The sequence below is a fragment of the Schistosoma haematobium genome, chromosome 4, assembly GCF_000699445.3.
Source record: "Schistosoma haematobium chromosome 4, whole genome shotgun sequence".
Lineage (NCBI taxonomy): Eukaryota > Metazoa > Platyhelminthes > Trematoda > Strigeidida > Schistosomatidae > Schistosoma > Schistosoma haematobium.
Window position 1 is genome coordinate 12,585,537 of NC_067199.1, and position 60,948 is coordinate 12,646,484.

The following is a 60,948-nucleotide window of genomic DNA, read 5'->3' on the forward strand; positions in this document are numbered from 1 at the left end:
GTTACATACATAGATCTTTTCGTAAAATTATCAGTGTGTACTTCTTGTGGATTCCCAAATTAAGACGATATGCGTGAGTCCAACGTTTCTTTTACTGACACTAGCTTTGGGATAAAATCTTCGTTCATTTATACTGTAAATACTCATGAACCCATTACAGCAACGAAATATGGCATGTGCCTAGATGTTTAGTCGATTGCATGAATTGATGAAATTAATGTGACTCAATGATAATTACTTATCAAAAACAAAATCAGTAACATAATGCTTCTCTTAATGAAGAGAAATCAAAGGGTCGAACAACTGGTAAGCGAAATGTGATTTTTTCCCCTGTAAGATAATACACTTATATTAAAAATGTTGAAAATGAAATGAAAAATATTTAACAGTCACTTTGTAAACAAAAGTAGTGGTAGGACACAGAATTTATTGGCCATTCATAATCCAATAAAATTACGATCTAACTATTAGGCTTAATTCTTAACCCAGCATATCAAATTTAGAATATCGTAACAAAGTTTTAATGTATTTACCTTAATTTGAGAATTAACCATCACTTTAGCATCGTGATCTATTGTTACTTAGTAAAGAAATGTTAATCTTAACGACATTGCCAACTGAATGTAAAGTTTACACACTATATTGTGCTACCAATGAGTTACTTAATGTTTAAAGTAATTAGTCCATTTTTAAATTTCGATAGAGTAATGAGAAGACGGTGTTGATCTGAAAAATGGGATGTATTTGCGCTATATATTTCGAACAACCTGGTCACACATATACTTGTCAAGGCATTTTATATGAAAATTAATAATAGTCAATTAAATGAAGATTCAAGTAAACAAAGCAATAAAGGAGAGAGAAAATTGACATTGTATAGAAAGAATAAGAAATTGTCACATTATCGTAGATCATAAAATGACTTAAGGATTACCAGGGTAAATTCAAGGTTACGATAACTTGTTTTTGTACACATGGGGGGGAGGTTTAAATTTACGAATAGCCAAAGCTTCAATAAATCTAAAAACTCGTTCTTGACAATTCTTATGCAACGTTTTAAAAGCTGTATTGATGTTTCTTCTGTGACCCGTTTAATTTTTGTGTTTTGCTATTGATGAACATAGTTTTACACTTCCCATATTGATCGGAACATTTGACATTAATTGGTTTTGAAGTCATCTAGGCAAATATTCCATAATTCTTGATTATATTATTCGAAATATATAGCATGAATACATTACATTTTCCAGATCAACTTCATCTGCTCATTATTCTATTGTAACTTAATTGTATTTGAAATTTTCAAAGCTTTTATTTTATTTGTTTAAAGGTTAGCAAGAAACAGACTTATTATTTATTGCTGAAAAATTCCCATTATTATCAAGAATACAAGTATATGAACGGAGAATATTATTTTCAATGATTTTCTCATCAGATACTCTACAATTATCTCATATCCAAATTAATAATCCATAAAATTGGCCAATTTGAAGGCAGAGTAGATCCTTTGGAAATTGTAATATGTGAATTGAGAATTGTTGTTTGTCATATCAAATCAAATCAAGTCGTTCATCTTGGGGCTGATTAATATGAAGTGTTAACTTGAATCAGTTTATAAGTGAAATGATATTGTGAGGTAAATGATCAGAATAAATTTGGTCGATACGGGTTAAGAGAGATAATAATGCAATTACAAATCAGAAATTACGTAATATATAGAATAATATGAATTAGGTCAGATACAGTAGATAAGGTTGGATGCTGAATAAATTCATTAAAAGGTTAGCAAATATAATAATAATGATAATAATAATGACAATCGTAAGACGTGTGGATAAATTTGGGACATAAAAATCAACATTAATCAAATTACGTCACTATACTATGAAATTGATTATTAACTAGTTGGGCCCGATGTAATAGGTCGTTCGATGTGTACTTTATCTGAAAGAACTCAAGAATATTGTCCGGCGTGGCTAAAAAGAGGAGGAAACGACTCAATAATCGAACACTTTATGAACACAGATCACTCAGTCAAGACAGCCTCTGCGTTCAAAGTCATCTACAAGGTAAGTAGAAGTCTTCCAAAGACAATTAGACTCCATCTTCTTTGCATTCCCGAAGCATTAGCCAAACATCTAGAAAAACCAGAATTGTGTGTGCAAAAGAGACTGGCACAACCTCTTCTTCTACCATGGCCTTAATGTTTTATAATTTTTTCTTTTCTTTTTTTCTCTTTTCCCATACTCTTCTTCCCTTATAGCCATCTGCTTCACCTTCCATCTTCTAACCCCAACTGGTTTGTATTTATTTCCACGATTATTCCGACTACATTTCGTCAATATTTCACCATTTTATCTTATCATGCTGAGCCATCCTTTCCCAATGATAATTTTCTTACCTGTCTTTTGATGAATACTTAAGCTATTAACAATCAAACGATTATTAAACTTTCCTTGTTTTAAAATTTTTTCTTAATACCTTTGTTTATTTAACCTCAATGTCACCATGTCTAACATAAGTTTATTATCGGTATTATTATCATCCTGTAAAATAAGTATATTTACGATTGTACAGCTTTGAAAATGAATTCTCCTTAAAAGAGGAGAACTCTTCTCTGAACTCATCTTTCTCATTATTTATCAAACAATTTCATTTCACTTATAAACTGATTCAAGTTAACAACTTCATATTAGTCAGCCCCAACATTAACGATCTGAATTGATTTTATATAACAAACAACAATTCTTCATTCACATATTACAATTTCCAAATGATGTACTCTGTCTTAAATATGGCCAATTTTATAGATCATTAATTTAGATATAAGATAATTGTAGAGTAACTGATGAGAAATTCATTGAAAAAAATATTCTTCGTTCATATGAATTGTGTTTTATTATTTATTGATTAAATATGATCAATTTTAATTTAATTTAAATATATTAAATAAGAATCAATATTCTTTAAATAATATTTTATTTATTTATTTATAACAAATTATGAAAAAAACAATTTTTTTTAATAAATTAATATTTATAATAGAATTTAATAATAATTTGAAAAACAGTAACCTTATTGGTCAATATGAACGGCACACTATTTAAATTAGCCAATGATAATCAAGAATGAGAATATATATATATATAAGTTTTCAAAAAATGTTTTTCAATATATTTCAATGTTCTCTTTTAAGTTAAACATCAATTGTTTGTTTGTTTTTTTCATTTTGTATATTCATTCATGTGTGTAACTTATTACCTATGCAAAATGTTGTATATAAACAAAATGAAAATGAATGAATGAATGAATGAACAATAGAAACGCAAAGAGAGAGAGAAAAGAGAATAACCAAAGAGAAAAGAAATGTAAATAATAATTTTTGATTTCAAAAATATCATGTCATAAATTATATTCATTATGTATATCTACAAGTTGTGTATATTTTGTATTAGAATTTTCAATGGTAATTAATGATTATTGAGAATGAATAGTTTGTTACTAGTCAACCCATATATATGTTTAGTTGTTTTCTTCTTCTTTTTTATATATATATTGTTGCTCTGATGATGTAAATATTGAATTAACGCTAAAATGAATTTCATGCTTTACTTGAATTCATTTAGATAGACATTAAAATACAATAAACTTTAGTTGGTTAGTTTCAAAAGAAAAACAAACAAGCTGACATATTTAAAAATATGATTGAATGATGATATAATAATGATAATAATTATAATTGTGTTTATATAATAATATAATTTTGTTGCCGGTTAATGTGTTTCATTTGTAATAAGTTTGATTTCTATGATCCACTATTGAATTTACGATACAGTATTCCCTGTAATTAGGATGATATTTGATTTCTGAACACTTTTGTTTGTACCAACAATAAAAATGGTTTAAATGATGAGGTAGAAATCCATAGGAAAACAATTTATAAATTAAAATAAGAATGGATTGACTATTCTTTGAATAAAAAGAAACTATGATAATTTGTGTTCTCAGTTGTAAATTCATTCAATTACATACATGATATTCTTCTGTTTTCACACATGTCTGACATTCGACACGACAACACCAATTGAATTGACAATGACATTTTTCACGTACTTCACGTAGTTGTGGTTGTGAACCACGATTACAACAGAGTGTTGCACAACTTGATTGATCTGTATTGTTTGGTAAACATTCACGACCTCTTGTACCTGAAGTCTGAGTGTTTGGATCATATTCACAATAGTTTGATGATTCGTCTAAATATGTGATATGATCTGGTGTGATACGACGTAATTGTCTACTAGCTCGACGTAGTTTTGTTCCACGTCTGTTAAATTTAACCTAAAACATTTTTGATAAAATTATTTATTTTAAAATGAATTTATGCATATATATATTTGGGCTACGTGTTCCTGTCATCTAGATATTTCAACCAGTTACATGTTTTTTTGTTTTAACACATTGTGTCCGTTAATCGAATAAACTATTCAGGTGCTTTTATAAAAAGTTTACAACTGTGCATTGTACAAGTTACAAAAAAGTACAATGAGAGGCTTCGCGTTGGCTGGCAACATGAATTGAAAAGAATGCACATTATTCAAATGTCAATTCATGAACTGCTAACATCTAACTGACGATCACTGAATATTTATCGTCAGGTTCGGTCAAAAAATAAGAAATAGAAACTTGTTGAATTTGTTCTGAGAATTCTATATTGTACCAAAAATAGAGTATTGAAGAAAGCCATCATTAATAGTAATCATTATTATTTAGCTAATAGGAATCATTTCTGATGCGTTTTTTGTCGTTTATATTTCAATTTCAATGCAACTATCGTTCTACAACTTTTTTTTTTAACCGTAAACGTTTGAATTTGGCTCACTCATCAAGATAAAAAGAAATGGTCTGCAATTAAGGTTTGATTAGATATTATCAATCTTGATACTCTGGTATTGATCAAGATCTACTGAATATGGCGTGTAGTCGTTTATTCGTCAAAATGAACAACACACGTATCATGTTCTCCAGGAGTTTCTGTCGATTTTTGTGTATGATTCTGTTCAAGTAAAAAGTTTAAATTTAGAAATCCTTACTTATTTTCAAAGAAATTACTTCCAAACTTGTTTTTCGTTGATAAAATTCACAGATTTTTCAACACACTGAAAATTTATTTTATGTTGATCTCAAACTCATAATGCTAAGTAATTAGTCGCTGCCATAATTCCAATTATAATAACTGACATCAATAAACAATTTTTGATTGCAAGGTAATATGTTTACAAATCCATTCTCATTAATGATAGTAAAGAAATCTTGATAATTTTAAGTTTGATATATGAAATTACCATGGACTAGAGCTATTGGGAAATTTAAGTGATTGCCTTGTTAATTGGACTTCTTATAAGAATAAATGTCAGTTTATACTAGAGTAATAAAACTAATTAGCTTTATGGTTATTGTGAAAAAAGACGGATAACTTACATGTTTCTTATATACACATGAATTAAACAAATCATTCAGTGTTCTTGAGGGAGGGAGTAAAATTGTTGTTCGTCAAAGAATCAGATCTCATAATTTATAACAAACATCCTTCAGTCAACTAGTTTAAATGTATTTCTACTTTTATTATCATTCAGCATACAATATAACAAACCATGTGATCATAAATGATAGTCTGTTAATAATATTCTCTATTTTTATTTGTCTAAATTCTAGCTATTGCCTTACACATTCTTCTACAACATCAACACATACATAAACATAGTCAATTACAAACTATGAAATTATTTATGTCTGCATGTATATTGTTGTTATTACTTATCATTTACCATTTTACTCCTTTTGTCTAAGATTCAAAATGAATAGAATACATGACAAACAGAATGCGGTAGCAAGAGTAATAAGCATAGACATTGTTAAAAAGAAGAAACCCTAATCATGGTATTATTATTCCAATGATGATGATACTTTGGCTCTAATAATGTTATTGTTACTATTGATGAACATGATGATAATAGCGAAAACGGCGACTACAAGTACAAATAAGACAATGAATACTTTTCGGTTTGTTATTCTTTATGTATGTATTTTCACCATAATGTTGAACAGTTGCTTGATAAAAATATGTACATAAAAAACTAGTTGATTTTTTCTCCCTATCTTTATTAATCATGTCAAATCTTATTTGTACACCATATCTCTTTACCGCTTACTTCCCTCCATTTCATCTTTCTCCTCCACCTCATCATCATAATCTTTGTATTAGATAATGACAAGAACGACCATGTTAAATGTCTTCATTCGACATATTAGTTTAGTGATTGTTTTAAGAAGCAAGTAAAAAAATAGATAGTTTACTGCTGAACATGGTCTCAGTGATACGAATGCAGATTGAAACATATATATATATATATATATATATATATATATATATATATATATATATATATGATTTGTAGTTGTCTTGTTATTTTTGTCTTATTCTAACTTATACTACAAATCGTCTATTTGATTTTGTCGACGGTGTATGACAAAGTATAGAAAAAGCATCAAGGTATGTAACTTGAAAGAGAAAAAAAAATAACTATATTCTATACAGAATGGTTGATGAAGAGGAGGATAAATAAACAATCAAGCAAGCAAACTAAAACAGTAACACATGCAATTTGACGACGACGGAGAAGAAGAAATGTGTGCATAAATGAGAACTAGTGTGATATAATGTGAATAGAAGAGACTAGGACCAGAAAAAAATAAAAAGAAGTTTTTCAAGGATTTTTATTTAAATACACAGTAGTAAAAATGAAAAAACGAAAGAAAAAAGAAACATGTTGTTGATATTTACATTTACAAAGTAAAGAATGTAGGGAGAAAGTTCGTTCTTACTGTTCATTATGAAATGAAATGAACTGTACATTAAAATTCCTTATTAATAAATAATATACTGAATAATTGTAATTTCTATGATTAGTATGGTTTTAAACGTTATTGTTGTTTAACGTGTAAAAAGATCAGTACTATTACAAGTACAACTATTTTTGTACATCGATCCGAAAAATAATGTAACATCAGCATGTTTAATGTTTCCATATTGTGCACAGATATGAATGGATCAATATGACTGAAATTAAAGAATGTTTCTTTTGAAAGCGTAGGGGATGGTTTTTAAGAACCCATTACATTATTAATATATATGTGGTTTTCTCATTATTTTATTTAATAGTGAGACAATTCAAAGTTACTTTTTCTCCTTTCTCTGTTTTATTCTTTACAAATCATACTTTCTACATTCATTTATTCTTTTTCACCTTCTTAAGCTGTTTTCACAATGTTTAGTTGTAAAATAATCGAGGCAGAATACTTGTTTAGTTGTTATTACATTACATTTCTGTAAAGTCATATTTTCGAATCTTTGGGTCATAAATAAATCAATTAGTATTGTTTTCTACTATAATCTTCACAACCGCTATACTAGTAATCAAAATGTGCTCACTAGTGACTAGCTTCGTGAGGGAATTCTCGGAGTTCTAGTGAGAAGCCGTGACCAGTGGAGTTAATCCGTGTCGGGTAGAGACAGGTATCTACCTCAGTACAATGGAAGTTGGTCGCGCAATTTCGTGGATTGGTTGATGTTAGACACTATCACCATTGGATGCCGGCTCAGTGGTCCTGTAGGTTAGGTGTTCGCGCGCGAGAAAGAAGGCCCAGGGTTCGAATCCCACGAGAGGGATCGTGGATGCGCACTGCTGAGGAGTCCCATACTAGGACGAAACGGCCGTCCAATGCTTCTAGGTTTCCAAAGGTGATGGGCTAACATCAATCGGTTCATGATCTCAATCAAAAACTTAATAATCTCCACAACTCCTATGCTAGTATGAATATTTCAGTTGTTAAGTGGCCTATTATTCTCTGTCATTTTATTTTCATAGTTGATATTATGGTTATTTTTGATAGAGTCATTAAAGAGTTTATCATTAAATTATTTCTATTCTCATTTATTTCATTAATAATTACACTCTCCTACTCTATAACATATATTTGCATATTTGATATTAAATCAAGTTTGTATATCTTCATTATCTCACAATTATTTATCTGTTTTGCTGTGAACAAACATGATATTGACGTACTATTTTTTGTCTATTTAAGTAAAATAATCATAAATTGTTATCATTTAGAAAACAATTGAAATCACCACAAAACTGTTACCGAATTTCATCTTAGTTTAAAACATTCAACTAGTGTTAATGAATTCAGACAAAATAGAACATAATGCCTTCAGAATCGATGATATACACTTTATTACCACTTATGGAAGTTTTAATTATTTTATCAATCATATCATTATTCATCTTTAGTAAATAAAAGTCAATCAATCAATTATATTTAATGTAGAACCTAGTGCATGTGTACTTTGGTTTAACTTGTCATAACCAATTGTTAGAAATTTAGAAACTTCACACCAAAAAAGAAACCACCATAATTTTTATTAAGATCATTCTTTTATATTCATTTCGATTTTTTTAAATTGAGAATTTAATATGCAATGGATTCTTGGCTTAGTAGACAACATATAACAACATGTAACTTAGGTTAAGTAGAATATACCTATGTATCAGATTGGATATGTACTAGCTTGGAGCCTGGACAAACGGTTGTTTAATTCATTCTAATAGTTCATTAACTCTAAATAAATTATCTTCAAAATATTTGTAATTACATTAATACCAAATAGATTACTTTAATGAGCTTGAAAACAATACACAAAATCAGTTCTTTGTTGTTGTTGCGGTTGTTTTTATTTATTATTTTCTTTTATATTGCAATTTCTCTCTAGATTAATTAGTCATCATTTTTCAAGTAAATAATCTTATAACTAGTTCATTGGTCATCAAATATATCACAATCAGATTTAACTTTGATATGAATGTGTGAACAAAATATGTAATAATATGAGTTCTTTTACCTTATAATTGTGTTACACATAAATATTGATTGATATATGTATATAAAGCTGTAGTCTATTTTGAGGTCAATAAAATATAATATACCGCTAAATTCATACTCTTTTTTATTTTATTTTCACAATGAGGGTTTGTGAAGATTGTAGTACTTTGAACAGTTCAATTCATGAGTCGATTAAAACTAGATCATCATTGAAAACCTGGAAACAATGAACGGTCGTTTTATCCTAGTATAAGACTACTAAGCAGTGCGTATCCACAATATCGCTTACGGGACTCGAACCTGGGTGTGCACGAAGCCGAAGGTCCTAGGTAAGATAATGGATGCGTACTGCTGAGGAGTACCATATTAGGACGAAACGGCTGTCCAGTGATTCCAGTTTTTCAATGGTGATCTAGTTTTAATCAACTCATGAGTTCAACTATTTTGTTTTCAATGAGAACAGTACACTCATTACTAACAAACCTCAAGATTGTATAGATAAGACTGATGATTTAACTGACAATGATGATTCGGAGCCGTTGATTACAGAATAAGTAGTTATAGAAAGCAAAGTCACTGGTAAATTTGCACAGAAGTAACCAGAAGTAAAGTAATTAAAAATTATTTCATAGAAATATTTCGTTAAGTATATTGAATGGTGATTTAAGTTGATATTTGTGTACCGGTTTATATTCTATTTAGTGTAATAATTATATTCCTGATGTTCAAATATCTAAATTCAAGTCTAAACTTATAACTGGGAAACTAGATTTAACAAAATACACTATGACCAAGGAAAATGATAATTAGTTGAAATACACTAATAGTTGTACTATTCTCATTAATCAAATGATTTTCCCAACAATCATAAATATTTCATTTTTGTATTGGTTGTTTGAATATTCCCATTGATGTTTAGGACCACAATTGATCAGTCTCTTATTGGCAAATGTACATCCTGTGCGGATTGCCTAGATATCACTTTGAGTTACAAGTGTTATGAACAATAAATTAAACATCACTCTACTGTATACGCTAATGGCTATCTAGATCCAGTAGCTAAATGGATAACGCATTGGCGTTAGAAGTGGACAGTACTACGTTCAAATCCTGCAGCAAATATCAACTGCAGGATACAGATGCATCCATCTGACGAGTCATGCTTCCTAGATTCTACTACTAGCCATCATCATCTTCACTGATAAATATTTCAGCAAATTTTATTTTCACCAATACATAATGATTGTCAATATATTAATGAAAAACATTTTATCGTTTCGTTTATACCACTCATGGAAATCAACATTTGTATTTGTACTGTTGCTTATCACATATTCTACTAATTAAAAGTGTTTGTCTTTGCCTATCAACTACTCATTAATCTACAGATATGTATATATTGCATATTTAAACTAATTCATTATTCGTGCGCGAGACCGATGAGTCCTGGGTTCAAATCCAGCAGGGCATAATTGTGGATGCGCACTGTTGAGGAGTCCCATACTAGGACGAAACGGCCATCCAGTACTTTCAGGTTTTCCATGATGGTCTAGGTTCAATCAACTCATGATTTCAATCAGTGAAATTTCTAAAATCTTCACAAAACCCCTTCAGATAATTCACTTATTACAACATAAGATTAAAAAAATTATGAATTAATTAAAAACAAAAAAAAGAAATAAAACGTGAAAACAAAACGAAACTGAAATATCATTCGAGTTACAAAATGGAATATTCTAGAATACAACATATGTTATTTATTATTTATTGTATGAAGTAACCAAATCTAGTAAAACATGCTTCATAGTGAATAAAAATATTTAAAACAAAACAATACTAATATTTATCACCTAGTAGGATAAAAACATGGCGTCATGTAGACATTGTTCATTCACTAAGAATATAAAATATGACATTTTTGTATGTTTGCGGTTTTTTAGGGTAAAAGGAAAATGAAATAAAACAGTAGAAAAATAATTCGTTTGTATTACTTATTATATTGCTTAATATATTATGACAGAAATATGTGTAAATCTATGAATAAGAAATTGTTATTCATTCTGGGTAAATTATTTATTACAAATGAAACGAACAAAGAGTCAATGTTCTATACTTTGAAGATTTCTAAAGCAACTTTATTCAGTATTGGTTTATGGGTAAATTAGGATTAGTCAAGTTTCGTGGCATCCCATATGTTATCGAGGATGTCTTCAGATACTATCAAATTATCACCAAAACTGTTCAACTTGATAAGGAAATTACAATATTTATTAACCAACCAACAGTGAATATGTTGGGTGACCAGAGGTGATCAGTAGGTAACCCTGGATTGAGAAAGGTGTATCCTCACCCTAAAGGGAGATAATAATTCCTGGTGGATCAGCTCTCGTGTCACTCAACTTTACGATCTATGTAACCACTGAGCTACTCTGGCTTCGACGGATATCTAGTAGGACTGATATATTTTTAAGTGGTTGGTTACTTAATAATGACCTATATATTGTTTGTATAGTCCTTCAGTGCTGACTGAGTTTTATAGATCAATAAAATATTACTGAAGATAAAAATAAGTAAAACGTTATAGTGCCTGACAAATGATATCGATTCGGGATCATGGTAATTAGTGTCAATGTACATTAAATGAATATCATTTATTGACAAGGTCATTTGGATGTAGCTCACAGATATCACTAGGTAATGCCTAATTGTTTGCTCATAACATATAAGTTTAATGTCGACTTTTTGATCAGATAACCATTGTGAAAAATATCGCACTCCAATATTGAATTACTTTCTTTTCAGAAATTACAGTGAAATTTTAATCTTCGTTTTATCTATACTAATACAATTACAAATAAACTGACAAATATTTTGGTACGTTCATATGTAGAGTCCATTTACTCAGTTATTCATATATGGAGTTCATATGAGAAAGTTCATATCCCCACTAGTAACTAGCTTAGAACGGAAATGTTCGGAGTTCTAGTGAGTAGTTGTGACTAGTGGAATTCAAAAGTTTCGGATATGAAGAAGGTATCTACCGAAAACAATAAAAAAATTGTCACACAATATCGCTTATTGAATGAAATGAGACTTGTACACTGTCAGATCTCAACCCAGTGGTCTAGATGTTAGGGGGTAGAGTGAGTGACTGAAGGTCTTTAGCTCCATCCCCAGTTGCAGAGTCATGGAGGTACACTGTTGGGGGTATCATTTAAACTTCATTCCTTAGCATTCCAATCCGAAACATTATAAGTGATTAATGGTCTGTTACTATAGCGATTTATTTTCGAGATTGACAATACAATAGTTGGGAAAAACGTTCTCCAGTATATACAAAGTAGTTCAAGTCTACTGGCTTCAACATAGCAAAAGAACCAGGAAATATTAGCCTCGTTCCTCGAAAATGTTACAACTGTGTTCAAGAATGGAATTCAACCGGGAAACTAGTGGTTGTACTCCTCATTTATAACAATGTTGCTTGTATAAGTTAATCGGCAAAAAGAATGAAATATAGAGGTTTTCAAATAATGAATCACTGTATCACGGAGTCGTAAAGAAAGATAATGTGGGGCCATATAAATAAGTTTTCATACTTAGTTAACCTCAATTAAATGGTAAAAAATGACCATTACGTTATCCCTATTGTGCATAAAATTTTGTTACAAATTCTGAGCATAATTGGTTTATATTCTGATTAGCTAATATGGAGAATAAGGGCGCGTGTTGTTTCTAGATCTGCTCGAATTTGGTAGCACAATGTAGCTCCAATTCAGAAATTAATTCCTATATGATTTGTTTCAGTTATTATACTAAATACAGTTGGCTAGTCGATAAACACTTACATCTTGACTGCCACCTATTATACTCAGTTGGTGTCGATAAGACAAATTCAATATGTTAGGTTTAGCATAAGTTAATAAACTTTCTGAATCCATCTTACTTAACCCAATATCAATTAGTGATTTGTAAAAAATGCAGAATTACTTTTAAGATGAGGAATTTCGCTTACCTTAACAGCTTCGTCATAACCTTGACGAAGATATCGACCAATACGAGTGAATGGAGACAATTGTGTCCAACATGTTCTTAAACTGCATGATCCAGAAACACCATGACATTTGCACGCCACAGAAGCTAATTTGTAAACAGCCTAGAAGAAAAAATAAATGTCATATAAGAATAGTCTGTAATAACCGAACAAGATAAGTTGGTATTTTTTTAGGTTTTTGAAGAACCTGTTAATTTTTTAAAAAAAATTCAAAATTGATATATTGAAACTAAATGTTCTTTATGAGTAAAGATAGTCGATAAGGTTAACTGTATAGTGGTTTCAAAGTTGTCATCAGACGAGACCATAATTTATGGACGAACCAATCAGATTTACTATAGCAGGTCCTAGATTTCGGCGTGAAATTCATTCACCCATTTGGCTAAATAGAGTCATGGCATTATAGCTAATGTCAATTCGTGATGAAAACCCTAAATCTAATTCTTAACCTTAACCATCAACTGTAAATCATAATCCTTATTCTTCAAACTGTTTTATAACCCTCATTTAGCCCTAGTAAGTAAGTAGACACTCTCAAGGTCACCTTAGCGTCGCTCAAAGGTCGTCCATATATCATAGTCTCAACAAAATGCTTTCTTCGCAATGATCCATTCATTATGAGGGGAGTGAAAATCTTATCATTCTTCAAAATTCTATGAAAAACATGTTAAAGAAATTTTGTAATTGTCTTAGAGACAATTTAAAATCTGATTAATTAAAATGCATTAAATTTAACCGAATAATGTACAACATTCCCTTTTATATTAAACTATGCTACGATGATTTAAAATATTCATACTAAAATGATACATTGAAATATTTGACAGTATCAAAGTAACACAATGACCAAAGTAGACTTTATAGTACCAATCACTTGAATATCTGTGTAAACATGTCTATGCATATTCCATATAAGTATTTCTCTAATCAGCGCCTTGGGATTTAAACCAAGAATTCATAAAACTTGCAGCCAACAAGATAAGTTGTGATTAATTTGATACAGAAATAATAAAATATTTCAGATAAGTATGAGGCATAAAGATAACCTAATTAACTGTCAACACCATAATGTGTTGTATAGACACTGAAGAGTAACCTGTTTAGTTTGAAACTAATCCCTTCGTGTTGAGATTGTTTTCACATCCACACGATCGGTTGTATACACGCGCATGAATTTGATTTATCCAGTGATGATGAATGCTTATCTAAGGCTGTGATCTTTAATTACTGAGAAACTTCAAATAGTATTTAGTCAAATGGATAGTATACGTAAAATATCTAGAATACAGTATATATGTATATATGTAATCAATGCTAAAGTCATTTAATCAAACTAGAACTTACCAAACGACCTGCTCTATTATTATGTAAATTCATTAACATACGTGCTAATTCATTTGAATGTCTTGGATAACTTTTCTCTTTTTCTCTAACATCAATAAATGCTTTGGCAAATCTATACGCATAAGCAATATTATCACCACAACCACCCCATATCCAATCACGATGTAATTGATCTGGTCTATCAGCTTTACTACATCCACATGAATATAATCGAGCTTCTTTACAACTTCTTGCTAATGCATGTACAACACCAGCTGCAGATATTGCATGAGCAAAACCAGCTTCACGGCTACCTAAAAGAAATTAATGTTAACGTTTATTGATGTTTATAGTCAAGTATTCATGATCTTTTCGAATAATGCGATGAGAAGACAAAGATTATCAGAATTACGTCATTTACTTGTCCAATGCATTTTGAATAATCTGATCATACATATACTTGTTAAGATGGTATATATGAAAAAATAAAAGGCCAACTAGATAAATCAGAAGGTAAGGGGAAACCTTCTTATTATTTTTCTTTCCAAAATTTATCAGAGGGGAATAATTATTTATGATACGTTAAAAGTTTATTTGAAGAACTCTTAAATTGTTTGATCGAAGTATTAAACCTTTGGAGTAAATCGTAGTTATTGATATCTCTAAGTTGAATCAACACCTTATATGAGATGAATGCTTGACTAGAATTATGCATGTTCTACTATCCGAAAACAATTGTTTTTGTGATGAATCTCTTAAAAATTAATATTATATTTATTCCATTAAGCAAAGTTATAGTCTCCTCCTATCTGTAGTAAACAAGCAGAAAAGTATTTACCTAACAATGTTAATGATGATTCGCAAATTTTAGGGGATTGACATAGTAATTGTAGGATACACGATATTTAGTATGATATTAGATATTCCACATTAAATAGCTTCATTGTTGACCAATGTTTATAGTGTAGTGAACGAAAACATGGTAGGGATAACCAATTTATTGTTTAATTTAAATAAAGCAAGAACAAATATTGATGCAGAATAGTATGAATTCATATTATTTCGAGGTTTCTCGTCAGCTGCTTACAAACCAAATTCTATCATATTTTTTGGTTTGTAAGCAGCTGACGAGAAACCTCGAAATAATATGAATTCATACTATTCTGCATCAATATTTGTTCTTGCTTTATTTAAATTCATAAAGGGAACCAATTGCATGAAATTATTGTTTAATGCAAAATCACAGTGTCTTCGTGAAATAATGAATACATCAGTTACATATCTTTCATCAGTTGACTCTTACGAACTAGATTGTTCCTTCATTCCTGTTTTCATCTTGATCGCTCTCAGTTTTCTTCTCTTTTCTCTTCATTTCAGTCTTCTCAGACATTTCTCTTCCTTTTGGTGCAACATACTACTTATATCTGTCAGCATATACTACAACAGTTTTGATATATAATATTTTGAAATAATTTCCAAAAATAATATTGTTCAAAGTTGATAAATTTGATTTTATATATGTTACATTTCAGTTTTATTCTATTCTTAACTTAAATCGACTTTGATAAATCTTTTACTTCGCAGAAAATTTAATATCACAAGAGGTTTTGTGGAGATTGCAGTAATTTCAATAGTTGAGATCATGATTTACTTAAAGCTAGATCACTATGGAAAACCTGAAAGCACTGAACACCTGTTTCGTCGTGGTGTGGGACTCCTCAGCAGTGCGTATCCACGACTCCGCCTCGAGGGATTCGAACCCAGGACCTAACGCCTAACCACTAAACCACTGAGCCGGCATCCCACGGTGTTAATGTCTAACTTCAACTAATCCATGAAATCGAGCGACACACCCATTATTGTCATCAGTGAGTTCCTATCTCACAACAAACCTGGTTGAACTCTATTGGTCACTGCTACTCACTAAAACTCCAGGAAATACCTCTTGAAGCCAATCACTAGTGAGCATTTCTTTTTAATTTAATCATTGTCAATTTCTTTTATGTATGGATCAATAGTAAAGTAGGTTTCCATTAAATTCTCTTTGTTTTTATTCATTCATATTAATTAATCGGATAAATTAATTGTTGAACTCATCAAGAAGTAACAATTCTCTATTTAACCAATAAATGAATGATATGAATGATGCAAAAATCTTAGGGTTTACTATCACCATTATGTCATTTATAATAATCTCGGTATATTTATTGTTTATTTAGAGACAGAATATATTAGTGATATAACTCTTTTTTGTCATTCACTGTGTTTATTCATAATAATTTTGTATGAACTATGAAAAATTGTTTTTTAAGGCTAAATTATTTGTTTAATTAAAACTTTTAAATAAAATTTCTAATATATAAACAAGTAAATTATTGACAGATGGTCTTCCCCCCCTCTCTGTCCCCTATCCCCCCTCGCTCTCCCCCACCCGCTCTCTCTTCTCTCTCTCTCTCTCTCTCTCTCTTATATATATATATATATATATATATATATATATATAAAGTGTACTTTAATGTTATGTCATTAAATGCAGAAAAAGAAGACAGATCGTTTTTTATGTTTAGAGTTTGAAGTGAATAGTTTACACCAAGTAAATTGTTATATTTATGGAAAGAAATCAAGAGTCAATCAATATCTTAAAAGAGTAATAGAACTAATAAAATGACAGCTTAAACAGACTATCATATAAATGATAGAGAATATGTATAGATCAAATTTTGTATTTTATAAGTGTTATGTTCTCTGAGTTGGATATTTTAGTCATGAAGCTTTCATTGTCTTCTTAGACAACATTGCCAACAAATACCAGTCATACTGTATATAACAGATTAACAGTTGGGATGTCAAAGATCATCTGTTGGTAAAAAAAAACAGTGAAACCAAGCATACAAAGAATGATCACACATTGATAAACAACAAACAACTAAATGACAGGTCGAGAAAACATTGTATTATTCAGTTGTAGAGAAAATCTAGTAAATATTTGTTAAGTATGTGCTGTTGCTGCTATGTTGGAAAAAGAAAAAAAAGGCTCATAACTAAACCATCCAGCTCAGAGAATACAACACATTAAAAAACATCATACTCTACCTACATGGTTCGTAAAATTTCTTTAGATTGAAACTAATATTTTTCACGAGATCTGATTTACTGTTACCTTCTTCTGGTTAAATGTTACACGTTGACGTTTTGCAGAGAGTGAAGTACTTTAGTGAAATTCAACAGTCCATTATTCTCAGCCATATCGAACAATCGTCATACAACATTATCAACAGATAACTACCTCATTTATGATACAGTTGGTTTTAAATATTAATCTTATATCTGTTAGTAATTTACTATGAGGCAGATTTTGAGTTATATCAGTTAACTTGGCACTTGTCGAGGCATTCAGATAGTGAGTACAATATTCACTGATTAAATTGAGAGATCATTGTACTGTATGGTAAACTAAATTAAACTGAAAATGTTGATCCCTAAGTTACATTTGACAACCTGGATGGTATCTTGAACGAGCTACTTTAAAGACTTTTATTTCTAATTTTTAAGCTGACTGTTAATCGTGGTTTAATTAGTTTACAAATAATACTACCTAGAAAAATAAAAAGGGTTAATTGTGTAAGATTGGTTATACTACGTTCCATTACCAAAAGCCTATGAAACAAATAACATCCTGTGCACAGAATTATGGATTCTCATTGCTGAAGAGTTCCATACTAGTACGAAATGGTCGTCTAGTGCTTCCAGGTTTTAAATGGTGATCCAGCTTAGATCGACTCGTGAATTCGATTATTAAAAATAGAATTGAGTTGTTTCCTGTCATCATAAGTCAATGTCAGTCAAATAAATATTTACACAGACGTGTTGAATAATGATCTTTGGGCCTACAAATCAAGTTGTCTACTTTTCTAACTAATAAATTTTCTGTATTTATTTATTCATTTATGTAACAGTATGAAATATATATTACTGTTTTCGTTGAACTCTTATAATTAGAATGGAAAAATTGTTGTTAGAAAATAATGTGGGTATTCTTTCGGTGTATGTTTAGTCCTACCATCATATATCCGAATTTTTCAATTTTCCATTATAAATCAATGGATCTGTTTCCCCTATTTACATGGTATTAAAAATAGTCCAGAGATAACTGGTTACATAATTACAAGATACTCATTGTATTTCATTCGTTGTTTATTTAAACTACGTTTCACTGATTTTTAACTAGATGAATAACTAGTATAATTGTTAACCATATACACAACAAACATAGAAAAGGGGAAATTTTCTAAGATGGTGAAGATTTGTGGCTTAGGTGGATAATTTTGAAGGATTTTTGTTCTCTGGACTGGATGGTTTAGTTGTGGAGCTTTCATCATTATTCTGAGTAACATCATCAGGACAAAACTCAGGTAGAAGTGAAGTGTTAGAATTTCTCAACATATGACTCACAGCTTGTCCTGTAGACCTCGATTCTGATTCGTTATTATTAACTTTAAATCCATCATTATTTAGAATTAAAAATCAAATCGATCAGAGATACAATCAAAATAAAGAAGCTGTCAGCCATATATGTAAAAATTCGGATACTTTACTTCTACTTCAAGTTTGTGCTGATGATGTCGTTCAGAATAACGAGGAAAGCTCCACGATCAAACCATCCAGCTCAGGGTAATTTTATCTTTCTCTTGTCACCTATTGAATGTAAATAGAAAAGCCTATACCTGATTTAGTTAGATTTTCAAATACCAACTGCTGATATTTGAATGTTGATAGTGAAAGATGGAAATGACTAATTTATATAAAAGTATCAATAACAAAAATATTCAACCCAAGTGAAAATATTTTAATTCATTATAAGTGTTCACGTAAATATATAATCTTGAAAATGTTCAATTCCATGGTAACATCTCTTCTTTTTATTAAAATTAGGGTTTACAACCTATCCAGCTATAAAATTTCAGTCTATATTCTAGTTTCTTTTAATTGATAAACGTAATATTCTTCTGTGTTTAATATCAGAAAGGGTTTTTGTGGATATTATAGTAATTTTAATAGTTGAGATCATGAGTCAATTGAAGCTAGACCATTATGGAAAACCTGAACGGCAGTTTCGTCACAGTGTGAGAATCCTCAGAAGTGAGCATCCACGATCCCACCTCGTGAGATTCGAACCCAGGACTCATCGGTCTCGCGCGCGAACGCTTGACCTATAGACAACTGAGCCAGCCAGCATCCAACGGTGTTAATGTCTAACTTCAACCAAACCACGAAATGGAGGGACACAACCATCATTGTTATCAGTGAGTTACAATGTCAGAACAGACCCAGTTAAACTTTATTGGTCACTGCTTCTCACTAGAACTCCAAGAAATACCTCATTGTGTTTATCTATAAGACAGATAGATTGAAGAACTAACTGATCATTATTCAACTGGAAAAAATGTTATTCGAGTAAAAAAAATTGACTTGATAAACAAAACTTGTTGAAAACAATAGACGAGTCATGAAGTAATGTATACATAGAAGTGTATGTATTTGTGAAGCAATTTATAAGTACCATTTTGTATTAGTTTTGATATTTTGATTTCATAATTAATGACAATGATTAATGTTGTCAATTAATCACTTAAGAATTAGAAAATACACGTTTCCTTTGTGGTAAATTTAAAGTATGTCAATATCGAAGTAAAACAAACTTAAAAAAAAGGAATCGTTATGATTATAACAACAATAAAAGTGTAGTATGAATTTATTCAGTTATAGAAATTTATTTACCTCTGAAATAATTTAAATTACTAATTCATATCACCTGGAAGGATTACTGAAATGTAAAAAGCGCTGAATAACTGTTCAGTTCTGATTTTAGAGTCTCTAAAGATGTGAATGTGGGATCCTATAGAGACTAATCAGCATCTAAGTATCATGTCTTCACTAGTGTTTCTAACATTAAATATTATTTTTAAGCAAAGATGGATAGTGGCTAGCAATGTAATCCAGTTTAACGAGTGTTTCATCCTATTCGGGACTCGAACCTAGTACCGTTCGCTTCAAACGCCATCGTGTTATCCACTTAACTATTGAGTCCTGATAGCCACCTGCTTGTGAAATGAGGTGAAGTTTAAATTCCCTTGGTGTTGTTTTACTTTGCCTAAAAATCTTGCGACATAAGGCTATATCGAGGTAATCCTCACAGGATGCACATCTGCCAACATGAGAATGATCAATTGCAGTCCTAAATAACAATGGGAATATACAAGTAAAACATCACTAACTGAATTTAAATATTATTTTTGTTTTAAACAGATGTGGAATGGAAATGAAATAAACTTTCAAACGTATTTTGTACACGTTACTTTACATGAGGACTGTCAACTATAATTAATAGGGTTCAGAAATTATAGAGTGAGTTTTAATACATTACATTATTGTCTGCTTTGGCTATTACAAGTTCACAAAAGAATTATTGATGTTTAGTTACAAAAGTGTATTTACAACAGAGTTGAACCACTTGAAAAAAACAAAATATGTACTCGATTTTAGTTTTGACAAAATCTACCACGTTATGTTCATAGAAACTAGATTCTTACATAAAAGTGATGTTATTTTCCAGTTAATCACCTTTGTTTGATATTTAAGTCAAATATACTTAACCAAATGACAGATAACTGACTGTACTGTAAACATTTTAATTTTAAAAAAACTGTAAAAAAAAACACAAGATGTGCAAGTTCACAGTTAAAATGAGACTTAAGGGTACTCCTTCATTGGATTGCAAAATCAAAGCAAGATTGTTTAGCTGCACAGTAAAAAAAAATACAAACCGTAATTTAAAACATTTCATAAGAGTATTTATCATCATTTTTTGGATAACGTTATACACAATAAGGAACAAAGTAATTCCCTCCTAAAAACTTATAAGTTAAAGAAAAATTATAATAGTTTAATTCATGAGTCGATCTAAGCTAGACAACCATTGAAAACCTGTGATCATTGGACGGCCATTTCGCCCCAGTATGAGACTCTTCAGCAATGTGCATCTACAACTCAGCTTACGAGACTCGAATCCTGGACCTTCGGCTTCGCACGCGAACGCCTTATCTGTAGACCACTGAACTGGTATCCAACGGTATTAATGTCTAACTTCAATCAATTCATGATCTCGTGCAACCCTTTACCCACATTCTGAAGTGGATAACTATCTCTACCCATTAGTCACGGCTTCTCAATAGAACTCCAAGAAATTCATCTTAAAGTGAGTCACCAGTGAGCACATGATTATTATCAGAATGGAATTTGTAGGGATTGTAGTAAATTTAATAGTTGAATCCATGAGTGGTCTGAAGCTTAAGCGTTGTTTCGCGAGACCAAGGGTCCTGGGTTTGAGTGCAGAGTGTGGGATCGTGGTCGCGCACTCCTGAGGAGTCCCATTGTAGGACAAAACGGCCGTCCAGTGCTTCCAGGCATTTCATAGTGGTCTAGTTTGAATCGACTCATTAATTGAAATTACTACAATTTCCTTAAATCCCTATTCTGATTAATTGTAAATAAATTTATTCAATTCCCTATTGAACTCTGATCTAAATGCATATTCGATACATTAGTATTTTCATGGACAAATGTTTAGTATTCCAAAAATTAGTAAATTATAAATTTTCTTATTCTTTTTACCTGGTAATATAATTGAATGAAAAGAAACAACTGAATAAACAAACTTAGAGAAATACCCCCCCCACCGCCCCAAATACACAGACACACACACACACATTGTGAATTAATGAACTTGACGAATAATGAAATTGTAACGTACTGCTGTTTAAAACAGTCTATTCTTTAACAAAAATGTCAGTTTTTACCTCGTATAAAAATGAATAAAAATAAGTCATGTAAATGTCATTAAATGTTTTCTAAGATGATTTTGATAAAGAAAAGAATTTATCCATGTAAATTTTAGTTCATCTAATCATTCCATAAATAATAATAGTTTTTTTTAGTGATTTTTCACGGATTATTTCACTTAAACGCATGGATACAATATTTCAAGGGTCATATGAATCATTTTAGAATGATGTAATGTGTACAAATGATGTAAAATAAACAAAACATAACATAGATTCAAATGAAATAAGTGATGAAGAAGAAGAAAAATAAAGGGAGCAATGAAATGTCAATTAACTGTAATTTTTTTTAATCAGTTACAAAATTATTCACAACAATTTTAACATAGAATAGTAAGTCATGGTTATAGAGTGAACATCAACTCTGAGATGCAAGTACACCCAGCTGATGAGTTCGAAATAGGACGAAATACGCATTCTGGATACCACTGTTAGCCATTATCCATCTGTACTTATAATGATTTTAAGTATTTTTTTCAAAGGTTGTTATTACAACAAAAGAAGGACGGAAATTTTTGTGCCACTGAATGTTTTAGATAAATGTCAATATGTTATTTGAATAGTTTCGGTATAAACCTTTCTAATACTCTGAATAAATGTTTTCATTAATTTATTCATATGTTTCAAATAAACATTTTATTATAACTTGTGTTTGTATTAAACAGGATATATATTACCATTCGATAAGGAATAATTAATAATGGAAGATGAAGTGCTTCCAGGTTTCCAAAGGTGGTCTAACATCAATCGGTTCATGATCTCAATCAAAAACTTAATAATCTCCACAACCCCTATACTAATAATTAATAAATTTGAATGTTAATTTTCTTAAATTCATCAGTAATCTTTGTTCATTCTTCTTTAATCACTTATTAGTTATACCATATTTCTTTCATTGAACTAGGTCGTTAAATTGTGTAACTTCCGTCGTTATTTTGAATACAACAGTATTAGCGTTTAACTAAAGTAGATTATTTACACATAAATGATCGAATTTAATGAATTCAATACTATTAGAACGTTTATACTACAAATCTTCCATATTATTTTATCTATCCTGTTTGAATTGAAATGTGATATTCTTCTCTAAAAGAAACTGATTGAAAATATCTAATGTGTATAGTTTACCATCTCATGATTAATAACTAATTGCATTGATAATTATAATAGACTTCTTAATGAAACATTAGTTCATTTAAATATGTTGAAAGGAGTTTTTTAAAATCTTGAATTCACTTAAAGATAGTTATGATAGAATTGAAATATTTCCAGTTTGATGTACATTGATTGTTTAATATGGAAGTCACATCAATGTTCAGATGGAAAGCGTAATGTCGAGACTTTTGGGACTTGTTAAGTTGATGGTGAAGTGAGGTGTTTAGCGTAGTATTTATATAGAATTAACTTGGTTAAGCATTGCAAAAATAAGTAAGTAAGGAATTGGGATTCTTGGAGTTAGGTATTTGCTCTATAATTAAAACAAGACTGAGTGTTGTATCACAAGTTGACAGTGAAACGATCATTGTAATCAGCTCAATTGGCTAACTAATATTCGTATGACGATCGGAATCGTAGGAGAGCCACTGATTTTTAAATTTAAACATGAAATACAACTTAGATGTTAGTAAATTTTGCTAATATGTCACGGATAAGGCAAATTATACTTTCTAAAATTTATTTCGTAAATATGCATGTCTAGATAGCCTCACAATGTTCAGGATGTTAAACTTCATGAAGAGATATAACCTATTCGATTTTAGTACATGTTAAACAAAGAATAAAGTAACTGAGGTTTATTTCTTAAACCACAGACTGACGTTAGTGAGACAACTATGGGAAACCAGGAAGAACTGGACAGCTGTTTCATCCTAGCATAGAATTCCTCAGAAGTGAGCATTCAAATCCCTACTGGGACTTGAACTCAGAACCTTTTGGTCTCTCACTGAGCTCTCAGGCTTTTGATTTCTGAGCCAGCATCTAAAAGCTTGAATGTTTAATTTCAGTCATTTTGTAATATGAAACTATCTTCCCATGTTGTTGGTGGGTAAGTCCCTCACATTGGAAGTGTATATGTAAAACGCTCGTCTTAAGAACTGAAGGTTCCAGATTTTATTTCCAGTGATGTTATGAATGCACACTGTTGAAGAGCTCTATATTAAAGTGAAGCAGTTGTTCAATGCTCTCTGGATTCCAGTTTTTTTTAATCAGTATAAATCTTGACGTAAACACTCAAATTCAACATTCCCCATAAACCCCGAAAGGTAATAATTTAAGTTTAGTTGCTGACAGTTTTCTGAGTTCTTCCTTTGATAGTAAACCCTGATGATAAACTTTTGACGAATTACAACCAGGACTAGACCTATATTATACCACATAGTTTTCATTTATGCAAAATTACTAGTTATTGTAAGCAGAGATGAATGGTGGCTAGCAGTAGAATCCAGAACGCACGTTTCATCCTATTTGGGACTTGTCATTTGAATGTACCTGCATCCCAAAATCCATTTTCACTTCCTGCCTACAGTGCTTGTGATTTGAGTCAATATGAAAGCAATCTGTACAGGATGGACATATGCCAAAAATGACTATTCAGTTGTAGTCCTAAATGTCATTGAGATGATTTAAACAACTGATACAAGATGAATGATTAGTTATTGTCTCACTTTTTAAAACTTCACTATTTATAAGAACAAAGAGAACTAACCAATAGAAAGTATGAGTTCGATTTATGAAGAATGAATCAAATCATGTTCTTTTATATAAACAAGTAAAGATTATGTTATATCGGTTTTACATATATTTTCTACATGTTTACCATTATCAGTAAGTAATGTAAAATTTATGGACAATAAAATCAAGTTAGAACTAATGGAACACAAGATAAATAAACAATTTTAGTCAAATAAATAGCAATTACTAGTGACTAGTGACTAGCTTCGTGAGGGAATTCTCGGAGTTCTAGTGAGAAGCTGTGACCAGTGGAGCTAATCCGTGTCAAGTAGAGACAGGCATCTACCTCAGTACAATGGAAGTTGGTCGCGCAATTTCGTGGATTGGTTGATGTTAGACACTATCACCATTGGATGCCGGCTCAGTGGTCTAGTTGGTTAAGCGCCTGGCGCGAGGCCGATAGGTCCTGGGCTCGAGTCTCGCGGGAAGCGGGATCGTGGGTGCGCACTGCTGAGGAGTCCCATACTAGGACGAAACGGCCGTCCAGTGCTTCTAGGTTTCCAAAGGTGATGGGCTAACATCAATCGGTTCATGATCTCAATCAAATACTACTTAATTTATTGATTTATATAAGTTTATCAATATTAGACTTGTAGCTTCAATGATTCTATGACAGTTAACTAAGCTAAATGATTGTTTGAACTTGAGCAAGTGTTATATAATAGAAGGTATAACAATGTAATGACACATATATAATCGTCTGATGATATTTTATATATTTATACTAGTTGTCTAGTATTTCTCTGATTTGGTTTTTATGACCTATATAAAAAATTCTATTTCCTATTCGTTCTACAACTGGACTCTACTCTTTGAGTAGAAGATAATGGTGAGCTTTATTTATGGATGGCTCTATAAGGAATGCGCATATCTGGCAACTGAAAAATTGCTAATGTGATTCTTATCATAATGATTATTGTCAGTGATACTGACCAGTTAATGGTGAAAATTGATGATTTTGTTTTAAATTTTCTAAAAGATAAAACAGACAATATAATATTTTTATTTAAGTTGAATAATAGCTAGAAATTAAATCAAGAACACACGTTCTGTCCTATTTGGATTTATTTATGTCCTAGTGTTGGTGTTCGTATTGGGACTCAAACAGAATGTCCTTTTTCAAAGTAATACTTTACAAGTTGAGATCAAATATATAAATTGGGGAGCAGATTATTCACATAAATTCAGTGTTTGAAAACTTAATGGACATAACCAATTTATTGTACGATTCTAAATGATACAGTGGCTTAGTAAGATGTGAAAACCAGGCATTATCAACATCATTTGCACATCTTTGAATTGTTACTTAAAAACATCATTTTTCCCTAATCCCTTTTTTTATCTTGATTACCTTTGGTTTTCTCTCTTTTCTTCACTCCAGTTTTCTTAAGTTTCCGCTCACAGGCTTCCTATTTCCTATTGGTGCTACATACTACTTATGTTTGTTAACATAAGTAGTATACATCATAGTAGGATAAGGGAAGTGTTTTTTGGGAAAAAAAGTTTAAGCTGTATCATAGGATACTACTATTTCACTGTAAACAGTTGTTTCATTTAAAAACAGTAATATTGATGTATTTTATTCACTGTGCTTTAACCATGTTTAAAAATTCCAGAAAACCAAAACGCGGTAAATTTTCATCTTCGTTCTTTTTTTCTTTACAAAAACCTAACTTGAATAATTCCAACGGATCGATTCATAACATTAAGTACAGGTTTTTTTGTTTTAAATGATGGAGCTATTTTTTACTTGACCAAAAAGGCTAATGAGGAGAGTTTTTTCACGATTCTCCAATGGTTTTGTTGTTCAAATTGTAAAAGTTCAACCATTTTTTTACAAGTGAATAAATTTTACTGATGTTTTAACTATGAAACATTCTAAACACAGTTGAAAATGAAGATGATTTATGGTTAAATAAACATTTAAGTTAAAAGAGAACTATATATAGAAAGAGAAAGAGCGAGGGATAGAGAGAGGAATAAAATATTAATTTCATCACAGAATGTTTCATTTCAACTCGCGGTATTAGAACCAAGTTAGTCTAGTCAAAATTTATCAGATCCTAGTACATTGTATATTGGGAAATTTGAAACCTAAGACCCTCAGAGCTCATTGAGTAATAATAAATTAAAACTACAGTGGACACTACTCATAGTATTGGTTGTAGGTAGTATGTTGCGGAATATGGCCTCATTGTTGTTGGACAGAGTGAAAAGTTTCAGCACAACGAAAGCATGGTGTTGGTGGAACCTTGGAGACCATCTCAGATTGTATAACTAATTGAAGCATGTAAGTAGATGACTAAAAGCTATATATATGTATTATGTAAATACTTTGTAACTTCTCACAACAAATATACATCCCTACAGACTACTGTCTTGTTTTACAAAACAACTCAATATATCATTATTATCAGACGTTAAACAATTAGGACCCAATGGAAATGGATGGTGATAGTTTTATACGCGAAACAGAATTTAACTGAATAACATAGACCATTAGATTTCAACTGAATAGTTTTCATTTTTCATTTTCTTCCTGAAAAGTCCTAAGTTCCGTCTGCTGTAGGGCTATGTATACTTATTTGTTTATGACTTAAAAATAAGGACAAAACAGTTGCTTCATCACCTTCTTTTCCTAACTGATGAAGGGTACTTTTGGCAATAAATTCTCCTTATCAAGCTCAATAGTGATTGCATTCAAACTAGTTATCAGAATAAATAGTCACGTTTGAGTGGAAAATCAGATTATGAATTCTAATAGTATAATTATCTTGTTAGCGCTTATAACTATTGACATATTATTTGCTTATTTTTGAGAGAATTAAGTTGTTGGTCGAGTAAAACTGTATAAACAATATACATACACTTATGATGATTGTTAATAATCACAGAAATATTACTTATATTAATTGGTCAATAAGTTTCAAATGGGCTGTATCAGTAGATATCTGTTTTTACCTTTCATCCTTCTTCTAAAAACTGTTGAATACTGAAACATGTTCATTATCAGTAATGAAGAGATGTCTATTCAATGATCATGGAAGATAACCAGCATTTCGTTTAGATCTAAGCATTCTTTGTTGTTTCATCACGTAATAACAATATCAACTGACAAACATTTGAGAAATGAGAAGCATTCTTTATGATAACAATCATATGCTACTTAATGGCTACTAATGTAGGGATTAATCTATGGGATTCTATTCAGAAGTCGTGATTTATAAAATGAGATGATGCTGATTTTGACGTGATTATCCACCGATGTAATCTGATAATTACCATGGTATATTAGCAATTCAATAAAAATTTATCGTTCCTAAAGTAACCTGTAAACCATTCAATTCCTATCTCTATGATTTATATTGCTCCTTGGTCTGTAGTTATGCTTCAATTGATGTTATTCTAAGATGATTTCCAACATTGTATGGGAACATTTTTATATGATGTCAATGATATAGACTTTAACTGTTTAAGGTACACAAAAGTGTAATGGATTTTCTATGGTTGAATATTAATTTACGTGTTTCTGATATTTCGATTTAGCTTTTCGATTGACATAGAAACGTTACAAAGATCATTATTTGAAATATACATATATATGTCTACCAAGAGATTCAGCATAAAATCTTTCTAATGAAATATATCTCAATAATTCAATATAATAATCTTATTCACTTTCTGAAATGACATTCAAAATGTACACTTAAAATGATAGAGAAAATTTGTAGCTCAGGTAAATATACACAAACCTGAAGTTTGTGCTGATGATATTGTTCAGATGAACAATGAAAACTCCAAGACCAAATCATCCAGCTCAGTGGACAAAACTTCATCTAAAATATACACTTCTATATACACATATGGTCTATAGTCATTTATTATGAATCCGTTACATATTTTATGAAATACCAGACAAGAGATTAATTTAGTCTAAGTATAGTTTAAGCATAGAATATACCCTGGAAAACTCTGTTCTTTTTTAGACTATTTCAAGTGAAACTGTCAAAGTTTTGTTTATCGTTTTTTTCTCTAAAAAAAGAAGATAAATCGTATTATTAATTGCAAATAAATTCAACATAATTATCATGGATGCACACTGCTAAAGAGTCCCACAATAGGACGAAATGGCCATCCACTGCTTTCCGATTTTCTATAATGATCTAGCTTCAATTCACTCATGATCTCAACTATTGAAATCATTATAAGGGTTACTATTTTCCCCTATTTTAAAATGTTTTCTTCCTTAGTATTATACATCATTTTTCAAGTTTTTCTTTCATTACAACCATTTTTTTCTTTATTTTTTCTCATTTATTTATTTATTCAATGTTGTTTAAAAAAGCAAAACGGATATCCGACAGTTTATGGAGTATTTGTTTTGTATAGATGAGTTTCACAGAAAAATGTAAACACTAATTCTATAGTTTCTTAGTCTTTTCAAAGAGAAATAGATTAACTAATGATGGTACTTCATTCTGATGATGCGTGAATCTCAGTACACGTATATATATTACAATAAAGAAATTAAATCAAATGAATAGAAGAAGTGAATCAGAGATAGAGAATGAATGTAAAAGTGTGATAAATGAAGTTCAATCATTTTAATTCTATAAAAAAGAAGAATGAAACCCATTAATTATATTCAGAGTATTTTAATAAAAAGGGATGTTTAGTCTGATTTCAGCAAGTTATGTAAGAAGAAGGTGTAGAAGAAGAAGAAGCCAAACGGAATAGGAAATGAGAATAGAATTAAGTGAATCGAAAAGATTAATGAATGATTTATTATAGAATATAAAAATGTCTAATTTTATCTCTAAACATCCTTATCATGATTACTATTTTAGTTTCAATAGAAGAAATTAGCATTAATTCAATACTACTTAAATGAATGCATTTGTGATGTGAAAAGAAAAAAAAAAGAAGAAAATGAATCGGCTTTAATTTTTGTTAGAAGCGAACGTATAGAAATGATTGAGTAGTTTATTTTAGAAATATTCATTCTGAAATGTTATATTGTATAGAAATGGAAGGGGAAGTTGACAATCTTATATACGATAGTTATTTATAGTCTTCATTAAAATACGACAATAATTTTCTAAACAAACTCATAGTAGGGTGAGAAAACTAACAAGTTTAGATAGAGTCTTGGTAAGGTTGAACAGTGGCTAGTATTGTAATTCAGAAAGCGTATTCCATTCGTATTAAGACTGGTCAGATGGATTTACCTGAATCCAAGAAGAAATATGCCTAATAGATTATGCTTTTAGTTATTATCTAATTTTATTGAAAACTTGCGATTAGATGACAATGTCTAGGCAGTTCGACAACATTATTATAGACGAAAAGATCCGTACAATCCATTTCCACATAGTGTTGAATGTAAATAGTTAAAAAGCTATAATTATTGGACAGACTACAGTACCGATGACATCTTAAACTACAACACGTAACATTTTTCGGTTGTTTAAAAAACTGAGATTAAATTTTAACATGGACATATGAATAAACAATACATTTTTTAAGAAATTCTTGTTAAATTCTACAGTGATATGTCCAGATTAATAGTCAGAATGAATACTCAGACGTAAGGCCAGTATACTTTAATAAGGTCGGTATCATTCCTAACATTACATAAACAATGTTATCCTTGTTCAAACATACGTTGTTATTTCATTCACTTTGCATGACCAACATATATATTCCGATTATTATCCTCATAATCTCAGTTGACCTACAGACCAATTCAGTTATAAACTAAATATTGACCACTTTGACGATTACAAACTTCAAATGGGAAACTTATTTTACTAGTAATATATATATTTACCTCGGATTTTATGATTATTTGCAACTGTAGAACTTGACGATAGTTTCTTGATAAGAATGTTCCTTATTTATATACCTGTTTTGATCATATGCGCTTAGAAAGGAATTGTATGCAAACAATACTTAGTTGAACAGTTCGTTATTTTGTTGCAGTTCATACAAGATTTTATATCTGAACAGAAAACATTTTTTGTATTGCAGTAAATATTTTGTTTATTTTAATCGAAATCATTACGAGATACTATAAACGTAAGGTGGAAATTTCATTAGAAATAATTTTTAGCAAGGAAGAGGATATTTAACAAACAGATTTGTAGTGGACGAGAACACATGCGGAGACAACCGAATATATTTTAACATAACATTACAGAATATCTTGGTAAAATCTGGGTACCATACAGTAATGAGATTAGATGGTGGTTGGAGGTAGTCGACAGAAAACCCTGGACCCGGGTTTCGTGCTACTTGGCACTCGTCAGCAAGGTGTACCTGTAATCTTGAGGGAATTGGTGCTCCCTGGCGGGTTTGATCCTGTGTCACTCAGCTTCACAGTCAGAGACATTACCACTGAGCTATCCGGGCCGCGACCGACCTTCTGTAGGACTGAGATGTAATTACAATTGATTGATCATTGGGAGGTGATCAATGTCATGTGTGACGTCTAGACTTTATGGTTGAGAAATTACCCAGGGTTTCCTGTCGACTACCTCTAACCACCATCTAATCTCAATACATAGTGCACGTAGTGTCGAGTCACCTAGACTGGTGGCCACATTGCAACATGGTCGATAGCGTTCGGTCTGCGCTAAATAAGGACTTGACACACATGACATTGATCACCACTCAGTGATCAATCAATTGTGACCATACAGCGATATTTCGTTTGCGAAATATTCATTAACTGTCTCAGACATTGTCGTTCATTCGTTTCTATGCTAATCAGTCTCTATTCTAATTATCTTCTCTTCAATTTTCTCAACCTTCTACTGCCACGCATTCTACTTTCGACTGGTGATATATACTACTTATACCTGTCGACATCAGTAGGATACATCACATATATAGATGAGAACACAGGACATAATGTATCCTTAATATGAATGAACGGTTTTCAAACTGTGTCATTTGCTACAGGCAAACTACTTAAAATGATAGCCTTTAAAATAGATTTTTAACAATCCTTTTAATAAGAACTCTTATCATTGGTATCATTTTCAATTTTTAAAAAAACCGCATGGATTTTAAAGGTAGGAAAGTATTGTAAATCAGTCATCTTATTCCAAAGTAATTAAGAAAACACTCACTTTAGTTCATAAGTCAAGATGGTTGATATCTGTATATTTTTACTCGGATATAAATGTTATTGATTTGTTTATCTTTTAAATGAGAAGTACCAAACTATTGTTTAAATAAATCCATTTAATTATGACTTTCGAGGATCATCTTAAAAGGATGTATCATCAGAATGGAATTCATTAAAAGATTATTCAAACAACAGCAACATATTGACCATTACCCTCATTGAAATTTATATAATATTTTGATCATAAGGTAAACTATTGATACTGTAGTGAACAAAAACACCAGTGAGGACAATCGAATGTATTTAACACAAAATTACAGGACTTGTTAATAAAATCTAACAATCATAAAGTAAATGCTTAATTTGCAAAATGTCCATTAATTGTCTCAAAATGACTCAGACTTCATTGTTCTTGCATTTTTATACAAATTGCATCCTGTTTCCATTCTTTACTGTTCGATCCTCTTGTATCTCTGCTGCCAGACCTTCTGTTCACGACTAACATCATATACTACTTATGTCAATATAAGTAGCACATACCACAACACCATATGACAGAAATGAGTTTTTAACTTTACAAACAAATATGTAATTCCTATCACCATAAAATTGTGAAATGTAATTTACATTGAAAATGTATACTGTGTTCATTAAATCTCCTTTTGTGTTTTTATTTTATTTCATCCTTTATGATATTCATCTATCTGATGGCTTCTTCTTCTTCTGCTTTTGATAGCGTCAGAAGATCCAGTGTCTCAAAAGCAAATATTTTACTGATTATCAAAAATTCTTTATTTGAAATATAAGAATTAGTACTTGAGAATAGAAAGTATGATATTTGTGTAATCAATGTGGATGTATATCCTATTTCCTCAAATAGTTGAATACAACTTATATAGATCAAGAGCCTCATTGTATACTGGTGTACTGATATCCATGGATTGTATTCGTATATTTCATGCAAACTCCACGACGTATCGTTACATACATCAACACATGTAAACGATTTTGCATATATGTTTGGATGGGAAAACGGCAGTCTTGAATAGAATGAATGCAGAGAGCACCTGATTACTTTCAGAATCCTCCCATTCATGTTAGTTAGAAATGAGTAAAAATGCTAAAATAGATTCAATTTACCAACCAGATAAAAACATTGTAAACAGTTACAAGGGGAAAACAGTCAAAATGAATATGGAGGCAATAATAAAATGAGTGTCGAAAACACCCAGTCATATTTATTGTTGACGAAGAAGGTTATTAGTCGTTTGTCAAAAAATCTAATCGCCCACTTCTATCTGAAGTTTGTGTTAATGAAGATGCCTCGAAAGACAATGGGAGCTTTATGATTGAACCATACACTTTTTATTGATCAATACCAAACAATCAATAAGTCAGTTACTCATATCTCTCGCTCATAATAAAGCTCTAAATTCAAGACTTTTTCTGTGGCAAATCAATTGTTTATTAAAAATAGTAAAATTAATTTATAAACTAACCTGTTAAAGTTACTGGACCAAATGCTGAAGCTTCATTGTCAGAACTGCAATTCCAATGTCTAAATCGAAATTGCCGTTGACATTCATAAATGCCTAATTTTGCACCAATGCTTATCACAGGCATATGATCAAAATAACGTTGACATAATTGAGCTTGTGAATGTGTCAAGCCTTGAACACGTAAACAAAGTGGTTTTGGTGCTAGAAGAAATGCAGGACTTTGATGAATTGTTCTCCATGATAAAAGACCTAGATTCCTGAAATTGAAAAAATATAAAAAGAAATTATTGTTAAGCAAATCACAATTAATAAAATATGTTTTAAACGGTTTAGTTGCTCCTAAAAGTTAACAATCTGTTACTAATTAAGAAATTAATTCTAGTAATCATGTTTAATGGTACTTTTATTCTTCTAAGACAAGGATACTTTGAAATGAAACTTTGAAGATCTACTTGAATAGATTGATTTAAAAACATATAATGACATATTCCTTTGAAGAAATTATGTGTATGGATGATAGATTATTGAGGGAAAAAACACTATTGATAAAGTGGATATGAAAAATCAGCAGTGTTTTAAGTTGATGACTGAATAACCATAAGACTGAAGTAAAAAGAGTTCCCAATTTCAACTAAATAAATACCATTAAAACAAAATCTATGAGCAAATAATTTTTACCAAGATAACATTACTAGGTGTGTGGTGTATGCTACTGATATTGACAGATATAAGTAGTATGTATCATCAATTAAAAGTGAAATACCTGGTGGCAGAAGGTTAAGAAGGTGGAAGAAAAGATAACAAGAACAAAAAATGATTGGTGTGGAAACGAAAGAACAATGAAGTCTTAGATGATCGATTGACATTTTCCAAATGAAGTATTTACTGTATGATTCTCAGATTCTACTAACATGTTCTATAATTTTCTATTCAAATACATTCGATTGCCCTCATTTGTATTCTTATTCATTATAGTTGTATATCATAATATTCAATCAAGAATAGAAATTGTTTATTAGATAAAAAAAGAAAAATACAATAATTAATAGATGATTTAAACAAATTTCCTTAAACAGTCAATATCATTGAACTTTTGACCATTACCTAGTAAGCGGTAAATAGTTTATCAGATCTATATTCAATTTGTAATGTTTCAGCACTTTTTAATACAGAAAATAGTTTTAAAATGGAAAAAATAAAGCTTTAAATATAAATAATTCTACATAAGAAAACGCCAAAATGTTATACAATCATCAAGTCAACACTGACAACTGGATAACCAACTGGTTATGTTCCTACCTCTCTGGAAAGGAACAGTACATTGTGTTTGGAGGAAAGTGTTCAGAGTCTCTACTGTCTCATGAAGGTGTACCGTAAGGAGCCGTTTTTTCACCTTTTCTTTTCTGCATGATCTGCCATCTTCCGTAGTAAACACTTTTGTGAAATATGCGGATGATCTCACTGTATATATGTCTACCTCTGCCTCCTTACATCCCATAGAAATGAATGAGTATTTGTCTCGTATTGATTGTTGGTCCGTTTTTAATGGTCTCATACTTAATCCGTCTAAATGTCAAGCTGTTAACTTTAGCATGAGACATGAACGACATCTAAACAACACTTTGGAATCCCATAATGCGTGTGCCATCGGAGACTCTTTGATAAACACAGTGTCAAAGGTCAATTATCTTGGTGTTACCTTTTCCTATGATCTCTCTTGGTCTTCTCACGTTTTATTGTTATCAAAGAAGGTTTTCCGTCTGACTTACTACATAAAAAGATTGCATACTCTTGAGATTACTCGTCATTTACTCTTACAACTTGTCAATTCTTGCATATTACCTATTATTCTTTGCTGTTCTCCATTATTCTTTCCCGGGCTTTTCAGAAAAAACTTTGCTTTATTGCGGAGAGTGCTGAAGGCAGTCAGCAAGGTGTGTGGTGACTCTTTCGAGGTCATAATTAATATGGTTGTGGATGGACATCTAAAGTCATGCAAACTCCTGGCAGGTGTTATTTTATCAGATACTAACCATCCTCTTCACTCATATATTTTTCCTTGTATATCTTCTGGTAGAACGAGACGTAATTACATTAAAATGCATGCACGCAAGAAAGAGTATAAAAGTTCTATAACACCTTACCTAGCAAATATACTCTGTGACGAACAATTTGTTAGAGTTAACCTAGTCAATGTCCTGCATTCTTAAAATGTCTCTAATTTGGAAAGTTGGACAGTTTTTTAGATTTTTTTAGCCTTTTTCCCTTTCTTTTTCGTCTCTGTTTTTGTTTTTTTGTAAAAGAAACTTGTTGAAATACCTTGTGCTGAGTATTCTATATTGGACCGAAATATAATATTGAATAAAGCTAAGACTACGTAAGATTCATAAATACATTCATATGTTTATAATATCCCAATGAATAGGAAAATTAGATTTCCTGATGTTTCGCGACTCAATGTAAGCCACTTCTTCAGAGAATTAACCGCACATAAGATTCTTGCGTTGTTCCTTTGTACTAACTAAACTTCGATTAATTTTGATTTGATTACTTACTGTCTAAAGAAGTAGCTTACACTGAGTCACGAAACGTCAGAAAATTTAATTTTTCTACTCATCGGGATATTTCATTGGGATATTATTTTATTTATAACAATCTACCCAATGCCCAATTTATTCAAAATTATCAAGTCAAACCTTGGTAATGATACCTACGTAAGATTAAGTTTTTTACATGCTTTGTTTTTAATTATCTTATTGTGTGAATGTTAAAGATACTACTGAGTCTATTAGATCGAATTTTGTGAAATGGAATATAAATCTTCAATTCAGAAATTGTGTATGGTTTTCTGACTACTTAACCTTTGTCTAATAGTAGTACAGTGTAAATTCATTGACAGGTAAAATCACACTAAGGGATTCTCAGCATAGATTGTATAATAATGCATTAAATTTCCCTTTAATATACTTTAGAATTGTAACTGTTTTGGTATGTACATAAGATAAAAGATGCTGTTTGCTAGATTTGAATATCTCAGGTTCGATCTCGTTTGAGGCTTACAATGGAAGTATCACTTAAAATATCTGCATTTAGAGAATTACAAACATTCCAGATAAAATATAAAAATGAATACAATACTTAATCTATCGGGACAATTTATATGTTTCTCTGATTATTATCTAAACTAGTTTCAGTTGAAGATGCTGAAAACGATAACTGAAAACATATCTTATGATATAAATTTAAAGCTAGAAGAATCCATCTAACGGGATTAGTATAGTAAGGGAGTGAGGAAATGCACTCACTTATATATCGATGGAAAATGATTGATTCCTTCAATTCATTGACTGATTAGATTGATCTGGTACATTACAGAGGAATATCAAAAGGAAGCTTCGAATGTCAGTTACTTAAGTTGGAATAAAAATGCACTATTACCTTAGAACTAACTTCCTCACTTTTTAATTTGATTGTTTATTTAAACAAAATTTGTTTGCAATGAAAATGATCTTTGCATAATTTGATCCGACAAATAACAACTGAAATAATACAACTTCATATAACATCACTTATATTGTGGTTTAAATTTACAAACACTTGAAATATGAACTATACTAGTCGATATTGTTCCAATCGTTGAGTGTTGAGCCGTTTCAGCTATAAAACGATTACTTGAATGTAAATGAAATTGAACTGATGGGGTACAAACGTGTATCCATAAATACATTGTCTACTTTTAAATCATATTTTTTTACACAACTCTTGGTTCCAGCATCTTATATTCATATTAGTTGGCGTGTATCTCAACCAATTAGAATCCAGAACTATTGAGTCTTAATTCCGGCTGGAAACGTCTGAAATGATCACTTGTTGCAGTTACTTTTCTTAAAAGATACGGATCATCTGTATCTATATTCTATCTACGTTAAGTTTGATATCTTTACTGTTCTATTAAAACTTTCTGAAATTTAAAAAGAGTTAAAATTAATATCCCCACTTCATGACATCAAATAGACGTGTTCATGCTTTAAAGCTTAACAGAACCTAATTATTATCACTGGGTTGAAGTGCTAACTTAAGTATGAGTTGAAGTATGTAGTAGCATTAGAAAAAGACTACATACTCTTTTAGGAACCAAGGTTTAAGAAACTCTGTGTTTATAACTTCTATTGCATAAAAGTAAATGTTGATAGATGTCATTAAGTTTTAAAACACTTTTCAACAATAAACGTTTGTATGTGTGAATTTTGTTAAGGAATTGGTAAACAGCTTCATGGTAAATTATTTCAATGAAATGATTATTTGATTGATTGAAATCATGAGTCATTTGAAGCTAGACCACCATGGAAAACCTGGAATCACTGGACGGCCGTTTCGTCCCAGTATGGGACTCCTCAGCAGTGCGAACCCACGATCCCGCACACCGTGGGATTCGAACCCAGGACCTACTGGTTTCGCGCGCGAGCACTTAACCATTAAACCATTGAGCCGGCATCCAACGGCGTTAATGTCTAACTTCAACCAATGATTATTTCACTTTTGATATTAATCTAGCCAAACAGACTTTGACTGATTAGTTCCCCCACCCTAAAAAAATAAGTGTAGTTTATAATCTAACTCAAAACTTGATGTCTTGAATAATGTGTGAACATGGATAAATGAGAGTAAAGTTTTAAACAAATAACTAAATAGCACTAAGGATTGAAACGATTTTCTCCACTTTTACAAACTCACAGTTGTTTATAAATGAACCGTTAAAACAAACGGAAAAAATCAAGTGTTTGTTTATATGATATACGTTCGTTTGATAGAGAGAGCATATAGTTTTACTTGTATAACCAAAAAAAGTTTATTACTTCATTTAGACCATAATTTCGAAGATAACACAAGGAAGTGAGTGTGTGGATTGATTGGAACATGGAAAGCATTATAAACCAATTATATGTATTTATATAAAGATATGATTATTAAAAAGTCAATAATTTAATCGTGTTTCTTTACGAACAACGGTGAGACAACTTAGTCTAGGCATTATAAATGTAAAAGAAAATTAACTGTTAAATTAATTTGTTGAAATAAACATTTGTGTTATATTTTGATGGAGTATTGTTCTTTGAGCTGGATGGTTTAGTTGTAGAGCTTTCATCATTCTTCTGAACGAAATCATCAGCACAAACTTCAGGTAGAAGTAAAGTGTTTGAATTTCTTCACATATGGCTCATAGCTTGTACTATGCTATAATGGTTACACGGTTCAATGATCAAGGAACTAGTGAAGACATTTACTTTTGGGTGGAGATGTAATGGTAGTGTTTGAGGTCATTATATCTTTCAACAGAAATAAATAGTTTTATTTCTTATAAACAAATTTGGTTAGAATCTATATTTATTTTTTATGTAAAAGAAGCAACAACTCAGTACTAATAATCAGAGAGGGGTTTTGTGGATACTATAGTAATCTAGTAGTTCAATTCATGAGTTACTTGAAGCTAGACCACCATGGAAAACCTGGAAGCACCGCGCGGCTGTTTGATCCTACTATGAGACTCCTCAACAGTGGACATCCACGATCACGCCTCGCGAGATTCGAAACCAGGACCTGTTAGTTTCGCGCGCGAGCGCTTAACCTCTAGACAACTGAGCCGACCGACATCCAACTGTGTTAATGTCTAAATTCAACTTATCCACGAAATTGAGCGACAAAATCAACATTGTCTTCACTGAGTTACTATCTCACAACAGACCTGGTTGAACTCCACTGGTCACTACTTCTCAGTAGAACTCCAGGAAATACTTCTTGAAGACAGTCATTAGTGAGTATATGATGATTGTAATCAGAGAGGGATTTTGTGGATATTATAGTGATTTAGTAGTTCGATCTATGGTTCGTCCAGTGCTTCCACGTTTTCCATGGTGGTCTAGATTTAATTGACTCATGAATCTAACTAATGAACTCAGTACTTGAATAAAATACGGTATTTGAAAGCGTAAAAGTTTTGTTTTTCCTTTCTCGGGAATAGGTATTACAAAGAAGGTTATAGTGTTTAACAAATCAGGAATTATTCTTAGCAGTAAAAACATCGCCCGAGACAGGGTTGGATGAGGAATGCTGGTGAGCGGCCTATGTTCCTCTACGAGGAGTAACAGGCGTAAGTAAGTAAGTTAATACAAACATACTGCTTTCAGTCACATTTTTCACAAACCAATTTATTATTACTCATAATCCGCATTTGAGAACTAATATTGCAGTGTATGCTACTTATTTTGACAGATATAAGTAGAATGTAGCATTAACCGGAAGTGAAATGTTTAACAACAGAAGACTGAATTGAAGAGAAAAGAAAGTGAAACAGACGCGCATCGTATTAACAACAGTATTAAAAGAATTATGGAGTATGTAAAAGATAACTGATGGAAGGTGTGCAAATAATATATCTAATTTGTGATTTTCATATTTTAGGAAAGCACTTTGCAATTTTGCATTACACAGCAAATTGGTTTTACCCATCAATTCTTCGTTCACCACAGTATAAAGGCCAAAAGCTTCATTCGTTTTTTTTGAGGTATTGGATTCTCTAGACTGTATGAATTGATTAAGAATCTTTGTTCATACGTACAAGGACATCGCTAGTTTATGCAACTAATGTTGATGGAAATGCATACGAAATATAAAATGAAAAGAAGTAATTGTGTTGACTTGTGATCTACATTAATTCTGAGAATCTTCAAAATCAACATAAGGATTGTAATTTCACAGGCTGCAAAACAACAATGGAGAAGGACAAGGGGAAAATTACCTCAAGGAGTAAGTTGTATCGACTAGGAGAAACACCATATTCAATAAAGTAAACACTCTCTTAACTGACAAGTACAACAATACAGACCAACAATCTAAATACACAATGTACTATCACTTATGTTGATGCGTAGAGACAAGTATGAATATAAACATAATTGAAAAAATGTTAGAATGATTAGTCATGGAAATTTCAAGAATACCAGAGAATTTCTAAGTGTACGATAATTAGATCATTCAGGCGTTCATATGGATTCAGTTCATACATCTATACAGAAAAGATCATAGATTAATTATAAAAAACATAAGAGGGAAACAAATGGATACATAAAGATAGTAAAACCTGTTAACGTAAATAATCAGAATTAATTTCATTAGACCTAAATAATTTAACTTTTGTTCTCTAGATAAACAATGGAAACTTCATAATTAAGTTCTTCATAATGAAGAGTGTAAAAGTTATCGGAAAATTCCATGTATGGATTTTTCGAAACATATTAATTATGTTCAAAGTTTGGAGATTTTATGACTCTTAAGATGTTATTAAATTAATTATTAATATGTCATCAGCTTTTTTTATGGAAGAAAGTATTGTAGTCTTTTGATCCCATGCTAGGACGAAATGGCCATCTAACGCTTCCAGGTTTTCCATGGTGGTCTTGCTTTAATTGACTCATGAATTCAACTATTAAATTACTAAAATATCTATAAAACCCCCTTATGATAATAATCATCATTTGCTCACTAACGACTGGCTTCAAGAGGCATTTCCTGGAGTTCTAGTGAGAAGTAGTGACCAGTGGAATTCATCCAGGTCTGTTGTGAGATAGCAACTCACTGAAGATAATGGTGGACAAGTCGATCAATTTCGTGGATTAGTTGAAGTTAGACAATAACACCGTTGGATGTCGGTCGGCTCAGTTGTCTAGAGGTTAAGCACTCGAGCGCGAAACTGATAGGTCCTGCTTTCAAATCTCGCGAGGCGTGATCGTGGATGTCCACTTTTGAGGAGTCCCACAACGGAATGAAACGGCCGCCCAGTGCTTCCATGTTTTCCATGATCTCAACCATTAAAATTCTATTTAAATTGAATAGATGGTTATCATAAAATCACACACATTAATATGGACTGACCAGCTGAAATCAGTAATGAAAGTAAATAATTCTATTGTAAACAAATATAGTAGTTTTACTGGTATATGAAAAAGTTTCGGATGATCAAGATGTTTTAAACTACTTTAGTCACTTTAAATAATTTTAAACCATAATGAACAACAATCGATTTGGTGAATATTGTTGATGATTATCTGCGAAAAGCTACCTAGAGGTTATGAGGACCTTATTTAGATATCATTATTCATTCTCATTCAAAAGAAATCCATAAATATAACTGATAATTATGATCACATTACAGTATTTTTAATGAAGTTTCGTTCTCTGAGTTGGATGATTAAATCCTGGAGCTGTCGTTATTCTTTTGAACCATGTCAACACAAACTTCAGGTAGAAGTCAATTATTCAAATATCTCCACATATTATAACTGAAAGGTTGCCTTGTCGATCTTGATGTTAATTGATTATTGTTGACCTATAAACTGTAGCGTCGATTAATTTTTAAAAGTACAATCAACATGTAATAATGAATAAATCAACTTGAGAAACATGAATATTTCAAACGCTAAATAAAATTAAATACTAAGAAATAAACGTATTTAACAAAAACTGTCTTTCAGTATATTCAAGAGAGCTTGACATTAACTGTCTAACATGAGAATATGTCGAATACTTAAATCTACGTAAGAAATCATATTGTACAAAACAGATAGCTCAGTTGTAAAGTCCCTAACTATAAAGCTAATTGACATGGGATCAAATCTGTTAGGAAGCATCCGTTTCCTCAAGATTACAGGTACACCTTACTGACGAGTGTCAAATAGCACAAAACATAGATCCAGGGTTTCCTATCAACTACCTCCAACCACCAGTTAACTTTAATAAGAAAACTGATACGTTTTCGTTAAGTAAATTTTACTTATGAGGAGAAACTGTATGAATGGTACTAAAGTGCTCAACGGAAAATATGTATTGGTGCTTAGGATAAGTTTTTAATTAGTTAATTAATTAATTGATTATTTACTGGAAAGCAATAAATGATGGTTTTAATTTGGTTTCATTTCTTTTATTCTAGGTCACTTGATAACACCTATAGTCTGCATATATCTTTTTTTAAAGATCAGTCAGTTGGATTAATCTTTAGATATTAATCTTGCAATTAGTGATGTTACTTGTCAGCTATTTTAGTATTCACTTTCTTATGCATGTTTATAGGGCAACTGGAATGTGGACAGTTATATGCTAAAAACAAGAACGTTGATTGTATTTGACACAAATTTATTGACTATGCATAATTGATGTGACTCTTCAAATTAAACTGTTTCATGAAATACAACATTCTATGAAAACTTTCCCACAATCCAAATTAGAACTGATTATAGAGTGTGCTATATTTAGGCTTTTATTCATTTCATTGTGCAGTCTCATCAAAAAATGTATTGGATTCCTATTGAGCGAATATCGAAACGATAAGGTTTGAGCAGATAATCAATTAAAATAATAATATATGATTGATCTCTTAGGATCCAATGTATTTTTATTCATCAATATTTAAAATATTGAACCATGATTCAATTTTGTTCAGGTGATTCTTTAAAGCATAATTTATCTCGACTATTTAAAATTTTCTGTACACTTAAGTTGTTAACTTTATAGATGATTCCTAGAACCTCATAATCTTTGACACTTGAATCCAAGAAGAAACTGAAAGGATAAAATGAAGAAGACGCTTTACCTCTTAGGTCGGGTTAATAACGGAAACAAAAGGGTATTTTTAATGTTATCATTGACTATGGACTACCAGAAACTCATGAAAAGTTATTAATGCCAGTAAAAGATTCGGCGTTTGGTTAACCAGATTAAAAAACAGCAAAATAAATCGATTCATAGATTTTTTTAAAGAGCTTTTCATAAACATTGACTAGCTCAGATACACTAATAAACAAGATTACAGGTATCAGAAGGGGTTTTGTGGACATTGTAGTAATTTCAACATTTGAGATCATGAGTCAATTGAAGCTAGACCACCATGGAGAACCTGGAAGCACTGGACGGCCGTTTCGTCCTATTGTGAGGCTCCTCATCAGTGCGCATCCACGACCCCACCTCGCGAGATTAGAACTCAGGACCTATCAGTCTCGCGCCAGGCGCTTAACCAACTAGACCACTGGGCTGGCACCCAACGGTGTTAATGTCTAACTTCAACTAATCGTGGATTAGTCTAGCTTCAATTGACTCATGATCTCAACTGTTGAAAGATTATAGGTATATGGAAAGAAGCCGACTGCAATTAGACTAATTTTGGAAACCTACACTTTGGGGCAGTATGGCATTGAAAACCCATAATTTTTATTCCTATTTGTTTAATGGTTCTATGATGTTACTCTTGTCATTGAAATGAATTCTTTGACGACCTCAAACTAAATAGCCCTACAATCCATGTCTTATTTTAAGTTTCGGAAAACGTTTCTGCAAGAAAGTCACAAATAATTGAGATTTTGATAGACTTGAGTGAAAAACAAATTCAACTTCGTGAAAATAGGATTCAAAAATGGACTAATTTTATATGTTAAAAACCATCATCCTGTGGATATTTCAATTATTTATTAACACTGTTAAACTGAGTGCAATGTTAACCCCATAAAACTTGATCAGTGAAAGAAATACACAAAAATGTTCAAGTACATAGTTTAGTCCTAAAACAAACTTTAAAAGCTTTGTGTAAATTATCTTTCCATGGTTTACATCACAGAATGACCTTAAAAATCAGAAATAATCGGATAGTTGTTTTTGGGATTAGTTAGCAATGCGTATCCACGATTACAAAGATGTCGGGATCCAAAAACTTCGGATCTATTGGTAAACAATTAGCCTTTAAACTACTAGGTAGGCAACCAGTAGTTTATATGCTTGAATTCAATTAGTTCGTGTGACTGCTCAGCTACAGATGGATCATTTTAGAAGTATATGAACCTCACAGACCATGACTTCTCACAGGAACTTCAGGAATTACTACACACAGATAATCATCAGTTATTGTCTATAAAAACTGCTAGTCGTCATTCTTATATTGTCTAGTTCTAAATTTTAGTCACAGAAATCTCACTGTAAAACTTATGAACGCATACCAAAACATTTGTATCAAATGTTTTCAAGGCTTTAATGTACCTTTGTAATAGAGTACCAACGAGTGAAAACCTTAAATCTTACTAATTTTTACTGACTTTTTCGAACAGTTAAACAGTGTTGTTTATTTACTTGAATAATGTAATGAAACTTGAAAGTAATCAACTAAGATGACTATATATCTTGTGATCTTATGGATCAATACAATAATGGTAAAATCATTCTAGTAAAAGATACCAGTAAAAAACAAGTAACTTTTTTCTTCTTAAGTTTCTTGTGTTTCGTTGAGCGGCAAGAATATCAAACGTTAGGATCTCGTTTGTTAATGACGTTTATAAATTACCATTTAAGAAGCATGTGACTATTTATATATTTTTCGTACAACTATAATTATTGAATGATTTGCAGTGATTATTCCAACAAAAGAGCAAACCATCTGATGATGTCATATATACTATGTTGTAATAAAAGTATAAAACACTTCTAACTCATTAACTAATACCCTTCAATATTAGTAGCAGATGAAACAACCTACTATCAGCCAGAATGACAAATGAAGTAATGATTATGGGATTTAACCATATTTGAATCTAATATGAAACTCCACGTCACTTGTTTAATAATGCTTCAGTTTACTATAGGTACAAATTTCAATTTATCTTCTAACATTTCACTGATGATAATTATATTACTGCCTACTTTTTCATCAAACCGTGTGGTTTATCAGGGCCCGAAATTCTCACAAGCCATAAATATATAAAGCAAAAGCTAACTCAGTAGTACTTGAAGTATTTAGGATGATATTTATCAACGAGACCGTCACTTGTTTACTATAGACCAGAGGAATTAGATAACGGATTAAGGAGTCGGAAAAATACTCAACTTCCAAATCAGCTTAAGATATTTTTAAACGATCAGTTTACTTTAATAAGTAAGTGAAGCAAGCATCTGACAATTTGCATCCCTTCTGTTAAATCGTTGATTAACAAATTCCCTATGTAAATAAGGGATAGTCATTTGGCCAATATGGATTTAGATCATTTAATGGACATACAGAATGTTAAAATGCTTGTTCCATGATTTTTTGTTTGATTGTTTGTTTATTCGTAGTTCTACACTTTTGACTAAAGATATTTGTAACTGCACCTGATGAAAAGTAACTTTAAGTTGATTTTCCTACTACTATATGTAATTAACAAATTCCGCTTACTTCTTTGACAATTGTATGGACTATTGAATATTGTCATTCATCTGTACAACTTGGAAAAAGGCATATCTATTTCTTTAATCTTTGATAAACAGTGATAGAATAATATAATAAATACATAAACTTAAAGTTGTATTAAGCATAATGAACTGAAATTAACATTAAAACAATTTAGTTTTACAGTTTACAATCAAAAATGAAAAACTAATGAAAACAAACAAAATATTCAGTCATTCAACATTGAACTATTGAACAGAATGGTAGTAATTTTTATTGAACCAACAAATAGATGAATGTAAAATGATAAGATAGAATTGTAGGGTGTGTATAACATCAAACCCTATGAATACATCATCATCATCACCATTATCATCGGTACACAGCATGTGTCTAATAATTTCAGTGAATTAATAAAAACGAAGTTTTGATGGAATAAGGAAATTGAAAAATTAAACAACAAGAAATACAAATACAAAGGTTATAAAACTATTAGTTTCATAAGTAATCGTTATTATTAGTAGTAGTATGGTTACGATTATTATTATTATTATGTTATTTACTAAATCTGTATATCATGATGATTTGCCAAGTTAAAGTAAGAAACACAAACAGAATTGGAGAAAGCTATCAACATAATATAAATGTAGGGAATTTATAAACATAACAAGGATCGGAATTTTTAAAACATTGTGCATATTCTCGGTTTTTGATGATTTGATGACATATTGTGATCATTTCTATATCGCAATGACATTGAGTTTGATCACAAATGAGTTTTTGAATGGATATTCAAAAAGAAATACAAAAGAGTTTTGTTATTATTGAGTTTTCTGAGCTAGATGATCTAGTCAAAGTGTTCTCTTTGTCATTTTCGATGAAATCATAAGTGCTTACTTTAAACAGAAGTTCATCAATTAGATCATTTGGCTTAAGAAACTCAACAACACCAAAAGTTTACACATGAGCTGCAAATATATTTTGTCAATTCAATATGGAAAACGTTTAATGTTTATTTTAAGACTATATTAGTATATCCTGAAAACTAACTTTTAACATTTAAATAATTGAAATCGTGAGTCAATTGAATCTAGGCCACCATGGAAAACCTGGAAGCATTGGACGGCCGTTTCGTCCTAGTATGGGACTCCACAGCAGTGCACCTACACGATCCCGCCTCGCGAGATTCGAACCCAGGACCCGTCAGTCTCACTCGCGAACGCCTAACCACTAGACCACTGAGCTGGCATCCAACGGTGTCTAACAGCCGTCCAGTGCTTCCAGGTTTTCCATGGTGCTCTAGCTTCAATTGACTCATGATCTCAACCATTGAAATTACTAAAATCTCCACAAAACTCCTTTCTGATTTAAATATTTAGACAATTTCATTGAGATTGACTGTATTTCACTAACAATAAACTGATTGGGTAAAATCATGTAGAATTAAAGAGCTCACTATTAGAGAGAAACAAAGGCTTTAAAAGTTGTCTTAGTGTTAAAATGCTTGATATCAACCAGATATGATACACAAGAATTAGATTAAACAGTTAGATCTTAACCTGTTGAAGAATGAATGATCTATTAACCTATTTTTTCAGCATTTTATGACATTTTACCAGGTCATATTTCTTTTATATGTTCATGTTATTTTATTGCATCAAAAACCCTATTCTTCTTGCAAATGGTCTTGTCTCTGATTTCAAATCATTAGGGAACTTTGATCAATAGCTCATTCTTGTAAGTGGCCAACAATCAATTACACTTTGTAGCATTGCATATTATTTATCAATCAGTATACTGAAATTCTTTTTAACAATCCAAAAGAAGTTTATACAACCACTCTCGTTAACTTGGTCATCGGTATAGGAGTGAGTTTATAGATGAACTTTGATGAAACTCTTTCAAAAATATTTAAACCTTTTTCTAATTATCAGAATAAAGTTTTGTGAAGTTAGACATTAAAACCGTTGGATGCCGGCTCAATGGTCTAGTTGTTTAAGCGCCTGGCTCGAGACTGGCAGGTCCTGGGTTCGAATCCCGCGAGGCGGGGTCGTGGGTGTGCACCGCTGAGGGGTCCCACAATAGGACGAAACGGCCGTCCAGTGCCTCCAGGTTTTCCACGGTGGTCTAGCTTCAATTGACTCATGATTTCAACTGTTTAAATTACTAGAATCTCCACAAAACCCCCTTCTGATACTAATCAATATGTTGTTATATGATTATTACGTAACATAAGTATTATTATTATTTCATTATTGTAAATCATACATTTATTGATTAGTGTAAGGTCATGATGAAAAACTAACTGAAAAGAAATTTCTTCGCTTGATTCGTTCTTGTTTTACCAAATATCTAAATGGAAATGCTCATTAAGTTCAAAATGTATTGGTAGAATCACTAAAATCCCAATCCATAGTGCAGCTTATCTTAAAAAAATTATTGATTTATCAATAATAATTGGGTAGATTCCCTTAGCACTAATGTCTGATTATAGACTGAATAACTGAACAATCCGTAATAATAATTAGTTTCATGGATTGGTTGAAGTTAAGCCTGAGTTTGAATCCCGTGTGCGGGATTGTGGATGAGCACTACTGAGGAGTTCCATGGTAGAATGAAACGGCCGTCCAGTGCCTCAAGATTTTCAATAGTTGTCGAACATTCATCGATTCATCATCTCAATTAATAATCAATGAATTTTGATTGAGATATATTTTTATGTGTACACTTTAAGTACATTTTAAAATTGAATTAAATAACTTTATTACTTAACATGAGTGCTATCTTAAATATAATTAAAGGCAGAATGCTGGACAGATTTCTTTAATGATTTTGATTGTGATTATTACCCTGAAGAAGTCTAGACACGTTTGCTGGACGAAACGTTGGAATTATTTTAAATTTCAATCGCTGAACTTATTTCAAATATAATTTTCACATACAATGACTTCTCTATACTCGGCGCCCAATATCAGTCAAACTATTCGTTCTAATATCGACGAATATTCGTATAAAGAAAAGTAATCTTAATTTATGCTCATAAACTAATAACCTTAGAAGTGCTATATTTGAAAAAGATTGCCCTAATATTAGTCGTCCGGTTAAGTTAAATGTCCTAAGAGATGAGATTGTTCATTCAACCATAATTCATGTGGGATAAATACAGCGTTATGTTGGAAGCTAATATTGACTATCAAGAGATGTAGAGATCTTTAATCTCTCACTAATAAATGCACCATAAATATTTATATACGTACTGTATGGATACGAATCATACTAAATTTATATTTTAGAACATTATAACACTTTATCCTATTAGATTCTATTGCATAAATATACCAAACTAACTATGAATCATGACTTATCCTTTTAAAAATCTCAAATAAGGAGCCAAATATTTGTTCATTAATTAAATTACAAGTATTCTATCAGCTAATAAACAATAGAGAAATAAACTTCCGAGTCAATTGGAGCTGGGCCACTATGGGAAACGTGGAAGCATTGGACGGCCGTTTCGTTCTAGTATGGGACTCCCCACCCTGCCCTCCGCGAGATTCGAACCCAGGACCTGTCAGTCTCGCGCGCGAGCGCTTAACCATTAGACCACTGAGCCGGCCGGAATCCAATGGTGTTAATGTCTAACTTCAACCAATATATTTATTAGTTGACTGAAATCACTTAACCAGTATACACTATATTGTAAATAAAAAAGATCTGAAGTTACACTGCAAACTTGATCAATAAAATGAAGACTGGTTAACATGATAATGAAACTTTGAATCATTGGTTCATTTGTAACCTTGATAGAAGAAAACGCTATGATGTAATTTAACTAAATTTGTAATTATAAAAGTGAAACAGAATCATACTTTTGATACTTATTGATATTTAGACGAGAAATATGACAAACTATTAATGGATCAAAATGAAGTAGTAAACTATATCTTAACTGTAATTAACTCATAGTAACAGACTGGATTTGTTTAGGTAGATTTTTAATCATGTCAGATTACTTTAGAAATCATCTGAAAGAATTGAACTTTGGGATGGTGGTTTGGGGGTAGTCAATTGGAAACCGTGGACCCGGGTTTCGTGTCCTTCGGCACTTGTTAGCAAGGTGTAACAGCAAGATGGTTGATAGCATTCGATCTTTACTACGAAGGATCTGACACACATGACACTGCCCACCCACAACCCAGTAATCAATCAATCAGGAATTGAACTTCCTAAAAACTAAAGATCTGATAAATTTTGTACTTTTGTACAATTAAATTTATTTTCAGTCAGAGAAATTTTTTTAATGGTTGAATTCAACATTAAATACCTGGACGCACTAAACGGCTGTTTTAGTCTAGTATGGGATTCCTCAACGGTGCGCATCCCAAATCCTGCATGCGGGACTCAAACCCAGAACCACTGACCTCAACTCATGAACTCAAATATTAAAAATTACTACAATCACCACAAACCTCCATTCTAAGGAAACTTTTAACGTATACTGTCAAGGTTTAAAAAGCCAACTAAATAAATCCTTAAATGAAACTAAATAAATTAGTGAACCGAATCTATAAAGACCAGTCAACTCATTCTGCGCATTTATGATCAAGTGTGAATTTAAATTTCATGGAACTTATTGGCTTACGAGCTTATACAACACATAACATGTATCACTTTTCAATAATCGATTGGTGTATTAATGTAAATTATTTACCGAAGTGACTGAATAGTCAAAAGATCAATTGTTAAGATGAATAGTATATTGTTTCGCATGTAATTGAAACCAGAATTAATGGATCAAACTATGTTGCGTCGAAACAAACAAACAACCCCCTTTTTGATTATATTCATTATGTGCTCACTAATGACTGACTTCAAGAGGTATTTCCTGGAGTTCTAGTGAGAAGCCGTGTCTAGTTGAGTTCAACTAGGTCTATTATGAGATAGTAACTTACTGAAGACGGTGGTGGGATGTGGTTCAATTTTGAGGATTAGTTGAAGTTAGATATTAACACCGTTGAATGCCGGCCCAGTAGTATAAATGTTAAGCGTTTGTGCGCGAGACCGATATGTCTTGGGTTTGAGTCCCGTGGGGCGGGATCGTAGATGCGCATTCTTGAAGCTATTCAAGCTTTCCATGGTGATCTAGCTTCTACTGACTCATGAATTCAACTACTAAATTACTAGTTTTAGAGGTTGTGGAGATTGTTAATTTTTTGATTGAGATCATGAACCGATTGATGTCAGACCACCACTGAAAACCTGGAAGCCCTGAACGGCCGTTTCGTTCTATTGTGGGACTACTCAGCAATGCGCATCCACGATTCCGCTCGCGGGATTCGAACCCGGGGACTTCAGTCTCGATAAAATCCACAAAAACCCTTACTGATTATAAAACTATTATTGACAAAACTTGAATAAAAACTGATAAAAATAATAATAATAGTTAATTAACTAAGTATTCCTCTTTTTCACTATTTTTCATAATTCAAAATACAGCACGATATGATGAAGTTTATTACTTACCAAACTATCTAATCTGATTATTTAGTTATTGTTGTTGTTTTTCTTTTTCTAGTTTATTCGACTACCTGATTTTGTAATAGAAACGATGTTCCTCAATAGTCAATAAATATTTCACTGATTTATTGAATATAAAAATAAAGAGTTTGTTTTAAGCAACATCTTCATACATATGAAACGATTACATAATATAAAATTAATGTATATGATTGAAAAAGCTAATAAAATGTGTGAATATTACAGTGTTTTTCGCTAATGAATGAGTTTTTTAAATTAGAGTTTCATATTTGAAAACAAACTTGTCTTAATAAGCAAAGTAGGATAGTGGCTAGTAGTGGAAACCAGGACACGTGTTTTGTCTTGTTTCGGACTCGTCAGCTGGATGTAACTACATCTCAGAGAGTTGATGTTCAATCTGGGACTTGATTCCAGTATCATTTACTTCAAATGTCATTGCGTTATCTACTTAGCTACTGAGTCCTGATAGCTACTTGCTTATGCAATGGGGTGAAACTTAAATTCACCTGGTTTTGTTTGCTTGTATCTTTCCATTGTTGTTTAGAACTGTAATTGATCAGTCACTTGTTGGCATATGTTCATGCTGTGCAGATTGCCTTGAAACACGCGTCCTTGATTCCATTTCTAGCCACTATTGATCTTTGCTTATAAAGCTTGTGACTTAAGGCAACATCAGGGCAATCCGAGGACGATGCACTTATGTCAATAATAGACTGATCAATTACAACCCTAAGCAACAAGGGGAAGATACAAGCAAACAAAACCAAGTGAATTTAAAATCGTCTTAATACTTAAAATAATGTAGTTTTACACTAATGATGATAAGAATAAATAAATAAATAAAATATATTTGGTTAAAAAATAACTTTATATATATACGTATACATGTACTAGCTAAATTTGTAATATGGTGACGTAATTTGATTAATGTCCATTCTTATGTCCGAAATTTATCCACACATCTTACGATTGTTATTGTTATTATTATCATTATTATTACATTTAACAACCTTTTTGAGAAATTTATTCAGCATCCAACTCTATCTACTGGATCTGACCTAATTCATATTATTCTATATATTACGTAATTTCTGATTTGTAATTGCATTATTATCTCTCTTAACCCATATCGACCAAATTTATTCTGATCATTTACCTCACAATATCATTTCACTTATAAACTGATTCAAGTTAACTTCATATTAGTCAGCCCCAACCTTAACGATCTGATTTGATTCGGTATGATAAGCAGCAATTCTTGATTCACATATTACAAATAATTTAGTATATTTCATTAAATATTGTTGAATTGATTCAAGTTCATGACCCAAATGATCAATATATTTGAAATTTTATCGAAAAAACATCATGATCAACTCTAATTTCATTTAAGTTGTTCATTTACAAGCGTTAACTAATTAATGTAATCGGTAGGCGGATATATTTAATTGAATACTTTCTCATTTTTACTTTTAATTTATAACTATTCCCCATGATAAAATGAAGTCAAATATATTGAAGAATATTACTCAGTAGTGTGACCTCCTTTATACTACAATTTTCGGTAGCTAATCAACATATCCTATACTTTCATCAAGGTGGTTTTCATGCTAATCATGGAATAAAAATTTCACAATTTAGTATTAACATGGGGTGTTGTTTACCAAATTGAAAGGATGAAAAGCGAATGTCCGGCTCTTTAACTGGGTTGGTGGATACAGAGAGTCCACCTAGGGGAGTTGGAAAACCCTAATTCCAAACCAATGGTGCACATGGGCTCCAATATCTTGAAGGAACAAATGGTGTATGAATCTATCGTTGGTCACCGGCTACCATGAAACTGAATCTCCATACGATGCTCCATTGCCTTGTGCATCAGACCGGATGTGGCCGCCTAAGAACATCACCTGGTTCGGTTTGGGCACCCGGGGAGTATCACAGCCATCACACAAATCAAATGAGATTTGTGTGGCACATATTTATCTGGTGCCCCCTTGTACCAATATTTATGTGTTCAAATAAATAAAAGTAAATCAATAAAATTAACATAAAAATCTTTATGACATACTGGAGAGCTGAACAATCACTTCATTTTAGTTCATAAATTCAATAATGCAGAACAACTTCAAGTATTATTGTGATTACCTCAATACATTTAAACAATTCGATCAAAACTCAATTGATTCACATTTTCAATTGCTTAAAGATTCAAGACATTATGTAATCATTTATAGTTACTGTATGTAACAATATTAAATTGTTGATTACAATATCATTATGATAATTAATCACTGTTCATTTGTTTTCTACCTTACAAATAATCATTCACCGCTTGTATGATAAAATTATAATTCAGATGAAATATATAAACAGTGCTTGCAGGTTTTCAATTGTGGTCTTGTGGTGCGTGCTACTTATATTGATATGAGTAGTATATGACGCGAGTCAGGAATGTAATGTCTGGCAGCAGAAGATGGGGGAAGATCAAGAAAGCAAGAGCGGGAATAGAATGCAATTTGTATGAAAATGCAAGGACAATGAATTCTGACGCATTTTGAAACAATTGGTGGACATTTCGCAAATTAACGATTTGATATATGGTTCTCGGATTTTATTAAGATGCTCTGTAATTTTATGCTAAATACATTCGATTGTCCCCACCCGTGTTCTGTTCACTACAGTCTAACATCAATCGGTTCATGATCTCAATCAAAACTTAACAATCTCCACGACCCCTATCCTGATGAACAAGTTTAGTTTATTCATTGGTCTTTTATTCATGTTTATCAATAGCAATTATTTATTTATTTGAACATATAAATATTAATACAAGAGGGCACCAAATATATATGCGCCACACGAAACAATGAGAATTTGAAGTGAAAAGAAAAGAACAATAACGAATAGATTAGTGTAAGGTAGTGTAATAATAATAAATAATAATAGGGAAACGGAAAGGTACAACCAGAAGAAATCTTTCAGTTAGGGAAGATACAACCCCTTTTTATGAAGAAAGTAAAAGAAGGTTACAGCAGGATCGCCACTGGTTTCTATTCTGAGCCATATCTGATAATGTCTCTAGCCATTGTGTCGCACCATTTCTCGGACCTCAGCCAAGGAGTCGTGAAGGACCAACAGAAGCCAGCCTTTTGCAGCTTTCTTTCATACCACGACACCATATCATACACTGACCAATAGCAATTAATCAACAACAGATTTTTGTGTTAAGCTTTAATGTATGAAAAATCTTATACCGTTTCATACACTTCATTTATAAATACAAAATATTAACAGATGTGAGTATTTTTTTAATTCTATTTTATTCATATTTCATTTACGGATAAACTAAACATTTGGGAACATCATAATCTCTAACAGATTTCTCTATTTGTTACTTCTTTCTTTTTTCTTTTCTTTTGTTTTATGGTTTTACAAATTTATAATTAAACAAAATTTTAGAGAAAAAATGAAGAAAAAAAATTTTTTTCGCATGTTTATTTGTTAATGTATCCATTGTTGTTGTAAGTCTATGTGTATTCAATTGTAGATTTAAAAACTAGTTTGTTCATTATGAATGAACAGAATAATAAGCCGAACACATCTGACAGTAATTAAATTATACCTAAACTTATCTACAGTTACATTGAAGTAATTAGAAGAGATAGAAAGAAATATAGAGAAAAGAATGAATTTCTCAAAAGAATACAATCTTTTTCCTGATGTAATGTTGTTATTGTTTTACTCTATAGTGTGTCTGATATTCTTCGACTCTTCTGTTTTTTTTTTCTTTCTGGACTGGAATAAACTTCAAAACCAATTTCTAGACATGGTGCACATAAACATTTGTTGACAGTAAGTAATTTTACTGTTCAGTTATTTACAGTTTTTTTAAATCTTTGATGAGTTTTATTTATGGCGAGGCTATAATTTTTGGATGAACGAATCAGATTCGGCGGCCTGCTTGAATATCTGGGCTACCTGTTTCTTCCATCTAGATATTTTAACAAGTTATTTGTTTTAACACATCATTATGTCTATTGAGCGCACAATCTATTCAGGCGCGTTTATGAATAGTTTACGGCATTTCGCTGTACAGGTTACAAAAAGGTACAATCAGCGGCATCATGACGGATGGCAATATGCGTTGAAAAGAACGAGCATTACTCAGATGTCAATTCCTGAACTACTAACATATGACTGGCAATCACTTAATATTTATTGTCAGGATTAATCAATAAATAAGAAAAGTAAACTTGTTGAAATACTTTGCGCTGAGAATTCTATGTTGTACCAAACATATAATATTGAATAAAGCTAATAATAATAATAATAAGGTAACAGGTCTTGGATTTTGGCGCTAAGTTCACTCATCCATTTGGCTAAATAGAGTTTTGGCATTATAGTTGATATCAGTTCGTGATGAAAACCCTAAATCTATTTCCTAACCTTAATCATCAACTGTAAGTCAAAATTCTAATTCCTCACACTAGTTTATAACACTAATTTAGTCCTAGTTATTAGGTGGACACCCTTAAGGTCACTTCGGCGTCGCTCAAAGGTCGTCCATAAATTATGGTCTCACCTTACCTATTTTTCTTAATGATTTTAATGTTAAAATCTAATTAATGAATCTATATTTTAAGCCTATAATAATACACTTAAATAAAGTAAGCATGCTAATAACTTAAAGATTAAAACGTATACTGTGGATAAAGAAAATTTTATTTTTAATAGAAACTTTCTGTTGGATGGTGTTTCAATGTGGTATGCATTTTAAGATGAATGGATGGTACATCGCTACGAGTTAGAACATAGCTTTTGGTCCACTGGTTTAATGATCAAAGCTTTTAAAAGCTTACCTACTTTTTATCACCACAGATAATGAAATCATTCTAACGTTTAGAAAGATATTGGTTGTTTGTTGCATTGAGTAGTGATTCATAAAGCAAACAGTACATTTTCATCATTAAATCTTATAGTCTAACGGTACAGTGAATACAAAACTATTGCAAATGGTTTAAATTCATGATATGTTCAGGTCTTCAACATAAAATAAAAAGATTTAATATTGAATTACTCAAATGAAAAGATAATTACTCCTAAGAACTAACTACTGAGTTTAAAATATTCATTATTCTTTCAATATCTTACCATAGAATCATTTGTATACAAATATGAAATATAGTGATAAGCTGTATAGTTAAAGGGAGGCAAAATCCGACTCACTAGTCCGCGTCGTGCCTACTGGATAATGGGACGAATGACTCATGAACTAACGTGAGCGGTAACCCGAGTGGTGGAGATTGGGCTAATCACCCACTTTTACCGATACCCACTAATCGATTACGAAACCCACAGAGTATAGTTAAAGTATTTCTGGTGATCTAAATAACTATTCATAGACAGTTTACAACTACCGTTTTTATTTCAATTTGCTATAAAATCACAATATTAACAAGGTAGTATTTTGATTTACTGGAAACATTTACTCAGTATTTTTGTTATGTAAAATATGAACAGAAGAGCATTTTAAGCAGAGATGAATGAGGGTTAGTAGTAAAATCCAGAACACGCGTTTAATCCTATTTGGAACTCATTAGCTGTCCCAGAGTGAACATCAATACTAGGATGCAGCGAAACCAAGCTGATGAATCCTAAATAGGACGAAACGCGCGTCCTGAATTTCACTGCTAGCCACCATTCATCTTTGCTTACAGTGCAGTATCATGGCAATCTGCACAAGATCTACACATACCAATATGTGACTGATCAATGGTAGTCCTAAACATTCAAATAGTCAATACAACAACAGAAGTTAAAAGCAGTTTTAAGAGATTACCCACATGTATACTATATTATTAAAACTTCGAAAACCTGCTGAAAATCAAGACCAAAGTAGTTTATATTACAAATTCATGATATTACAATTCATTTAATTTAATAACACTATGCTTGACACTATTGTGAATAGTTGTCATGGTATAAAAAAACAAAACAAAAGAAAACAAAATAATTCATCAGTGAATTTCAATTTTCATCTCTGAATTGTTTTAAACAAAATAACTTTTATTTAATTCAATTATTGTTACTCAGTTTACACAGTAAATATCTTATATGGTTACAGTATATTTTAGGATCGTTCAATTATATGAAGTGAAAGGAATCGATATGTTGATATTTCCCATTCATTATTATGTCCGTTCTTATTATTATAACTAACTAATAATTTCAATGGTTAAGATCATGAGTCAATTGAAGCTAGACCACCATGGAAAACCTGGAAGCACTGGACAACCGTTTCGTCCTATTGTTGAACACCTCAGCCATTGAAATTACTACAATCTCCACAAAACCCATCTGATATTAACTAATAATTACCAATATAATCCACGTTGAATACATCTGAGTACATGACATATGAGAAAAACATATGCAAATTCTCTATATTGTTATCAATACAAGTCTATACAACATTAATATTGAACAAGTTATTCGTAAAGCATAATGATGAATGAATGAATGAAAATGTTCAACAGACATCATAGGTAAACGCTTGTAAGTTATCATAGTTGAAGAAGACATTAATAATAACATGGAAGATATTTTTATATAAAGTCCGTATACAATGAAGTATGTTAAAAAGAGTGAGAGAGAAAAGAAAAAGAGAAAAAAGAGTGGATCATTTTACAAAATAAACATTACAGCTATCAAGACTGTATGAATGAATCAAGTTGACAAATTTGTACAATGGAACTGTCTTAACTAACTAGAAATTGTTAATTGACAATTTATTTAGCCTAAAACGTGGTAACCTATAGAATAATGTGTGAAATTAAGAAGCGATTCACAGGAAAAAAAGCAATTCATTCTGGTGGTTAAGCTCTCGCGCTCATGACTGATAGGTCCTGGGCCCGAATCTCGCGAAGTGCGATTGTGGATGAACACTACTGAGAAGTCCCACAATAGGACGAAACGGCCGTCCAGTGCTTCTAGGTTTTCCATGGTGGTCTAGCTTCGGCTGACTCATGATCTCAACCATTGAAATTACTATAATATCCACGAAAACCTCTTTGATATTAAATTGAAACAGTGTTTAGAAATTGAAAAATATCATTGACTAGTCTTAGTTTCCACACTTCGCTTTAATGAATCAGAGGAAACTAGTAAAGTTTTCAATAAATGAGTGGAACATTAGACAATACAAATATAATTTGATATGAAAAACTGTAACTGAAGAATGAAAAGTATGAAATAATTATTAGCTTCATTGAGACCTATTTCAGTCTCTTCACATAAGAACTTTAATCATATATATTCCTACTATTTCATCTATAAACTTGCCAACTTTCCCGAAACCTTATATCTATTATTATTAATCTTCATTTAGCGATTACGTTTTACTTCAACAATGGTCCAAGCACATCCTTCAATTACACATATCGTTTAACTTTATAAATAATGTTTGATAGTCGTCAATTTAAATCTGGTAAGAATTGCATCCTAAATATTCTTGTACTGCCTTTCATAATCTTCAAGTAATCTTAGGTTTCCTCTGATTATCCACCAAATAGAACTTTCATTTTTACACTATAACTCAGTAGGAGAATATCTGGGTGAGAGCACAATTCTAGAATAGTCAGACTATGAAACAGTTACCTTCAAATGAATAACTACGGTAATGATAAAACAGGAAGTGTCAGCCTTCTTGATGAATGTCAATCGACACAATAAGTGTAGATGACGATTTGCTGTAAGAAATGCCCGACCAATTGTATTTTAGTACAAACTATTGGGAAACTCAGATTTTTTTCAAATATTCGGTAACAATCAGTCAAAAAGGATTTTTAAACAATTACTATTTTTAAGTTATAGAACTTTTCTATATTATTGAATCGAATGCCACAGAACTCTCATCGTGCATATCTGATTATCAGGCACAAAAACACACATTTTTCCATGTCGTGTGAATTAAGTGTTTTATTTTTTAGGTTTGATGTAGATCCTAGACACATTTTTTAATTATAGAAAGCGCCACAAGACCGATCGACCAATGAAGTTAAACAATGACTATTGGTCGAGGATTAAAACTATTTTGAAGTCAATAAGTATATCATAGTCTAAGGAACTGATGAAGAGAAGCGTATTAGTTCATAGATGCTAAACCATATTTTCAGTCTGCCTGGATTTGCCAAATTCGTTAAAGTTCGGACGATTTTAGAAGTTTAAATCCTTAAAAAGCGTATCTATCGAACTACTTTTACATTGCTTGCCACAAGACAACTTCAGTGATTTTGTATAGACTAGATGATCAGTAATTAAGAATTGTCAAAGAGAATAATACCTAAGACTTTAGCTATCCTATATAAATAGTGATTTTAAATCGTCTTCCACATGAATCTCCGGCATCAACTTATCGGCAAATGCTATCACTCTTCAATTCAATCTGATTCCAGCCTATTCATTAAGAATTAAAGGCTGTATATTAATCATCAGTTTAGTTTATTGGTGATCATTAAGCAACCGAAAGATAAATAGAGGACAATTAAGTTTTCCCTCAATGTTTGGTTCATCGTTAAGATACCTTATCTGTTAATTAAAGATTTATTTGTTCCGATTTGAGCAACATCTTTTGTGTGACGACTAGTAAGGGATTTAAGTCACAAAAACGGATAGGCATTTGGGTTCCGAAGCTGCAGCACATTACTCAAAATAAGGAGGTAACCTCGTCTCTTCTTATCTAGAAAACGACAATAATCTGTTAAGATTTTCACTAGTTGGTTACAAACGATCCACAATAGTTTCCAAGTATAGATTTCATTTTAAAATGATAAACTTACCACCAATAACCCATATTTCCAAATGCATTGATATGATTCATTGTTAATATATATATGAATAAAATGAAAATAAATAATCCATTGATAGAATATTGTTTTCCTTTATAATATTGACACCTTTTATAATATCTAATTATAAACATTGTGGTTATGTTTTATATTATCCTTCAATGAATAATGATGAGTTTTTCATTATTGAATTGATTTTATTCAAACAAACAAACAAAAAAACATTTTTTTTAGTTTTTCATTACTATACAAATAAATCCTTATCTTGGAAACATGTCACTATGGTGTGAGATGAATCTATTTAAAATTTAAAAAGAAATTTGGCGGTTAATATAATTATTTGAAAATAAACAAGAGATAATGAAATTATTATATATATATGTAGTTGTTAAATGTTCTATAATATACAATATTATGGTGTGTACTTTGTGTTATAGTTAGGTATATTACGCCTACACATGTGTTATGTTTGTCAGTGAATACATATATGTCTCTAATAAGATGCACAGATTCTTCTTTGAAAATAACAAACAAACAACACTTTTCAAACTTGTTTCTAATCTATTACATAAGATGGGTATCATTTCATGGATGAATTTCCTTAAGTATCATAGAGTATCATTTGACAAATATAAAGAATAGAACAAATATAATAAGTATGATTAACGAACAAGCGTACACAATCTATTGTTTAAAATAATTAAAGTATATTATTAATTATGTATATTGTTTAGTAATCTCTACAAG

General features: G+C 31.3%; 1 protein-coding gene across 2 annotated transcripts; it reads right to left on the reverse strand.

Moving 5' to 3' along the window:
• Positions 1-4,020: 4,020 nt before the first annotated feature.
• On the reverse strand, positions 4,021-60,568 carry WNT5A_1 (Protein Wnt-5a; the record flags this gene model as incomplete). 2 transcript variants are annotated; one of them, XM_012942616.3, is made up of 5 exons in its annotated part: positions 60,193-60,568; positions 33,580-33,836; positions 14,342-14,634; positions 12,959-13,099; positions 4,021-4,341 (listed from the first exon to the last, which is right to left on the reverse strand). In XM_012942616.3, the coding sequence occupies exons 1-5, from the start codon at positions 60,333-60,335 to the stop codon at positions 4,021-4,023; spliced, it is 1,155 nt and encodes a 384-aa protein (XP_012798070.2). In that variant the 5' UTR covers positions 60,336-60,568. The 2 variants fall into 2 exon arrangements, with proteins under 2 accessions (XP_012798070.2, XP_051066217.1); XM_051215687.1 differs by lacking the exons at positions 4,021-4,341; positions 12,959-13,099; positions 14,342-14,634 and adding an exon at positions 32,460-33,200.
• Between the last annotated feature and the right edge of the window lie 380 nt (positions 60,569-60,948).